General features: G+C 39.7%; 4 protein-coding genes and 1 long non-coding RNA gene across 14 annotated transcripts; all 5 read right to left on the bottom strand.

The window, feature by feature from the left end:
• Positions 1-15,821: 15,821 nt before the first annotated feature.
• LOC118774233 lies at positions 15,822-33,573 on the bottom strand. 10 transcript variants are annotated; one of them, XR_005004815.1, is made up of 22 exons: positions 33,511-33,573; positions 32,998-33,129; positions 31,138-31,691; positions 29,348-29,887; positions 28,595-29,182; positions 28,296-28,433; positions 28,116-28,190; positions 27,163-27,276; positions 26,373-26,486; positions 25,609-25,722; positions 24,907-25,020; positions 24,099-24,212; positions 23,222-23,332; positions 22,558-22,671; positions 21,775-21,888; positions 20,910-21,020; positions 18,693-20,736; positions 18,537-18,608; positions 17,962-18,090; positions 17,586-17,814; positions 16,800-16,859; positions 15,822-15,898 (listed from the first exon to the last, which is right to left on the bottom strand). XR_005004815.1 is itself a non-coding variant. In XM_036523424.1 (21 exons), the coding sequence occupies exons 3-20, from the start codon at positions 31,684-31,686 to the stop codon at positions 17,588-17,590; spliced, it is 5,382 nt and encodes a 1,793-aa protein (XP_036379317.1). In that variant the 5' UTR covers positions 31,687-31,691; positions 32,998-33,129; positions 33,511-33,573; the 3' UTR covers positions 15,826-15,898; positions 17,586-17,587. The 10 variants fall into 10 exon arrangements, 9 of the variants coding, with proteins under 9 accessions (XP_036379317.1, XP_036379371.1, XP_036379353.1 ...); XM_036523424.1 differs by lacking the exon at positions 16,800-16,859 and having other exon boundaries at positions 15,826-15,898; XM_036523478.1 differs by lacking the exon at positions 16,800-16,859 and having other exon boundaries at positions 15,826-15,898; positions 31,331-31,691.
• Positions 33,574-39,070: 5,497 nt separating this feature from the next.
• Positions 39,071-42,467, bottom strand: LOC118774278 (WW domain-binding protein 2-like). Its single transcript, XM_036523509.1, has 8 exons — positions 42,320-42,467; positions 41,178-41,286; positions 40,730-40,868; positions 40,449-40,541; positions 40,159-40,341; positions 39,751-39,837; positions 39,274-39,350; positions 39,071-39,176 (listed from the first exon to the last, which is right to left on the bottom strand). Exons 1-8 carry the CDS (start codon positions 42,376-42,378, stop codon positions 39,120-39,122), a joined length of 804 nt encoding a protein of 267 aa, XP_036379402.1. The 5' UTR covers positions 42,379-42,467; the 3' UTR covers positions 39,071-39,119.
• A 1,395-nt stretch (positions 42,468-43,862) lies between these two features.
• On the bottom strand, positions 43,863-53,649 carry sept3 (septin 3). Its single transcript, XM_036543631.1, has 10 exons — positions 53,451-53,649; positions 52,268-52,504; positions 51,905-52,033; positions 49,858-49,939; positions 49,438-49,575; positions 48,453-48,570; positions 47,492-47,587; positions 47,125-47,221; positions 46,068-46,119; positions 43,863-45,615 (listed from the first exon to the last, which is right to left on the bottom strand). Exons 2-10 carry the CDS (start codon positions 52,500-52,502, stop codon positions 45,477-45,479), a joined length of 1,086 nt encoding a protein of 361 aa, XP_036399524.1. The 5' UTR covers positions 52,503-52,504; positions 53,451-53,649; the 3' UTR covers positions 43,863-45,476.
• Positions 53,650-60,082: 6,433 nt separating this feature from the next.
• Positions 60,083-61,851, bottom strand: LOC118791998. The gene is made up of 3 exons (XR_005005582.1): positions 61,688-61,851; positions 61,266-61,322; positions 60,083-61,098 (listed from the first exon to the last, which is right to left on the bottom strand). It is a non-coding gene; the product is annotated as an uncharacterized LOC118791998 (long non-coding RNA).
• Positions 61,852-62,958: 1,107 nt separating this feature from the next.
• On the bottom strand, positions 62,959-68,447 carry serhl (serine hydrolase like). Its single transcript, XM_036543066.1, has 13 exons — positions 68,410-68,447; positions 67,728-67,799; positions 66,682-66,825; positions 66,446-66,559; positions 66,222-66,263; positions 65,675-65,694; positions 65,489-65,563; positions 65,200-65,309; positions 64,902-64,981; positions 64,733-64,767; positions 64,430-64,506; positions 64,128-64,215; positions 62,959-63,727 (listed from the first exon to the last, which is right to left on the bottom strand). The coding sequence occupies exons 2-13, from the start codon at positions 67,786-67,788 to the stop codon at positions 63,581-63,583; spliced, it is 993 nt and encodes a 330-aa protein (XP_036398959.1). The 5' UTR covers positions 67,789-67,799; positions 68,410-68,447; the 3' UTR covers positions 62,959-63,580.
• Between the last annotated feature and the right edge of the window lie 3,009 nt (positions 68,448-71,456).

Below are 71,456 nucleotides of genomic sequence, written 5' to 3'. Positions count from 1 at the left end.
CCCCAAGGCATGCATAAGTAGCGCTTGAGCTGTACTTCAACTTGTTTCTGAGGATTTCAGACAGACACCATTATATGTCCTGTTTTCAGGGATGTGACCTCACACTACATGGCTGGTCTCAGTTTTCCAAAAGGATTTAAATGGACTTCTATCACTGATCCTCACAGAGCCTCCACACTGGAATCTTATTACTTAAAGTTCTCCCATCTAAGACTTGCTGTCGCTTTGCCTTCAGAAATAGGTCACCAGGATTTCAATTGTGGGGAGGTCCTTGTACAACTTGGCCCAAGTGTTTCAGGCCGTATGTTGTAAGTACAAGTATTTCAGGCTGTTTTTTATATATTCGAGAAGTTAGCTGACTGCGGTATCTCCATCTTTAGAAGAACAGTCATGTATATTCCAAAACACCCTTGACAACTGTGGCGATGCTTATTGTTTTGTTTTCGATGTTTATTATTTTGCTTGCATGTCCAATAAACAGAGGTATTTGGAGGTTTTCTGCTAGGAAAAAATGTCCCTTGACTGACAACTATGAAATTCATTGGCCTCTGAGAAAAATAAAACAGTCATGGCAAAAGTTACATAGTTTTGTTTTAATTTGCATATGATAATTAACCATAAGTAATTTTCAGTAAGTTTCAAATGATCTGTCTTTTTTAGAAAAGGTGAACTTCGCTCACTCTTGTATCATCTCTGGTGAATCTAACTGGATATCATCGAAATGTATTCCAACTGAATTTCGCCAAGGAGCTGCAGTTACATGACGTTTTGAAATGTTCCAATGCAATGACCTTTCATTCATCATAACCTCAAGAGGTTAAAGAGCCACAGTAGTTGCACTCCTTCTTGGCAGTTGAACATGACAATGATATAGGATCCTAAAGCAAGAACTGCTGTATCCAGAAACTCTCATGGTGTGCAGTGACGTGCAATGAAATGCTTTTCCTCAGTAAATCTACACTTTGATCTGTGTGTACAGAGATCTCTCCGCTGGAACTAGTCAGAAAGACAGGTATTTTGAGGTGAAGCTTGCATTCATATTTCATCCATACAAAAATGGTGGACACATTTCCAGTTGTAAGGATCCCAGCCAAATGTTTTTGTCCACTGTCAGTGATGTATATGATACTGATGTAAATGAATTCTGACATCCTGTCAAATGCCACAAACTAATTCAGTGTAGGGCTGCAAGGATATTCAGTAACTGAATATATATACTATCCAGCCAAAGACTAATCCCTTGGTATGACTATGACCATGATATGGTATTCGATCCCTTTTTGTCCACATTTTGAGTATTTCAGTGACATGATAGGATACCACACGTACAACATTCCTTTCCCCTTGAGGATTGAGAACAGCCTTTTAAGTGGACTAATAAAGTGTACATAAAGCAATTCCCTCATATTAATAGATTCTGCTTTCATTCATGTGTTGTCTGACTACATCTTAGCAAAACACTGTAATGTGCTTGTGTCCACTGTAACAGAGGTCTCCAATCATGCACCATGAGTCTTTTCCATTGTTTAAATAACACAAGCTAATCTGAAATCCTTATGTGAATCTATAACCTAATTTCAGGTGATCTAACCTTTGTATAAAGTCTTGAATGCATTTTGCCATGGCTTCTTCTGTCTATCAGCTGTAGCAAACTACATTTTCAAATTGTTTTCTTTACTCTTTAACAAATGTGTTTGACTGCTTCAATGTAGATGTAGTTAACCTCTTGCGCATTAGGCTGGTCTGTGTTTTTCTGTGTGAAATTTCAGCATTACTTTTGCATTGTGCTAACAACTACAAGACGCGGGACCAACTTCATTGCACATTCTAAGCACCAAAGGTAGACAGAAACAAACTGAGATGGAATACCACAAGTTTGAAGGAATTTTTAATGTTATATTAGACTTGTCACACAACGATAACGTCTGTTCTTGTGCCAGAGCGCCGAAGCCAGACGAATGCTACACTCCCAATGTATTCTTACTCAGCCAACAGCTACATTTCACACTACAGAGACAAGCACTGCACCAGCATGAAATCGGCATCAATTGGAGGATAGGTACTGCCCCAGTGATGTTGTTCAAGCAGTTTGAATGTTCCTGAGACTACCTACCCCTATCCTCGGCATTAAGAAGCCAGTTTGTTCTACCACACTGAGCTCCCAGTCATTATCGGCAAATGGTGTGGCCGACCCCAGACCAGGCTGTAGAGCTCAGCATGCACTCGAGATGGGCACTTTGTCAACTCACCCACTTCGGAGCCGCCAAGGAAAATTTATGGAAGCCTAACATTTCAATAAATTTACAGTACTGCCAGCACTTGAACATTGATCCATTTATATTTCTTATCTATTTTAATGGTAAAAACTACTGAAAATAGATGTATGAACAAAAAATGCAGTACAAGATGAAACACTTCCCATGTACTCATTCAAACAGCTGTACCTATGCTAGGTAAACACCAACATAGTATTAAGGTCTGATTTACTATGTATCGCCAATTAAAATATACTCAATAACTGTGCAAAGGTCTGACTAGGCCTTGAGCGGAAAACGGTCACCTCTTTTCAATGTTCTGATAATGTTTTATAGTTCTCTTTCTACAGCGCCAATTTCCAAAATGGACAAGATGGGAAAATGAAATTAATATCTTACAATGAAGACAAAATGTTGAAAATAGTTTAGTAAATTGTAAGTTGAATGAAATAACAAAAAAGTTGAAAAACTGAAAACTGTATAAATTAAATAAAGAGACTAACGGGGAAAAAAATACAAAAAGCAGAAATGGCAAGCTTACCTTTTGTTAAATTAATCAGTCAAACAAAAGAATCGCAGGGAATAATCTGTTTTCTGCTATTTCTCTTAGCGCTTCGTTGACGTTCTGCTCGCTTTGTATGACGTAATACATCCGTCAGTGCTGAATGTCAGTGAGTTCCTCAGTCAGTTGGTCGTAAAGGCCATTGACGTTCCCAAAACACAGCGTCATGCACACACACACACAGATCAACCATCACACGTTGAGAAGGACTACAACGAAACAAGCTCGCTCTTCGACGGTGTGTTGCTGCTCTAGGCAACCAACAGTCACAGTGGCTCTCCCCCTCTCATTCTCCCCGCGCGCTCGAAACAGGAGGGGAGGTGGGGGGCAGGGCTTAAAGGGAGAGAAAGAGAGGGTGAGAGAAAGTAAGCACTGCCTACCTCCTGCTGTCACAAACACAGTACAATCAAACGAACACAAATTTAAGATCATGTTTTATATTTGGTAGATTGTTTGTTTGGGTTTACAAATTCCATGAAAGTGATTGCATCAGTGTTACGTGAATTCAAACGGCCTCACCCAGCACTTTTTCAATTCAATTCCTCTGTTACCATCTTCAGGAATCTATTCTGTGATGAAAAGAAAAAAAAAACTACAGTTTTTCAGAACAAAAAAGGCACATTAGGATAGAATATAATTTCTGAAAAAATAACATGCATTTAAGTTATGGAGAGAACATTTTCTCTTTCCTGTGAAGTCTCTATGGTTGAAGAGTCTCTATGGTTTCCTGAGCTGTTCAAAAGAAGATGAAGAAGAAGAATTCAGATGTTTTGGCTTAAATAAGTATGGTGAATGGTTGTCCTTCTTTTACTATTCTCCTCCCCTGCCCCCCCCCCCCCCCCCCAATCGCCCCACCCCCACAACCACAACCCTGTTTCTGCCCCTCCCCCCATTTCCTTACACTCCTACTATCATAAAATGTCACACCCCCCCCCCCCCCTTTCCCACACAGCATACACACCTATCAAATTGGTACTCTCAACAACCCCAACCCGCCATCTCTAAGAATGGTACAGTCTGAATTTTCTAAGCAATTATTTGCTATGCCATGTTATGTAAGTATAAATAAATAATTGTACAAATTATTGTACAAAGAATTGATAGACTTATACAACATGACCAAAGATTGTTCGATTGCTACGTTGTTCTTTTTATATGTTTTTTATGCATTTCCATTCTGGAGTTTGCCACTTTTTTATAATTCTGTAAAGTCAATTTTAACCATACACTATTTTCATTGAGTGACAACATTTTCTACAGTCTATTTATTAGCGAATTGCAGTAGCATTGGGGAAAAAACTACAGTAAAAAAACAGCACAGTTTTCCATCTAATTCTCTCAAAGTTGTCTCTAAGGGCTCTCATTTATCAACACTACAGACAAGGGACAGATGTGTGCCTCACACAAAATCCATTAAACAAATTACTGTCATCCCTTAAAGAATTAAAAAACGCGCACACACACTCCCATACAGAGCTAGCTATGGGGAATAACACAAGGCTGAAGGAGAGGAAAGTGTGTGACAGCAAGCGGGAAAAAAAGCTTAGAGGGGGGGAGGGGTAAACCAGAGAGACCCATCAGCGGGAAGACAGATGCGGGGGAGGGGTGGGTAATGAGAGGAGGGGTGGAAAGAACCAGAAAGTGGGAGGAGTCTAGCAAAGTAATAGCACACTGAGTTGCTTGTCAGTATGGAGTATTAAGAAACGAAACTTACAATATATATTGTTCTTTATCCATATTGCATTGTCACTATAAAAGCACACATTTGAACAATCTGCAACATTTGAACAAGTCATACGATATGACTGCTTTTGCCACTAAAAATTTTATTGTTGCACATATAACTTCTCATCAAACAGTATGAAGGCAAAGTAATAATGGGTTTCCGTCTTAAAAGAATCCACGTCCTATTCAGTATTTCCTTCCTTCTCATTATTTTTATGGTTGATTATTAGATATCCTTTTTGCTCTTTGATCTGTGGCTCTTCTCTCTCCACAGTGCACAGTTGTGTGTGCTTGTCTTCAGGTCAGTCTTCCACTTCTGTATTTCGTTCCCGTATTGCTTGTATATTCCAAGAGCTGTTGAGTGGCTGTTTTGAGTGTGCTACACCTTATCAGTTATCTGTATCTCTCAACATATAGCACAACATATGCATACTTTGTGCCGCTCTTGCTAGCAATAAAGTTCAAGATTCGTGATGGTAACATTGTTCTGCAAAAACACAGAATCTACAATCAGAACAGCTACTCAGACACCTCAGCACATCTGTAACCCCAAACAAAGAACCCCTCACCCCACCCCCAAACATGCCATCCTTGCAGGTCAGCCATTTTGTTTGTCTGAATCAGCCTCTCGTTCTGAACCGAGTACCCTGGCTCCTGAAATGTCTGCTTTTTGCATTGCTGTTTCACTGATGACCCATAGAGGGAGATCTTTAAGCAAATGAGTTCAAAATACCTTTGCCTAATGCCTTTATCTGTATTTATATTGGTTGATTAAATTAGGTCTGCTAATAACATTCACATGGCAGTCTAAATATTGGTATACTTTTATTTGTTTTCATTGTTTTCAGCCGTGGATACTTATTGTGGATATTTATTTATCTGATATCTTTTAATATAAAACACTTCAAAGTCAATATATATTCCTTGCAGAGTAAGTGAAACTCTGCTGTGTATACTGCATATGTAATGAAATGCATCTATATGTGTTCCTTGTAAACTAATCTAAAAGAGTTCATTAGGATTTATTTTTCTCTCCATGTGTCCCTCATTAATTTACTGGTCACCTACTTCCCTCCCACCAAAAGATCAGGCATGAGTGGAACGATAAACACAGGAGGAGGCCACTGAGTGAAGGGGGTTATTAGCAATCAGCGAAAGCAGACAGCGCAGTACATGTGCCATGAGTAAGAGAGAGAGAGAGAGACAGCGAGAACATGGCTGTAAGCGAGCTCCGCCCCTCCTCCTTGTTGTGGAGGGGAGGAGGGAAAGCGGGGGAGGGAGAAAGACAGAGCTACAGTCACAGGGTGAGACAGGAAAGGGGAAATGGGCGGGACGAACGAGTTTACAGTCGGAGGAAACAGTCAGACTCTGCCTCAACAGCCTGCAAAAAAAACGACAGAGCAAAGAGGAAAAGGATGAGAGAGTGAGCGGCAAAGCAAGAACAAGGGAAATGAGATAAAGGGCATTAATGTAATTACAGTGCAGGTAGTGTATACTGTATAGTTTGTGTACTAGGTATTGTGGATTAGTTCAAGAGAGAGAATAATTCTGCCTCGTTTCTTTTTAATTTGATTCTTAAAGAGCATGTTAAGTCTTCAGTTAATGTAGGTGACTGCAGCAATGTTCTGTTTCATAAATGTTTCAAAATTCATTCACACCCATTTGAAGGTTTTTGGGCACTATCAGATGCTGGCCAATTTACTATAAAATTTAAAAATCAAAATTAATTTATTTTCAAGAGCAGGTAGTTTATATGTTTACATATTATGATTATAATAACCAGTTCATGTTCATGGAAAATAAACACTTATCATGTAAATGACGAAATTTGCATAAACCAGGTATACTAAATATGTTAAACGTATTTGTAAAAATGATGTATTGCTAGATGTAGTGCTATATCCATTACTTTGATTTCCAAAAAAAAAAAACCTAACTCAACCTTTATTGCACAGACAAAAGTTGAATATTGCCATCCAGTCTCGGTAGATGTTAAAGGTAGTCATAATTTCTAGGGATTATAAAATTCTAGGAGTAAGCAAATAAACATGAAACAGGAAAGAGATTCCCACAGAAGACAAATTGGTACAAACTGAATATGACAGATAAACAGCTACAGTGCTGGGGAGATAAATATCAACAGAGGCCTGAATGCACACCATGCTTAAATGATTTCTGAAATAACTCTTCCAAAAATTAAGTCAAAGAAGTAGAAAAAAAAAATCAGATATTCTGTTTTACTTCTTTGTTGATATGTCTTTTTTGATTCCTTTCAGCTCTACAACATAGGTGTCCTGTGGCAGACCTATGTGGCAGACCCCGTTTATAATGTGGGTGTGGTCCATTGCACACAGTCTAACTTCCTTTTTGTATTGTTTTTGTATAAAACAGTGTTGATACAGTTTTGAACAGTGTTGTTTCGTTTTGGCCCGGAATTACTTTGATTACTTGGATGAAACCAGTTGCTTGTATGGGGTTAACATATCAGGTAACCTCTCTACCGCTTAGTGGTATAATGGAAATACAGACAACCATTAATTATTGTAAGTGCACACTAGGGCCAGTCAGAACTATCAGAGTTTATTAACAGAGGGAACTACCTTCATCTCATTTCTTTGGTTTGATAAATTGTAGTTATTACTGACAAGCTTGGCAGATGCCATATTCCAAGGGAGACATACAGGGTTTACATGTGACATATCATCCATGGAAACAGCTGGATATTTACTGAAGGTGTTACTGTTAAGCACTGTACCTTGCTCAAGTGTATAACAGCCCTTAGCCACCATGTTAGATAAACACCATAATTTCGTTGTGCTTCTGGGTCTGTGCACAGAGCAATATTACTCTGGACATCAATTATTGAAATTCAGACAGCCAGAAAATATTGGTATCCTAAATAGATAAAATATCCCAAATGGAATTGTGGAGATCCATAATCTAATTGTGTGTATCTGAAATTGCAGAACTGCAGTTATGGATGTTAAGGACGTCTCCTTTATTCTCTTTGAAGAATCATGTTAAATCAATTAAAGAGAAATATCACTCCAACACATTCCAATAAAACATCAACAATCTTGCAAAAAGATAGTTTGTGCTGCTTCTGTGCATAAGTATAAAAGCAAAAGTGAGAAGGTCCACTTGAGAACAGTGATCACAAGCAGATTTTTTTTCCAACCACCTCCTTTGGTAGTCTGACAGGTATTCCCTACTGTGTGCTCTGCAAAGACCTGATGTAACTGAAGGGCAAAATCAGATGATGAATAGCTCCCAGGTCAAGTCAACAGCGTAAACAGCAAATAGGTAGCTTGCAACCATAGAGACTGTAATGGCTCAATGGCTTAATGAGGACACCTTCATCTTCATTAATATTTGGGGGAAAGGATGGACTCAAAGGAAAATGAGAATGGTTGTGACCTGCAGTGTGCTCACAACCACATGTGAGCACAGAACACATAAACCAAAAGTAGCTATATACAGCAGCCTTGGTAAGGATAAGACTAAAATCAAGAATGTGTGCATTTAATATGAAATGCCTGCATCTAAAAGTGATTGATGGATGCAAGCTTTTGGTAGGTTTGTAGTTTAATGAAACTGCCAGGACTGCTATTATTGGTTCACAGTTACTCAACACAGCCCATAGATATATGTATTCTCTTATGAAGTAGATGGAAGGGTAGGTACTGTTAATGTACATATCATTCTGGTATAAAGATTGCCAATAACTGGCTAGTATCACAGTGTCATTATATAGGTAGAAGAAATAGAAGCGTGTATTCAATAGATAATCACTTCACAGACAGTCTAGCTAGTCAATGAGAATAATTAGCTTGGTATCTACCAAAAGAAAAAGAAAATAAGCCAAGCAAAAACGCTAAAAAATAATAATTATAGCAGACAGGTTACCATGTATCGTGACATGAACACAGGTTACCATGTATCGTGACCATTTTTAACAATAAAAAAATAGGTTAAATGTTATTTTCATGTATATATGACCGGCTCTATGGTAACTGAAGTGTCATCCAAGAATCCACTTTGCATTTGAATAGAGAAAAGAGGCTCAGATTACCTCACTATGCCTGATGTTGACTAGAGGCAAAGAGCACCAATAATGAGGGGATCGCTGTCAGTATCAGCTGAAATCTTGAAAAAATAATAATATCCTTGTGAAAAATGTAAATAAATAAATTGTTTAAAGATAACCCCCCAAACATGCTTTCAGGGCTTGTATTGAGATTGTAAAAAAGTAGTGAATATCTGCAAGGAGTAAGAGCTCAATATCCACTCATTCTCCCTTCCTTTAATGTGGAAATATCCCATTAATGCTTTGTGAGGAGAAACTGAGAAACCTTTGGGAGGGTCATCTGTGCTCCTGAGATGATATACTGCACTTCATTTGCATGCCAATTAAAATGTAATGAAGAGAACAACAGAGATAATAGGCTCGTGTTGAGGCTTGGTGTCCACTAGCCCGAAGGCTGAACTTCAGAGGGGCGATATTCTGTCAAACGTGTGCTCGTCACCTTTGAGAAACACATCAAATGCTTGTCTGTTCAGGCTTTGTGGAAGAACAATGACTGTGTGTTGGGAAAATGTTGGGGATGATGTGCTTGATTGTTTGAGGCCTTCCAGCACCGCTGAGCTGCGGCAGTGAGTAACCGCTTTGAAGTCCCGGTGAACTGTTTTCATGGTCATGTGGAGACAGACTGCCAGTGTCTGCATGGCCATGCAGTGAAAATGTAACAAACACAGCCTATTAATACTTTACAGTGTTCTGCACACTCTTAAACTACGTCAAACATTTTGGCTTAGAAGTATTGAGGATACCTCCAACCTAAAGCTTTTATAAGTCTTGAATAGGGAACTGGTGAACCATGTTGCTTTAACAAAATACAGCATACATTTTGGATATCCAGGACTGAATTGTAGATACTTATAAATGCATAATAATAATAGATATTGGCATCTTTCAAGCATCACAACTGAATGTGGATACCAGGAATTCAATTGTAGATGTCAATAATGACTATATAGTCATAATTTACTGATTATCCATTTTCAAAATTTATAAAAATACCACAGTTAGTTGTTTTACATAACCGAAACCTTATTAAAGAGGAGAGGGGATGTGAAGGAGAACCTGAACTTGTCGCCCAAAACTGTGTAATTGTTTGTGTGTATTGTTAAAACCAACAATAGGCAGATCTCTTTTCATCATGTCGTTCCAGCAGCAGGTTGATTATTTAATGTGTAATAGTCATTGTCTGTGTAAATAGCTATTGGTTAGCTGTTCACACAGGGACACAGGCACACCCATCCTAATTAGTGGAAGCTCACTTTTTCTGCAGTTGACTGTGTGTTCAATCTGGTTTTTTATTTGTGGATTTTTAATAAATAAATTATTGTTTTTGGTACATTTACTCCTTTTTGCTCATCTTTTGTGAGAAGTGTTGGCTAGCTTTCTTACAGAGGGGAATAAGAATGAGAAGGAGAAAAAAATCTCACAAGAGAATGCAAAAAGTGTGATGTAAAAAAAAAAAAACTGAAAAGGCAACAAAGATGTTTTTGATTTGTTGTGTCTTCTTTCATATTCTAGTCTGTTATTTTTATTCTGTGAATAAATGGATGAGGATTCATGATTTGCATTCTGCCATGTGATGTCATTCCCAAATCATCACACAGTGCCTGCCATAACACGGAGGGCCAGGTCCACTGAAGGACTGCATGTGCATTGTGGGTGGTAAAAGCCTGCAATAACAGGATCCATTAACCTCATGTAAAGAGCAAAATCTGCAAGGTAGCTTTCTCAGCGATAGCCTCCCTGTGCACCGTTGCCCTTGATGGATATGTACAGCTGGGATCAATGCGCTTTAAAATGGCAGGGCAATTCTGCAAAATGAGTCTATTAAGTAGTCCCTCAAATTTACTTACACCACTATCATTTGCAAGCAGCATACGTGCGTGAAGCATGCAGATTTTGAAAAGAAGGCATTTACAGCACAAGATAAGGATGTATACATTTAGCTGCATGATTCAGCTCAACAGAGCTTAAAATTGGAGGTCTTAGTGCTTCTGTTGTGCACATTTCCTCAACATTATCCATCTGAAATTACACATAATTTATTTTAGATCCCTGACATAAACAGATATGTGAATATCGCATTTTATTATATACAGATGACAAATGCACAAAAAATATTTAGGAGTCTTCAAAATTTGTGTGCTTTTTTACACGATACAAAACAAACCGAATGCCCTAAATTATTAACACTTTAATAACTGTTTGGATGTGTGCCTTTTCTGTAGTATGTATTCCACTGGGGCTGGGGAAACTGCTTTTTCATCTGCACTAAAACAGAAAGAAAACTGTATTCAGATTAGTAATCTGCACAGTGCCATTCACATTTATTCTACCCTTGATTATTGGTAATAAAACACATGATATAACAGAAAAAATACACATTGGATTTTTTAATGTTATGCTTTAATATTACAAGCATTGCATAGAGCATGTTATTGCAAATCCCGGTAGTAAGTATTTTGTAAATCCTCCTCTATGGATTACATTGGCAAGATGCAACCTGAAAGGTCACTGGTTGGCAAATAAGATGGAAGGTAAATTGTGAGTAAGTTGCAAAGTAACCAATTCCCAAGATGGAGAATATAAATCCTAATAAATTCCCCAGGTTCAAGTTCAAACAGGCCCTGATTGCATGTACGTTTGGTCAATGTGTCAGATCAACAGTCTTAAAATGACTTTTAAAAGTTATGAATGGCACGCTGATCTGCATGTAATCTTCAAACGGGAATATGGCGTCATCCTGTGGTCATAGGTACAGCATCTGTAATATGGTATTTACAGCATTATATCTCCCCCTGTTGATGTCTAAGTGTCATCACACCCTGTTCATAAAACTGTACCAGTACTATATGTTTTCTGGTCCTTACACATAAGTAAATTCTACTGAATAAAATGTATCAATTTCTGTTAAAATAACATTTAGGCAAATAGGGCACAACTGTAGCACATTACATTACAGTGGACCAATACCTTAAGAGAAAAAACTTGTCTTGGAAAGGAGAACTGGAAAAAAATATCTAAGGCCTGGTTAATCCTTTAATGTTTTATATCAACATATTAGAAAATTAGTTGTTGTACGACAATAATTATTAATTGTTGTGTGTTTTATGTATGCTAATTAATTATTCATAATTATTCTGCATGCTGAGTTTTTATCATAAATTAAACACACATCCTGGCTTTAAACAAAAAAAAAGTATACAGATATTCCACCAAAATGTGAAAAAAATCTTCTTGCTGTGAATGTTAACATTGGATGCTTGTTTTTTGTAACAAAGAAATTCAATGGCTTGAGATTCTCTCAATCTGTTTTGGTGCCAAAATCATGACTGTAAATGACTCAAAGTCTGTGGGGATTAAGTCCATCCAATGTAAAATTAAACAGATATATGCTTCTGTTAACACTGAATCCTAATCGGATCTAGTACTCTAGCAAATTATGATGCACTGAACCCAGGATTTTGTTTTGGATTGGGCTGGATACCTCCATTTTCAGACAGATTTGGTTCAGCCCTCTAAATTCTCACACAAACAGTGGTCTTCAACACAATTTACCTACAGAAATAATTCAGCCTCATCAGAGCATGGTGACCAATCAGCTAAGGATGATCATTAATAATTTTATTGTAATTAGCAGACATCCTATGTGAACTAATTTAAATATAATTTTTAAAATTAAATGGTTATGAAATTCCAAACATCAAAACATGAAGGCTGTGTTTGCTGTAGTTATACCTTTATTTGGCTTGGAATCCAATGAAGGGACTGTACCTGGCTGTGGTCAGAGGTTGTTGACCCCCTGTGACATCATAAACAGGGAAAAGAAAGGAAAGAGATGACATGGAGGAGGGATGCTCCACATGAAGTGGTAGGTGGGATTTTTACAGGCAATCACAGGACTGGTTTGTCTAAGTTTGGTTAGCTGCAGAGGCATTGTCTGAAAATTCTCTTCCCCAATCTTTTTGGAACTTTAATTAATTCCTTCATACATTGTGTGTGTGTGGTCATTCATTTAAAAATGCTTAAGATTAATGAACATAAAAAGAGACTATTGCTAGCTGTAATATCTCATTTTGGTACATCTCAGCAATTACATTTTTACTTCACAGATGCTCTTATCCAGAGTAGTTTACACAGCTTACAGTTTTTAACATGTTATCCATTTATATGACTGGATATTTACAGAGGCATTCAGTTTAAGTACCTTAAACAAGCATAGCAACAGCACCTAGAAATTGAACCAGCAACCTTTAAGTTAAAAGCAACTTACCCTACCTTACCAAAATGTCACAGGTAACACTTGTGGGGATGTCTTTGAAAAAAACTGTCTTAGAGTGTGGTAAGCTGGATGTTAATCTCATGCCTGACACTGACTTGAGTTTTATGGCGGGGGGGGGGGGGGGGGGGGTAGTGCAAATCCCATCAGCATTTATTTTTCAGACAGTATATCTAGTGTAATGGGTGTAGAGTGGGTCAGCGAGCGAGCGAGTTTTGAACCCTGGTTCTCACTGTCCACTGCCGACCCCTTACAGCCAGCGTCGTTGCCAGTTGAGCTAAAGGCAAATTGCCCCTAGCCTGTCGGCAACAACGCGAGTTAACCAGGTCTCAGGGAGTGACGTAACCGCTGCAACCGCTCAGCTACCTGCTACCCGCTACCTAAGGCTTTATGCAGAGCTCACACAAGCTACTCACTTCAGCTCTGCCACACTAGCAGGGGTGGGCTATGGTCAGCTGGCATCCTGTCCTCCTATATGGGTTTTTCCCAGTTTGAGACTAATGGGATTGAAACTGCCAAACATGTCGCAATATGCAGACCTCTGGGAGTTTCTGATGGCACCGTCAATGCTGCGCCTTCCCAAACGCGGTGTGTTGATAAAGGTGGAGGACAAACTGGGCTCAGCCCCTGTCAACGCTACAAGGCAGGTGGGGCTGTAAAGCCAAACACCGGAGACACTGCGTGTTAGGGCCACATCTGTATTGTCGTCATGTTGTCACATCATGTTATTTGGCACATCTTTTTGTTTTGCTGTATTGTCCATCATTTTGAGAGTCTTATGAAGGACTTTCTGAATAGTGAACATGTGGAGATGGAGATTATTCCCAATAAATGGTAAAATGTACCAGCCACACACGCGCGCGGCACACAAATACCAATGAATTCAAAATGCCACTGATTGAGCACGTCCACAGAAATACTGACTCCTGGGAACATTCATCAAGGTGCATGACTACAGAAAGAAAGGAGTCTCAGCAGAAATCTGTCAAGATGGCGTGCTATAGAGACTTTGTTTTAAGTCAGGTTGCCACACCATAGTGCATTTCTAAACATTAGGCTACTTCCCTCTGCACAGGATGTTCTTCAGTGTCATTAGTTCCTTTATCCTTCAGTTTTTTGTCAGCTCAATCAATCATTCAGTGAAGCTTAATAGCTGTTTGATCGATTGTTCCTGTAAATTGCATAGAATCAAACCAGAAAAATATTAGTCATTGGTTTTATTGACAACTGCCTTTAGAGAAACATACAATAAGTATACAGAGTAAAAATAGAATTCAGGCCTAGGCATGGTAAAGTCACATAAATGGGCAAAACTGTAATGATTAAAATGAACTGGAGCTTCATTAAAAGGCTCTACAGCAGATTACAAGAAAATCACAAAAACTGTATAGAGTCAGAGTAATGGATGAAAGGAGAATGGAGTTCTACTGTTTAGGGGCAGCACTATTTATCTATCTGTCTATGATTACAGTGTGCAAGTACACTAGGTACTGCAAGGCAAGGCAAATTCAAAGAAATGTTACACAGTGAGTATGTTTATACCGCGCAAGACTCACCATGAAAGTCCATCCACAGTTCAGATCAGAGCCGGCCCTGACCAATTTGGTGCCCTAGGCAAGATTTTAGCTGGTGCCCCTTGCATCGCAGCCAATTCCACCACCACAGTTAATTGTGGTTTTAAACCATTGTTTATGGTCAGAACATGACAAACACATGCCAAACAACAGAACATTTCACAAATCTGAGGTAGAACATTCAAAACAATTATAATGATAAAATCTTTTTTCAACAACAAAATATGCATGAGTAAAATTAAGTAAAATCCTTTTTCAGTCCTTTTTCCTCAACAAAATAAATATCTTAATAGAAATATTAAGTGCTGCAATGTGATACAGCACACATGTAAGATGGCTCGGACTGCAAAGTTTAAAAGCGTTTTAAAGGATAATGTTAATAAACAGACAAAAAGTCTTAATTCTGGTCAGCATGCCAAACCCTTTGTACAGAGGGGTTGAAACATTTTGTATTTGTTTTAGCTGACAATGTAAACAAAATAAATAGACAAAAGAAAAATCTCAGCTGTAGTCAGTATCTTACAAAAGATCTTACAAGCAAAGCCATTACCCTTCAAGTTACAGGCAAGAAAGACAAGTCTGTCTACAGTCTCAGGTTTTAAAGCTGCCCTGTGACAGCTGATAAGCTTCTTGAATCCCTCATTTTTGACAGTGCTAATGGGAAGCATGTCTTTTGCAATGTAATATGAAATTGCAATTGTGACGTCTTTGTGCCTTTTCGTTTTTTGTCATAAGATTAAAATTTCATTAAAATGAGAAAAAAATCAGTTTAGATATCATAAAATATTAATGTTCTTAAACACTTTTGTTTTGCGCTGTTTTGTTCTGAAGCAATGATGCCTATATCAATTACATGCAGATTCACACAACACATACAGTCCAGGAAAAGAGTATTTTTAGTTTCATATTATTCTTACAGCCAAAATCCAAAATGTCATCAAGAAAAGTAAGACATCTACACATACACCTTGATTCTTTGATTTTTTTCCTGTATCCCTCAATTGTTCAAAGATTATAAATAAGATTAAATGTACTAATTAACAATCATGTTCACATTGTTTCAGTTTAATTTTATGTTTTGACAATTGTATGATGTCTAGCTTAAATTTTCTTTCTTCATTTATATCAGGGAATTCACAGTCTTCACAGTTTAACAGCGTCCAGTAGTTAGATTTGTATGTCTTTAGTTGGTGTTCTTCTCTGGAAAATGTGGATAGGGGGCATATGGAGGGGTTGGCTCCTTTAAGAAGAACAAAAAAACGTTTACATGTTACATTCTTGCCTGAACAGATCAACACATCTACAGTACATTCAATCTAACAGAGGAAGCGAGGCGGGTGCTCACCATGGGCATGTAGACATTATGAGGGGTCTTAGGATTGTAGTAGGCACTGGGAGCTGCTTCAGCTGGCCTAGGGTTTTCTGAAAGAGATACAATACAGTGTGTGCACACAACACCGAGTAAGGGGGCTATAACAGTGCATAGTGACAGGGACCAAAAAAAACAAAGGGCTACAACCCCCTCACCGCCCCCACCCCCAACACACACACACACGCACGCACACATACTTGCATTTATTACATTAGCAGGACACAAGTCCCACACATGCTTTCTAGGGACACCCCTTTCCCATGGTCCTACAGATGTGAAAAAAATCATGGAAGTTTAATCTAAGCCCATAAACACAAATATCACTTCAAATTTTGAATTTGAAGAAGTAAATGGCACGACAAGTTTCAATCATGTCAAATGGGGACTTGCAAGTATACATGCTTACCGGGGAACTAATTTACATGCACACATAAATAGCTTGTTTATGTTACTAATTTGCATACATATAAAAACTGCCTTTTTTTTTTTTTTACATCCAAAGGGAACTTAACACGCATATAAACACCCTGGGAATGTTTGCTTTGTCTCACTGGAAAACAAAAGTTATAGTGTCCAGTGTCGTCTTGGAAACTGCTTTGATCACACTTATTATGGTAACAGAATAAGCATGTCTCATCACATCTGATTCACTCTTGCACAAATAAGGGTAGGCTAACTACTCTGGGCCATATTTTGTTGGCAGTAGTGTATTTAGAAACCCCAAACACGGATAGCTGGCTCATTTGGGTGTATCCAACATGGTACTGCCATCTCCTGCAGCGAAAGGGGACTTCTTGATACAACTGTATAAGGGTGGGATGACATCAATTTTCACCTGAGAGCACGATTACAAATCAGTCTCAGTGTAACCAAAGAAACTGCTAACCCCTTCCCTTCTCTATATCGGAGTCTGATTTTTACCAACACTCAGTCACTATCATTCTTTGCTACCTTGATAATTTAGTCAGTTTGTTTTGATTGTAGTTTTGGTCTTAAGCACTGCCTGTCAATCTGAAAGAATCATCAGAAATAATAGAACAGTATTTCAGAGCATGCTGTATTCTTGGCAACAGCTCCGCCTACCCCTTAATACTTGACAATAGATCGACAGGTATGAGTCCTATTGGTTTAAAGAAATGTTCATTTCAACTGCTAATTAGTTCTTTTCAAGTGCTCTATCCACAAAAAGTCACAAAACCCCAAATTACTACACTAAGACATCCTCAGTCAAAAGCACATGTTTGTCCTGGAAAAGAATCTATTTATTCAAAATAACCATAAAGTAAAACTGCATGTTTGTTGTTGTCCGTCATACACAGCCAAATAGTACATGCCTCAAATGTTCAGGTGATTATTCACAAACCCTCTTTACCATGTTAACAGTCAATATCAGTCAATATATAAATTACTGTCTTTAACATTGGTTGAAATTACCGTCATTACAGATTATATTGACATTGTTTCAAAAAATTTGACTTTGCATGAGTTTACATGTAAAGGACAAATCAGTTCAAACATATCAATATTCAATGCAACACAACCTTGGGAATTAATTAAATTTAAAAAAAAAAAAAAAATCTTTTTGTATCTCACGCTGAAATGAGATTGTAACATTCCCTTGCAGGACCTGCAAGAACTGCAAACATTACTAACAACCACTCATACAATTTCCTGAAGATGAGGAATAAAGAAATTAGCTGCACGTCATGAACAGGGGTCCTGGGTGATTTTACCTACCCTTAAGCTTGTAAACTTCTCTTGTAAGCAACAATGCGGTTGTAAACATAGAATTTAACACTCTGCCAATTCCTGTACTTCAGAGCTAGTGGCTCAGTCCTTAAACACCTTTCACATTCCGTCTTTCCTGGGATACGACAAGTAGTAATAAAATTCTTCATGTGCCTCTCCACCGCCTGCACCTCTGTAACATCCCAAGCTTTTCTCTTCTTCTGGGTAGCTTTTTGACCTAAATGTGAGAAGAAAGATGAATCTCTAAACAAAACAGACATAAATATAATTCAAGTATTTCAAATAAATATACATTTAATTCAAACTCACACCTAAACAGACATGTGTTGTCACATAAAAAGAATAGTAAAGACCTTAAAATTACCTTTGAAGTGAGACCTCAAGAGTCTTATCACTGGGGATACCTCCCTATCTGTTGGTGGTATAGTTTTGCAGTCTGTTGGCAACATCATCTCTCTGTCTGGTGGTGGCAGCCCCTCTGTCGCTGATGTATCTGTGGGAAATATTTCAAAATCAAACCTGAAAGTTCCATGCTTAACACAGTTTAAGAATTATACACGCTATAAGAACATTCACCTTATCCAATCAGTTTTTGGTTTATTACTGGTAAACCTGTTATCAAAAATGGTAAAAAAAGTTACCTGTGTCCATCATCATTACCTCTGCCTGGGCAAATGGGATCAAAAATGCTCTACGTTATCAGCGTCCTTTTCATAATTTTTTGATTAACCTTACATTATAAGCTGTGATCTGCAGACCAGGCAAGCAATATTGGTATATACTTGCTCATAATATAAGACACAGCTCAGACCCCCTTATTTCCAACAAGCCATTATTTTAGTCCATTCATGTCACCTCTGCAGTAAATAATGGTTAACAAACTGGTTTTCACAAGCACTGCTGCTGTATCTCACACTGATGTCCTGTCAGGGAGCATACCATCAAGTCCCAATGCACAACTTCCCTCATCTCCACTCTCGTCTTCCTCATCACTGCATACGCCAACCTCCTCTACAGAAGACATACAGAATAAATGATGAGTAAGTACGTAAATGGGAAAAGGAAACAAAAAGAAAAAAAGATGTTCATATGTACCGTTGGGATCCATATTGATCTGATCCAAGTTCTTGCCCTTGAACTCTGCTAGCCTTCCTTGTTCCAATGCCATTAAAATTTTGTTGACTTTGGCAAGCTGTAGGGTCTTCTCGGAGAGGCAATCATATTCACGGCGGATTCTTATGTCATGCCCTAAGAGGTTTGCTAATTGGTCGATCTCAGTATCCCTCATGTTGAGTACAGTTGAAAGGGTTGCAGCATGCTTCCGCAGTTTTGTGGATGTCAGTGCATCAGGACTCTTAGCACCACAAGCCTTTGCAAAGATGCGCATGCAGTCTGAACCTCTGAAATGCGACATTGCTGATGGCCTGGCAAACATGTAACAGTTGTCTTTTACCACTCCACAAGTCTCCCTCTTCTCAACTAGGGACTCTAATGCACACAGCATTTTCGGAGTCAGCAAAATTGGCACTGGGCGTGCTCTTTTTCCCTTGATGACAATTCTGGAGAAGTGTCTGCAAAGTTTTTTTTCCACTTCAGAGAGTGCCCATTCTATATCATCATGAAGACTGGAGTTGTCCCTTGATAAGAAAGATGATAAGGCCATACTGGATACCTCCCCCTCCCTACGACGGTTGAATAAAATGATTTGAGCCATAGCCACCTTTGCCAGATCAGACCAGGCTTTAGAAGTGGCCTCTGCAGACAACTGGCTGATACACTCATCCTGCATTTTATTGAGAAATGCATGTAGTTTCTGCACATCTTCTGTGAAGCGCAGCACTGTGGGTGCATTCCACTTTGTTTCTGCAGTGTTATGTGACGCGGTTGCGGAGATCAACTCGTTCCAGCGTGCTTTATAGACTTCTTGGAAGTCAGTGGCTTTCTGCACCAGTCCTTCATTCTTGGTAATCAAAGCCTGAGCTTTTAAAAGTTTGCTGAGTTTTACCAAGATGTTCCCAAGTTTAGTTGCCAGAGATGAAACTTTGTATTTATGTGTTTCGCTGTCATATCCACATGTAAATTTAACTGCTTTGACAGTCTCCGTGAAGCGTTCTGGATCTATGAAATCTTCCATTCTCCTCAAGGAAGTAATCTTCTTGGCACCAATCAGCAGTCTTCCTAGTTCTCGCAACTTCTGTCTAATGCACTGCTGACTCTTAGCAGATGACCCACTTTTGTTTAGCAAGTGTTCCCCAATCTGAATGATGCAACTGTCATTTCTGACAGCAGTTGCAATTTCATCAAGGTTCATGCTACTTAATACCTTCCATAATGTTTTACTTATACAAGAGGGTACAGGCTGTGTGAATGCACAGAGGGACTGGACACGACTTTTTCCAGGTTTTTTGGTGACATTTTTAGGACTTAATTTACACGTTTTCACATGTCGCCATAGGACATTTCTGGTGAATAATCCCCGGCAATATGCACAATGCAAGAAGTCATTCCCCTTTGCTGCCTCAGGTGGTCGTTTGCAAGGAATCAGTTCCCCCTTGCCTGACTTCAAAACAGCAGCATTATGTACATAGTTTCCTCTGTTACGTAAATAATCAAAATGAATTCTTCTCTGCTTGGAACCCTTTGGAAGGCTACATGCTTTGGCCACTTCCCTTTCACTGGAATGTACATGTTCCAAATGCCTTGCTATCTTGCTACAAGGTTTAAAACAGTACAGACAGTAATGTCTCTTGTTATACAATCTGCTCCCATCATACTTTTTTTGGACAGCAGTGACTACTACTGTCCCTTCCTCTGATTCAAAACCATCCTGACTGCTGCTGACTCCTTCATCCTCAATCTTCTCAGAGCTTGTGCTGGGTTTTTCCCGTACTCCCATTACTTCAGTTCTAACGCTGCTTCTGTCTTGGTCCATTCCCACTGCAGTGGTGCTGTCAGGGACAGGGCCAGTGGGTTGAATAGGTCTGTCAATGAGTGACTGATGTTTCTGTTCTGATATTTTAAGGGAAGTACTGCTGTCTGAACTACTGTCCCCACTGTCCTCTCTGGAGTCTGGGATATAATCATCTCCACTGTGTGAATGAAATAGTTCATCTGAATCTTCAGGAATGGACTCTTTCATCTAAAAACCAATAAACATATCTTTTACACACATTATGAAACTTCAGACTAGGATAATCGCACTCAAACTACCATAGTTACACTTAATCCAAAAAAACTGATACTGAACATCAATATAAATGTGCTAACACCTGATGAGGAAATGAATAGTGAGGACTTAATTTGAAAGCTTACTATGATGCTTTTAGTCCTTCTCAGTTTAAGTGCACAAACATATTCTCCATCACTGTCTTCAGAGAAATCAGGGAGACATCCCAATTCAGGAATGTTAGTCAAGTCCAAACTCTAAAAAGAATAAGAAAGCAAAAACCATGACAAAAAATCCTGAGTGAACAGAAACATTTGTAATAGACGTTTGCATATCATTATTTCACTTTAGACCTGAAACATAACAGATGCTATTTGAATCTCACAAGTTATTCTCTTAAGCAGACAAAATTTATCAGTGAAATTGCAGACTACAGTTAGGTATAATTTTTTTGTTTAACCGGAAGACTGACTTCACACATTTTACACAATGTAATGTAACATTTCAAATCAGCAGCACATAGACATACATGCATTTCTCTGTAAAACATTTAGATAATATGATGAATTTCGTAACATACTACTTTTTCAAGTACTGTACTTAACACTAAAGGAGTTCACACACATCTTGATTTCAACATTCCCGGGGTCATTTCACACACACCATATTCCAGTTAGTATTGAGGACATCATTCTCTCCAGAGTGACACATTTGCCCATCACTGGGTTTACACACAAACTGCGTTTAAAATGCGGTGTGGGGACACTGTGTGGGTTCAAATATATGGCAAAATACCAGCAAAAGAAGGTTCTTCTGAACTTGAAATTATGTTCTAAATGTGCTATTATGCTCAAGGTTCTCAATGCATTGTAGTGTAGTTGTATGTAATTCTCAATTACCCAGATTCAACCTGATAAAATATGTAAAGCCCACTGCTACACTAAATTTTCGAAAACACTTCCAACTGTCTGTCATTTTTAGGAATAAGGCTGGTTTAAAAAGCAACTTTACCTGCTCATTGGGTATCTCTGAACCAACAGCATTGTGGTCATCCACCAGAGGCATGATAAGGCATGAGTGATAGGAGTCTTGGGCATTTCTCTCAGGTGCTGTGTCACTTTCCATCTGTAGAAAGATTTTTGCATTTCATTAACTCACTTTGGTTTTGAAACATGAGATGCTATTTACATCAGACAAGATATTCTTAAAATTTACCAGTGAAATTGGACACTACATTTAAGTATATATTTTTTTTGTTTTTTGGGAAAATGATTTAATACATTATATTAAATGTAAGATTTTGAAATAACAGCACAAACAGACATGCATTTCTCAGCAAAACATTTAGGTAGTATGATAAATTTCATGAGACGTTACTTTCTCAAGTACTGTACTTAACACTAAAGGAGTTCACACACATCTTGATTTAAACATTCTTCGCAGTGTCATTTCACACAGCATATTCAAGTCAGTCTTGGGGACGACATTCTCTCCAGAGTGACAAATTTGCCCATCACTGGGTTTACAACACAATTTTTTATCCACCATGCTTTGTGGGGACACCATCAGGGTTCAAATATAAGCCAAGATACTGGCCAAAAGAAAGTTCTTCTGAACCTAAAATTTTGCTCTCAATGTGCTATTACACTCAACCTTCTAAATGCACTGTAATATAGTTGTATGCAATTCTCAATTACCCAGATTCAATCTGATATTTAAAGCCCACTGCTACACTAGATTTTCAAAAAAACACTTTATTAGCTATCAAGTTGGGTTTTCAAAACGTACGTTTACCTGCTCATTGGGTATCGCTGAACCAACAGCATTGTGGTCATCCACCAGAACCATGGAATGGCCTGAGTGATAGGAGTCTTGGGCATTTCTTTCAGGTGCTGTGTCACTTTCCATCTGTAGAAAGATTTTTGCATCTCATTAACTCACTTTGGATTTGAAACATGAGATACTATTCAAGTCAGACAAGTTATTCTCTCATGCAGACAAAATTTACCAGGAAAGCTGTAGACGGCATTTAAGTATACTTTTTTCTTTTGTTTGGAAAGATTAAGACCACATACATTGACATGCATTTCTCTGTAAAACATTTAGACAATATGATAAATTTCATGAAATACTATTTTGTCAAGAACTGTATTTAACACTAAAAAGGTTCACACACATTGTGTTTTAAATATTCTTCGGGGGGTCATTTCACACACCATATTGAAGTGAGTCCTGGGGACATCATTCTCTCTGGATTGACAAATTTGCCCATCACTGGGTTTACACACAATTTTGTCCTCACCATGCGGTGTGGGGACACCATCAGGGTTCAAATATAAGGCAAAATACTGGTAAAAAGAAAGTTCTTCTGAACCTCAAATTTTGCTCTAAATGTGCTGTTACACTCAACCGTCTTAATGCATTGTAGTATAGCTGCATGTATAATTTGAAAGCTTACTATGGTGCTTTTAGTCCTACTCAGTGTAGGTACGCAGACATATTCTCCATCACTGTCTTCAATGGAATCAGGCACACATCCCAAAGCAGGAATGTTAGTCCATTCCAAACTCTAAAAAGAAAAACAAAGCAAAAACCATGACACAACTTAAAAAAAACAACACATAATTGAACAGAAACCTTTGAAATAAACTTTTGCATTTCATTATTTCACTTTAGACCTGAAACATAACAGATGCTATTTGAATCACACAAGTTATTCTCTTATCCAGACAAGATTTATCAGTGAAATTGTGGACTCCATTTAAGTATATTTTTTGTGTTAACTAGAAAATTGACTTCATACGTTTCACACAATGTAATAGTACATTTTAAAACAACAGTAGATAGAGAGAAATGAATGCCTGTGCACACATTTAGACAATATAAATTTCATGAAACCTTGCTTTACCAAGTACTGTACTTAACACTAAAGGAGTTCACACACATCTTGATTTCAACATTCTTCATGAGGTCATTTCACACACCATATTCAAGTCAGTCTTGGGGACACCATTCTCTTCAGATTGACAAATTTGCCCATCACTAGATTTACACACAAACTGGTCTTAACATGCGGTGTGGGGACAAAGGGAGGGTTCAGATATACGACAAAATACTGGCAAAAAGAAAGTTCTTCTGAACTTCAAAGTTTATTACAATGTGCTATTACACTCAAACTTCTTAATGCATTGTAGTATAGTGGTATGTAATTCTCAATTACCCTGATTCAGTCTGATATGTTATGTAAAGCCCACTGCTTCACTAGATAAAAAAAAACACTCCTGACTGCCTTTGTTTCTTAGGAATAAGACTGGTTTGTAAAAAAGTAGGTTTACCTGATTATTGGGTATCTCTGAACCAACAGAATTGTGGTCATCCACCAGAGGCATGGAATGGCAAGAGTGATAGGAATCTTGGGCATTTCTCTCAGGTGCTGTGTCACTTTCTATCTGTAGACAGTTTTTTGCATTTTATTAAATCACTTTGGATTTGTAACATAAGAGATGCTATTCAAGTCAGACAAGTTATTCTCTCATGCAGACAAAACTGAACAGTGAAATTGTAGACTGCATTTAAACGTATTTTTTTGTTTGATAGGAAGGATTACTTAGAACGTTGTATGTAATGTAACGTAACATTTCAAAATGACAGTACATACACACTCTTGGATTTCTTCATAAAACATTTAGGCAATATGAAAAATGTTATGGTACATTACTTTGTCAAGTACTTTACTTAATAAACCAGTTCACACACATCTTGATTTAAATATTCTTTGCTAGGTCATTTCACACACCATATTCAAGTCAGTCTTGGGGACATCATTCTCTTCAGATTGACAAATTTGCCCATCAGTGGGTTTACACACAATATCGTATTCACCATGCGGTGTGGGGACACCATCAGGGTTCAAATATAAGCCAAGATACTGGCCAAAAGAAAGTTCTTCTGAACTTAAAATTTTGCTCTCAATGTGCTATTACACTCAACCTTCTAAATGCACTGTAATATAGTTGTATGCAATTCTCAATTACCCAGATTCAACCTGATATTTAAAGCCCACTGCTACACTAGATTTTCAAAAAAAACACTGCTGACTACCTTTATTAGCTATCAAGTTGGGTTTTCAAAACGTACGTTTACCTGCTCATTGGGTATTGCTGACCCAACAGCATTGTGGTCATCCACCAGAACCATGGAATGGCCTGAGTGATAGGAGTCTTGGGCATTTCTTTCAGGTGCTGTGTCACTTTCCATCTGTAGAAAGATTTTTGCATCTCATTAACTCACTTTGGATTTGAAACATGAGATGCTATTCAAGTCAGACAAGTTATTCTCTCATGCAGACAAAATTCACCAGGAAAGCTGTAGACGGCATTTAAGTATACTTTTTTCTTTTGTTTGGAAAGATTAAGACCACATACATTGACATGCATTTCTCTGTAAAACATTTAGACAATATGATAAATTTCATGAAATACTATTTTGTCAAGTACTGTATTTAACACTAAAACGGTTCACACACATTGTGTTTTAAATATTCTTCGGGGGGTCATTTCACACACCATATTGAAGCGAGTCCTGGGGACATCATTCTCTCTGGATTGACAAATTTGCCCATCACTGGGTTTACACACAATTTTGTCCTCACCATGCGGTGTGGGGACACCATCAGGGTTCAAATACAAGGCAAAATACTGGTAAAAAGAAAGTTCTTCTGAACCTCAAATTTTGCTCTCAATCTGATATAACATGTAAAGACCACTGCTCTACTTGATTTTCAAAATCACTTCCAACTGCCTGTCATTTTTAGGAATAAGGCTGGTTCATAAAAAGCAACTTTACCTGCTCATTGGGTATCTCTGAACCAACAGCATTGTGGTCATCCACCAGAGCCATGTAATGGCATGAGTGATAGGAGTCTTGGGCATTTCTCTCAGGTGCTGTGTCACTTTCCATCTGTAGAAAGATTTTCGCATTTCATTAACTCACTTTGGTTTTGAAACATAAGATGCTATTTACATCAGACAAGATATTCTCTCATGCAGACAAAACTTACCAGTGAAATTGTAGACCACATTTAAGAATATTTAAGAAAACTTAAGAAATAATACACATGCATTTCTCCATAAAATATTTAGACAGTATGAAAAACTTCATAACATATTATTTAGTCAAGTACTTGTACTTAACACTAAAGGAGTTCACACACAGTTTGATTTAAACATTCTTCATGGGGTGATTTTACACACACCATATTCGAGTCAGTCTTGGGGACACCTTGACACATTGACACATTTGCCCATCACTGGGTTTACACACAATTTTGTCTTCACCATGCCGTGTGGGGACACTGTGTGGGTTCAAATATAACATATAATATGACAAAATACCGGCAAAAGAAGGTTCTCCTGAACTTGAAATTATGTTTTAAATGTTCTGTTATGCTCAAGCTTCTCAATGCATTGTAGTACAGTTGTATGCAATTCTCAATTAACCAGATTCAACCTGATAAAATATGTAAAGCCCACTGCTACACTAGATTTTCAAAAAACACTCCTGACTATCTTTATAAGCAATAAAGTTGGGTTTTTAAAATGTCCATTTACCTGATTATTGGGTATGTCCAGAGCAACAGAATTGTGGTCATCCACCAGAGGCATGGAATGGCCTGAGTGATAGGAGTCTTGGGCATTTCTCTCAGGTGCTGTGTCACTTTCCATCTGTAGAAAAATTTTTGCATTTCATTAACTCACTGTGGATTTGAAACATAAGATGCTGTTTAGACAAGTTATTCTCCCATCCAGACAAATTTTATTAATGAACTTATAAACCGCATTTAAGAATATTTTTTTATTGAAAAGATAATGCAATGTATGAAGTAATAACATTTCAGAACAGCAGCACACACAGACATGCATTTCTCTATAGAACATTTAGACACTAAAGGAGTTCACACACATCTTGAGCTACATGTTCTTTGTGGGGTCATTTCACAATATGATAAATTTTATGACATATCACTTTGTCGAGAACTGTACTTAACACACCATACTGAAGTGAGTCTTCGGGACGTCATTCTCTCCAGATTGACAGATTTGCCCATCACTGGGTTTACACACAATTTTGCCTTCACCATGTGGTGTGGGGACACCGTGAGGTTTCAAATATGAGGAAAAATACTGGAAAAAAGAAAGTCCTTCTGAACTTAAGATTTTCCTCTAAATGTGGTATTATACTCATCCTTCTTAATGCATTGTAGTATAGCAATGTGTAATTCACAATTAGCCAGATTGAACCTGATATTATATGTACAGCCCAGTGTGTACCAGATTTTCAGCAAACACTTCCAACTGCCTTTATTAGCTATCAAGTTGGGTTTTCAAAACGTACGTTTACCTGCTCATTGGGTATCGCTGAACCAACAGCATTGTGGTCATCCACCAGAGGCATGGAATGGCATGAATGATAGGAGTCTTGGGCATTTCTCTCAGGCGCTGTGTCACTCTCCATCTGTAGACAGGGTTTTGCATTTCACTACTTCACACTTCACAAAGACAATTTATGCTTTCATAATACTATTTCCAGTTAATCTGAAGATCAAAGAGCAGTAGACTGAAGAGCATACAACTGGCAAAGGTCTTACTAGACTGGAAATATATTGCTTCCTGCTAATTTTTTTAAATTTTTTGAAATATCTGAGTATAATAAACATTCACTGTAACCATCCTACTTCAAAGTACCACATGAGAAGCTCATGTTTAAAAGTGAAATAAATTGGAATTACAGGAGCTATTACAGTGTGGACTCAATATTATCTGCTTGGCAGAGTTCAAAAAGTAGTTGCAAGAAGAATCATAACAGAATATGGTCCCGTACATAGTACTTTTGCTCATTTACATAAATTACCTTGATATGGAAGCTCATTTTGTGGATGATGCTAAACTTAGAGCTTTGATGAGCTGATGCCCTGTTGTTGCCTTTACTGAATAATATTCAGAGCTCAGACAGGCTTTGATCATTCAAATGCTGTTCATTATTTATGTTTACGTCACCCGTATCTCTATAGAAATTCAACTGAATTTTCTCACCAGGAATTTTCTCTTTCCACACAGGGCTGAACAGCTTGTTCTTCATGACAACTGAATTAAATTGCATGGCTGTTTGTGGTGATTAAATCTTGAACAAATTTCATCTAAATGTAATTCAAGTGTGAGACTTTGTGTACAACTATGTTTTATTTTACAATCATAAATATTGCAATTCCTGTTATACTGTGTAACCAGTGTCATCACAGACACAGGGATATGCTAAATCACAATATCAGCATAAATAATAGTAATCCATCTCACCTCCTGTGGTTTCCTGATATTCTCCTTGGCCTGGTTGGCAGCACCAAATTTCTTGGCCAGTCGAGCTATCTTGGCCTGAAAAAGTCAGAGGACAATACACACCCTGTGACAGACTGCACTGGAAACCATAGAACCTTAACTCTCAGAGAGGGGTGGACAGTGTACAGTACACTCAAGTACCTGTAATGTGTTCAGAGTTTGCTGGTGTTTTGTGGCACAGTCCATCTTCTCCACCCTCTCTTTCAGCTCCTGCAAGGTCCTGTCAAAAACACTCAGCTGCAAGACCCGGAGCTGCTCCTCAACCAACTGCTGAACCACCTGTGGAAAGTAGCAGAGAAATAGGGATGAAGAGAATGGAGAAGATGGGCCAGTGTGGAGGGGTAAGGGAAGTAACAGCAGGGGGTGGCCACATGGGTTGCAAGACAAGAAACAGTCAAGACATATATGTAGAGATTTCTTTTCACTGAAGCGGAGCACACCTTTTCCAGTTTGAGTCGAGTGCTTGCATTTGCTCTGATTTTCAACTCCAGCTGCGCCTCCAACTCTTCCCCCTCTACCTTCTGCCTCTTCCTCTCTCTTGCTGAAGTTGGAGATGTAGGAGAGGTGGTGTTAGAGAGGGGAGAGACATCTGTCTTGTCTCCTTTCTCCGTTTCCACCTCCATCTTCTTTCCGTCCTGATTTTCTTCCACCTGTTCCTTGTCTTTGGCCTTCTCCGTCCCTTCTTGGTTGTCATCTTCTTCACTAAGGACCAGAAATCCCTCTTTCACTTCTTGGTCAGGCTTAGATGGCTTGGATGGGGAGCTACAACAGCAGGACATAGTAGTGTTAACAACAGGGATGGAGGTGTCCTCCGAGGTGGGCTTGCTGTCTTCAAGTGCCTCGGTCTCCATGGTAGCAGGGCCTGTATCCATAGCCACAGTCTCCTCGGATTTCGAGTTTTTGTCAGCCTCAATCTTTTTCTCCTCGTCCTTCCCCTCCGCTGTCTGAGACGACACCAGAGAGGCAGTGCGGTCCTGAGGAGAATCCTGGGATGATGAGAGATTGCCATGTGGTTCAGGGAGGTCATGCTGAAAGAAGAGTAATATTTAAAAGGTGAAAATATAGTACCATTTGCAAAATCATAGAAATCAAACGATCTGAACTGTCTCTTACCCCAACCCCAAACACCTCAATCTTTTTTAATCACACTCCACCAATTTTCATCTCCCATTCTGTCCAATCATCACACTAACCTCTCTATCTTCAGCAGTTCCTTCATTCCCCTTTGCCTCTCTTCCCTTTGTCTTCACTTCATCCTTTGTCTTGCCTCCCTTCATCAATGAGGACACGTTTCCCTCTCCCCCCTTTCTTTCCTGCTCCTCACTTTCTTTCCCCGCACTCTTTGCAGGAAGTGATCGGGATGAGGGGGGAAGACTGCGCGACCTCAGCCTTGGAGTCTGGGGAGGTGGGGTGGGAGACAAAGAGAGGGACAAAGTTTGGGGAGAGCAGGAACGAGTTACAAGAGAGGTAGATTGTTTCCCTTTTGCGCTGCGGTTGGCGTGAGCCTCTCGCACTTTCTCAGTCTTTGCTCGCCCCTCCTCTGGGTGTTTTCCTTTCACTAATGGGGGCGGGGCAGGGGAAGAGGAAGCAGAGCTAGAGGAAGAGCAGAGTGTGAAAGAGGACTGGGAATTATGGAGGAAATCCAGTTGCTGCCGATGACTTATTTTCATGGTTTTTCTTGCTCGGAAAACTTTCTTTTGGGGTTCGTCTGGTACCGCCAAGTCCATCTTGACCTGAAGGAAGAGAAGAGAGAACCTAGGTATTAGTTATGTTAGTTATTTTATGTTCGTTATAGCATCACCTACTTTCAGTGCTAAGACAAAGACGCAATGAGATGAAGACAAAAACCATGGTGTGTAGCGCTGGTGAACTAGCACCAGGGGGTGCTCTAACACTTTTGTTTTTCTCCTTTTTCTTAAGCTTCTTTTTTTCCCCCCCCAAAGAGGAGCAGACTGAACCAATCCATTCCACAACGGTAAATCTGATTTGTAACAGCAATGCAGAGCACAGGGGGCTACTATAGTACAGTTATGTTCAAGACAGTCAATCACAGTATTCAATGCCAAATGAGCACAGACCAGCATACACCGGAATCAGGCCCTGTCCACAGACATTATAGCATATAAGTAATTGGAAAATACATAACGCTGGATAGAGACATACTTGAACAACTTAAAATGCTTTTCAATTTATATTGTGACATATCGACTACAAAATACATAGGTGACGTGGGTAATCTTGCTCTTAAATAAATCAGTGTGCAGCAGTGGTGCCACATGATCATCCAGGAAGACATACACATTACAGCCTCTCCCTTTTACTCCTCCCCTCTGCCTTCACTGGCCATTTTCAACCAATCAAAAGGGCTAGCTATTCAGTCTGCCTGGTTACATGTGAGGATTACATAATGGTCTGACTTACTACATTCCCATTTTTGTGCTTGTATGTGCTCTAGCTGTGACTGTTACACCTATCTTCCAGTACATGTATTCATAAACATTTTTTAGTTTCAAAATCAGGGCTACTCGCAAACAATGATTTTTGCAATTAAAGTCATGCTTAAAAAGAAATGAATCATACCTTGCAGTCATGTAAGAATCAAATCTACAATGGTGCATTTCCCAAAACATGAAAATGGACTTAAGACAATGTTCATCATACCAGTTTGTTGCTGTAAAAAAGCCTCCTAGCATAATGATCTATAATCATAATCTAACAACATCAATATAATTTAAAAATGATTAAATATTTTATTGTACTCTAATCATCAACATGAAACCAAGAGGAAATGTACTCCTGCATATTCCCAATTTAACAAGGATGAAGAGGTGCCAGTCTGAAAACTAAGTTCAGTTTGGACACTGAATAACCCCTTCTTAAACCCACTGAAAGAATTACAGTTGATAGAGGCTCAAAATTCAATGCTCGGCCCACAAGAAGGCCACATGATCTTTCTCGAAGAACCACTGATGCATCCACTTACAGCAAAACCAAAAGGTTTACGCTTGTCATAGCCTTCCGCATGCCATGTATAATTCGAGCCTAGTGAATGGTAGGTACGGCGGGCTAATCTCCTACGTCTTCTTGCTTCGGTACCTGACGGGTTCGTCTTGGCCAGTAGTCTCATTACGTCAGATCTCTTAGCATTTAGTCTGTACTTATTTTTAAGTACTTGCCACATTGTGCGATATCCAAAAAGTTGACCTGGTCCTTGCAACTCTTGTACAACAGCTCTTCTTACATCCTCAGATTGTGAATATTTTCTTCTGAACAGACCAAGGCTTGATAATCTAGATTTTACTGTTCGTAAACTGACACAAATGCCATGTTCAGCTTTCAGTAAATCCACAATAGCCTTGTACGCGTGGCCTGCATGAAAGTATTGCTCAATTAAATTCTCTTGTGAAGCAACAGTGGATGACGGTGTGTTTTCGTTCTGGGCTTCTGTCAAAGACGTTTCTCGATTTCGGCCACAACATGCACAGAAGCGGCCACCATCCACAAGCTGTTCACCGCAGAAAACACAATACATTGTACCTGTTGGAAAAGGTTTATAAATGTTAGCTATCCAGGCGTTAGCTAACTAGTTGCACAGCAAACGTGCATTATCCAAAACGAGTAAAAAAGGACTATAGCTACTATTTTTTCGATTACTATAGAAAGCTACAGCAACTGAGGTTTAGGTATAAAAATTACAATTGAAAAGGGTATCGTCAGATATATCAGCTAGCCAGCTACAAAGCTAACGATTCAGAGAGAATTACCTTAGTTTAGGTATGACTGCAATCTAGCTAATTCGCTTTTTCAGATAGGTCAAGAATCAAGGCCAAGCAACCTTAGCAGAGGTTTCCAAACTCGGTCCAGGAGCCACCTATGTATACCGTTTTCGTTTAATGATATCAAGTTGTTTACAAAAAGTGTTTAACTTTTACTATTGCATGCACGCTTAATCAGACAAACACAATGTACAGTGGCTCTTTGTTTTGCCTTTCATTTTCAGTGACCCGGGGATATATCACGAAGCTGGCTAACTTTAGTAAACATCCTTAAGTAAATACATACAGGAAAGACCGTCATTAACTGTTATTGTGTATAATGATTTATAACTTATAACAGAAAAGCCCAATTCTCTTAAAGGTCTGGGTGAAACCCGGAACGTTCCGCCGCGGAACTCAAAACAGAAACGCGCAAACACACGGGCACAATTACGAATCACATGAACGCAGGTACAGCTACAGCCCAAAGCTCTCTGAAAATCATTCATTCATCATCTCAATGTCTTTGGACGTCTCTATCTGAGAGTGGAACGTTTACCCAGACCCTTTTCTTAGTATTTACCAAAGTTAGCCGGATAACCAGTGGCCAACTAACTTTCGTACACATTTTGAAGTAACCGAGGTTCTTATCCAATCGGATGTCATAAAATTCTAAATATTTACGAAAGTTAGACTGCTAATTTCTTAATACCGCTTCGTGGAATACCCCGTTGATGTAGCTACATCAATAAATCGATTAATAAGATAGCAAAGGAACCATATACTAAATGATCTGCTACCGATTTGAATTCTTAAATGAATTTTGAATGTTCATCATGTATAACATCAATCTGTTTCAGGCACACTACTGCATTGAGAGAGTGTGTCATCTTTATGAATGTGATAAATGTGTGTAAACCAAACCATTGAACAGCTGAGCGAAAACCAGCATGCAACGGACCGAATTTGGGAACCTCTAACCAATCACTGTGGAAATCACATGTTAGCTATAGTGTTACTGAAATACCTAGCTGGCTACCCTATTTGGGTTCATTACTAAATTGGATCACAAATCGAGGTACACTTACTCTGTGAATTGGTTTGCAGGGTCGTTAAGAGGTGCTTTATCGACTGCTGTCGTCTCTGAACTTGGCAGAACTACGTTACCATTTTCCCACAAGCACTAAAACGACTGGTCCACAGCTCGCAGTCATTGTAACCTTAAAATAAATGAATCAAAGAGTTACACCAGTAGCTATCGTAACGTTAGCTAACATAAGCAAGTCTCTAATGTAGAGAAACTATTGGAAATACTGGTGTTGCTGAAAATAGCTAGCTGGCTACACCGCTCAGTACTACATGAAATCCGATATTGAGTGTACCTGTTGATTAAAAGCTGCACTTAGCTGTACTTTAAATGAATATAGTGTTAGCTAGGCTACATCGCAGCTGCAACATCCAGGAACTATTGGAAATACTTTTAGTTAGCATGTGTTACTGGAGATTGTTTAGCTGGCTACATTGCTCATTGCAAAATAAGCTAAACTAACAGAATGTTACCTACTTTATTGTCTAACTAAAGTAACTTTTAAAGAACTTACCGAATCAAACAGCACGCTAAGGTGCTAGCGCGAGCTCTTCAAGTCCTCCTCTGCAAAAGCGAATGACGTAGTTGATGACGTATTTCCGTAGCTGTGTGCCGCATTTGCACCTCAGGGCTGTTCCTTTTTGTTTTTGTATGTTGCATCTGCACCTCAGGGCCGAAGGTTTTTGTTTTTGCGTTTTCTTTTTGTTTATGTATTTTGCACTTGAGAGCCACCGTAATATGGTATCTACAGCGTTATATCTCCCCCTGTTGACATCTAAGTGTCATCACACCCTGTTCATAAAACTGTACCAGTGCTACAGTATGTGTTTTCTGGCCCTTACACATATGTAAATTCTACTGAATAAAATGTATCGTATCAATTTCTATTAAAATAACATTTCAACAGGTTATGGCAAGCAAATGAGTAACAACTGTAGCACATTACATTACAGTGGACCAATACACAGACACACACAAGCAAGAATACCAATGAATTCAAATGCCACTGATTGAGCGCCTCCACAGAAATACTGACTCCTGGGAACATTCATCACGGTACATGACTACAGAAAGAAAGGAGTCTCAGCAGAAATCTGTCAAGGTGGCGTGCTATAGAGACTTTGTATTAAGTCAGGCTGCCACACCATAGTGCATTTCTAAACATTAGGCTACTTCCATCCACACAGGATTTGTGTCATTAGTTCCTTTATCCTTCAGTTTTTTGTCAGCTCAATCAATCATTCTGTGAAGCTTAATAGCCGTTTGATCGATTGTTCCTGTAAATTGCATAGAATCAAACCAGAAAAATATTAGTCATTGGTTTTATTGACAACTGCCTTTAGAGAAACATACAATAAGTATACAGAGTAAAAATAGAATTCAGGCCTAGGCATGGTAAAGTCACATAAATGGGCAAAACTGTAATGATTAAAATGAACTGGAGCTTCATTAAAAGGCTCTACAACAGATTACAAGAAAATCACAAAAACTGTATAGAGTCAGAGTAATGGATGTAAGGAGGTTGGGAGTTCTACTGTTTAGGGGCAGCACAATTAATCACATAATCTCTCATATAATCTCATAGCACAATTTCAGGAATGGAATTTGTAGAAGGCCATTGTCTGAGGAGTGTACACTGCATGTGGGTTTATATCTGGATTAACAGATAAATAGATAAATAATAAATAGATAATAGGTAGGCACAAGACTGTGAATATGTCTGTATGTTTGCAAGAGAATTTTGCAACAGACCTGAGATTTATCTACATTAGTGTAGTCCAACCAGGAGTAGACAAAGATATAAATGAGGGTTTCTGCTACCATGCCATTCAAATAACATCTGAGTTTAGCATTTGTTTAAATACAAGACAGCTGTTTAGGAAAAGTTCTTTATGTGGACTTCAAATACGTGTGTTGAATAAATAGTAACACCAAGCTTCCTGACTGCAGTGTTGCCACAGATTTTAAATCCATCAATAAGAGTCACCCAAGGAAGAAGATGGTAGGTCAGAGATAGGGTTTGAATTTACATACCTGTAGGTTCTTGTGCATTACAGTGGAACCTTTAACTATGGCACCAAATTATCAGACAGAGGGGAAAAAAACATATTATAAGCAATAATGGCCCAAGAACAGACCCTTGAGGGACACCTTGAGAGACAGTGGCTGGGTATGACTTAAAATTGCAAAAGGGGAAAAAATTGCTATCATTACATAGGATCAGGAGCAGGGAAGATGAGTACCAGTGATCTACGATCCCAGTGTGCAAATACACCAGGTACTGCAAGGCAAGGCAAATACAAAGAAATGTTGCACAGTGAGTGTATGCATACCTCACAATACCCACCATGATGGTCCATCCACAGTTCAGATACAAAGAAGTTGATAAACCTAATCATTATCCTAACACTACAATGGTGACTGGTCCGGCGCGTGGACCAAATGGTTTCCTGTAGACAAAACCTCCTGCAAATTGGTAAATGAGCTGTCCAGAGACACCCACGTTCCAACGTCGTACACAAGTTTGACTTGCAAGAGAATTTAAGGAGACTGAGCAAATAACATGGCCTACTTTCCTTTCAGGTCATTTGAAAAGCAGTCTAGCAATGATGCAATGTTTGGCACACAAATGAAGTTTAAGGGTGTCAGTACTGGGTCACAGACACAGCACACATGCACACTTTGTTTGAGCTGGCATGTGCTCACCACCCAACTAGAGGTAAACTCCCTTCTAGGTGCGTGGTGAACCATCAGCCAGAAGAGGAGGAAATACAAATCCATGGCGGCAAGCTTCAACTTGATGGAGACACTGGTGACTATTGTTGTGGTGAGTTTGATTCGGAGCGTGCAAATTGTTCTTCTGTCACGTGACCAGTAGACAGCAGCTGTGTTTACTTTGTATTACACTGTTTTGTTTTTTCCACACGGAGGCTGACAGACCGTGTGGGCCTGCAATGACCATAAGGATTAGTTCATTTTTTGCTGCTGTTTGTATGCGGTGGGACCCGCAAGCCTGCATTTTGGAGTCAGTCCCCTGTCAGCTCCCTGAAGCCGGGAGTTGGACTTTCGCCTCCGTGCCATCATTTTAAATAGAGGTAAACTAAACTAAATGGAACAACCCACATCTGTGGGTCGGGTGGCTGTTGGTGGCCGGATGGAGCTGCAGAGAGGAGATCCCAAGAGTCAATGAGTTCACCTTGGCTATCATGGTTTTGAGAAGTCTGCCTTATGCCGCTCTTGGGTTTGCTTTTTTTTTCATTCACTCACACTACACTCAGTTAGGTTACACAAACTATTTCCCTTTACAGTCGTTACAGTCATTTGTTTTTGAGCCAGGGAGGTGCTTAGATATAACAAGGGATTCAAACAACGCATTGAAATATTAAGCTACAGGAAAAACATGAATGGGAAAGAGTAGCACAGACAGAAAAATCTGGTATATGCAAACAGATGTACACAAATACAGCTGTATCAAACTGAAAAGGCATGCACATTACAGACCACATACTTGTGAGCATAGTATTAACAGCACTATGACAGGGTTTTTTTTGTTGGTAGAAAACTATGATTTCCAACCTAACTGGATTAGGTTTGATTATTGTTAGAGTTTCACAACCTGTACAGGAGAGTTAGTGACTATAGTACAGAGAGTGTGTGTGTATAATGGGTATAGGTCCCTGTTTGCTGCTGTAGCTCTCTAATCCTATTGAATTGTTTTGTGTGTTGTACAGTGCAGCTTTGTATTTGGCCGTGCAGTCCAGAGCAGTGCAAACAGAGTTCATTTATTCATCTGTCATCCTAAAACTGCTCACAGCTGCAAAACCACCTAAGAGGATTGAGATCGGTTGGGATGACAGGTATGCGATCCACCAAGTTACAGACTGGCAGGCATATCCTATATCTATACAACACTTTTTAGGGTTTCCTGCGTAAAATATAGAACTACAATGGCCCTGAGGTCTGACTCATTTCAAACATCCAGCCATCCAGCCAAATTTAAGCATGCAGAATTTTGACACACTTTCCTGTGCCACATGCTTAAACATGGACTGTTTTTATTTTCCTCTACATCTTTTTTCCCATCTGAGTTTTCCTGCCACATTACATCATCTAAAATGTTCCATCTCCTTGATTTATGTATCTCACCATTGACTCCTGTTCACATTCAGCCAACTGCAGCATGTGTTCATTGTAGCTAATTGTAAGTCACATTCTGTCCTTGTCAAAAATAGAAGCCCCTTTGGCTGTGCATGAAAGCTAGCTGGCTAACTACAATTGCTAACCAGTCTTGCCTTACTGTCAGGAATGATGGGTGTGAGTGTGCAGATTCCTTTAAGTGTTTTGGAGATATGGCAGCTTGCTGTCACATCATCTTGTTGTTGGCCTGCATAGCTATTGACAGTGAGCCTGGCAACAGGGAGTGCTGCCTGGCACAAATATTGAAAACCATGAATGGCAAATTCATAAATGGCAAGGGCCTCCTGGACCTCATGGAGGCCTTTTGCCCAAATGGAATTCTGGCAGAGAACTCCCCCTGACAACAGGTTTGTTGTAGCTATGACCCCCCCAAGAAAACCCTGTGACAAGCATAACAAGTATTTCCAATGGGAGGGGCCTGGTGTAAGAAACAGGCTGCCTAAGACGGGGGTTAGAACCGATTATTCATAGTGGTCACTGAATTGGGAGAACAGGAAGCACTAGTATAGGGCTCATTGACTGTACTTGACACAAGATTACAGTTCTGCTTTCCCATCATTTATCCATAATTAACACAAAGTGAAAATCAGTGAAGCTTATGTACCCCAGAGGAATTTTCATATGTGGGCCAAAATGAAGATCACATTAAATTAAAAATCAAAATTCTTCTTCCAGAGAGAGGATGGCTGAGGAACTGATAAAGAAAAAGATGCCTGGTTCATGTCTTTGTGGTAGTTCAAGCTGCGAGATTTCACTGCACTGTTTTGACACATCTGACACTGATTTTGAAGTGTACTTACTGGACTGGCATGAATCAACCATATTTCAAGACATGTTCAAGACATTAATATTATTTTTTAGTTTTTTCAAACAACAGGGCTCAATATAGTTTCACATTACAAGTGGTTTATCTTTTTCAAAAATATAATTTTGTTCGGATAATAAATTCTCATATGAATTTACATATATTTATACATTTGATGAAGCCCAATTATATTTACATAAAAAACTATATTTTTATACTTCTGCACAGTGCATCCACAAACAAAAAACAAAACACTTAATTAACAGCTCACAAATTTTATTTACAATCATGTTCACATTAAACGTCTAAAAAACATTTAAATTCTTTACATGCAGATAAAACTATTTAATTACCGATTGAATTGATGTGAGTTTTGAACATTGATCAATGCTGTGTATTGTTTTTCTGGACAAAGTGTTTTTTTGGGTTTGAGAAACAGGATATCATCTTCAAAAACGGCTCCAGCTAAATACACACACAAGTGCTCTGAGGGCAGATTATTCTAGGGGATTAAACATTAGACCAGAAATGAGTCCATATTTATCACATGATCTCAGTTTACAAGTATAAAACTGTTGGATAACTTGGGTCAAAGAAACCAAGTGATGATTAATAGGTCATCATGATAACTACCTCATTAGGAGCAGCAGAAATGAATGATTTGTAAATTAACTTATACATTAAAATAAAAAAAAATCAGTTTAGAAATCTTATAAAATATTAATGCTCTTAAACACTTTTGTTTTGTACTGTTTTGTTCTGAAGCAATGATGCCTATATCAATTACATTCAGATTCACAGAACACATACAGTCCAGGAAAAGAAAAGAGTATTTTTAGTTTCATATTATTCTTACAGCCAAAATCCAAAATGTCATAAAGAAAAGTAAGACATCTATACATACACATTTAAACAATTGAGGGATACAGGGAAAATCATAAAGAATCATAAAGATTATAAATAAGATTAAATGTACTAATTAACAATCATGTTCACATTGTTTCAGTTTAATTTTATGTTTTGACAATTGTATGATGTCTAGTTTAAATTTTCTTCATTTATATCAGGGTATTCACAGTGTTCACAGTTTAACAATGTCCAGTAATTAGATTTGTATGTCTTTAGTTGGTCTTCTTGTCCGGAAAATGTGGATAGGGGGCATATGGAGGGGGTGGCTCCTTTAAGAAGAATAAAAAACGTTTACATGTTACATTCTTGATCAACACATCTACAGTACATTCAATCTACGTGAGAGGAAGAGAGGCAGGTGCTCACCATGGGCATGTAGACATTATGAGGGGTCTTAGGATTGTAGTAGGCACTGGGAGCTGATTCAGCTGGCTTAGGGTTTTCTGAAAGAGATACAATACAGTGTGTGCACACAACACAGAGTAAGGGGGCTATAACAGTGCATAGTGATCGGACCCGAAAAAAAATGAAGGGCTACAACCCCCTCACCGCCCCCACCCCCAACACACACACACGTAGACATGCGTGCGCACACACACACACACACACACACACACACACACACACGCACACACACACACACACACAGTCAAAGAGGTGCTAAATGAAACAAAGTCCAAGTGGTGTGTCTTGGTCTTCAAATCTTAGATTTAATGTGTGAATGAAAATGTTAACATTTAAAATTTTTAATCCTGAGAAAGTAAGTACTGCAAATAGGTGGATCAAGAGTACTGCATTACTGTTTTACGGTAATGGCAGGGATTTGCAGAGAATGAGACCAACCTGAGGAGGTCCAATTCTGGGGGGGTCCAGGATATGGGGGAGGCTGGAGCATGTAGACAGGGGCAGTTGGGATAGAGGGGAATACTCCTACAACAGGAAAAACAATCAGAAATGAAAACTCCTTAAAAATGACACTATAAAACATGTTATGGTTTTGATAATATTGAATAAATAATTAACTGGATTTGAACATGATGAGGAGGCCAGAGAACATTACATTACATTACATTACTGTCATTTAGCAGACGCTCTTATCCATGCAACTTAATCAGGTTACAGCTAAACATTATAGCTTTAGTACATTCTGAGTAGAATCTGCCATGCCTTCAGTATAAAATCCATGACAAAACAATGGCACAGCACACTGTTTCACAATGATGTAAATAATATTGTCAATAGCAACAAGACCTGAAGGGGCAGTTGGGTGGGAATATCCCATGATGCCCTGAGTAGTGGGAGGACCTTGGTAGATATTATTGTGCTGGAGGACGTAGGGGTAACTGTGGGGTACTTTTGGAGGGCCACAGCCATTCACTTCCCCAGGGGAGGGATAACCATATGAGGTGCCCCTATTTTTTGCTGAACGAGATGCTGAAAAAAGGAGAAGGTTGGAACATGAACACGGTTTGCAAAGTGCACAGGCAAAAAAGGGTCACTTTCTGACACATGTAAAACCATTACACAATCACAGCTCTCACCATTTGTAGCCACTTTGAAAAGGTACTGTCCAAAGTCTATGGCACCTCCGCTTAGGAAAGCTAGCTTGAAATTAGCCTTGCCCTCCCAGCCCCCTTTTGGGGAAAAAAGAAAGAGTCAAAGAAAAGTCAATGCATTGCATGGACAAATATAAAACAAATGTGCTATTTATGGCACTAATTAGCTCAGAGATTTTATTTTCTGTACTGGTAAGATAATATTACATGCCATATGTAGTGTTTAAAACACCAATATGTGCAAAGACATCTAGAGGGTGGCCTACCCCCAGGCTCAGCATATAACATGCCCCTAATGTAGTTGGCAGAAAAGGCTGGCTGCTCAATGCTGCAACCCTTCATCAGGTAAAAGGGGAACATGACTGAGCCCAGACTGTCTTTAGCATTTTTGGACACAAACACCATCTGCACAGAGAGAAGAAACGGGTTACATTTACATTTATTAATTTGGCAGACACTTTTATCCAAAGCCACTTACAAATGAGGCAGAGTACAACACAAGCAAAAAAGCCATATAAGGAGTCAACAATTTTAGAAGTGCTGCATGACCAGATTTCAATAATTGGCCAGACAAAGTACAAGCTAGCTGCTAGAGATATGAGTGCATTAAACCATTAGATCTTTTTAGCCAACCTTTACTGTCAGTTATGCTGACTGGCACTACAGAAACACTAGAGCATTGTAACACAGCACCAGGGACAAGGACTGAGTTACCCTGTATGGAGTCAGGTAGACGGTGCCCTTCTTGGTTCCCCTTAGCAGCTCTGTCTTGCTGGTGATGTTGCTGAAGGACAGCTCCACATCCGGACACTGGCTCAGCACACTGCAACACACACACAAAGGTACCAGTATCAGCTCATCTCAAACATGCACTGAGCGTCATCACAAACTGGTGTATCACAACTGCAATATAACAAAGACTGAGATGTTAGGCAGTTTTCCAATGTTTCCAGTTGTAGGAACTGTAGACAGATTTTGTTTTTTTCTTCTGCAACTGGATGGTAATGAGTGGAACCTTATTTTGCCAATGATGCATATGTTGCCTATGTTTAAGTCATATTTTACCTATTAAAACTACTTCCAAATTTTACACATTTTCCACACACTCCCCCGCATGGTTTCTTAAGTTCAGTCCAACAGTCTGTTAACGTGCAAAGATCAAAACTCAATGATCAAGTCTGTATTTTTGCGTGTCCTTCCCAGCTCTCAGCATATAAATTACATCGGCCTAATGTGTGCTCTTTATATTCCAGTCGTGCTTCTACTGTCATTGTTCACCTACTGTTACAGGTAATCCGCAAATAGCTAATTCGAACGTTTTGCAATACAGCAGAAATAAAAGATGCTTTCAATGTTAATATTATTTGACACTGTCCAGTAATAGGTTAACTAATCTAGAGTCATTATGACTAACAACCATCGGATTTGAGTCTTGTGACAACTTGCTTTGCCGTTCACTTCTCGGATCCTTGTTGCGAGAAATGGAGGACAGCTGCGTAACACAACCATAGGAGAATAGGTAACTAGCTTCCTAGATAAGTGACAAGCAGACCTATACGGTGGTAAAACGGATCCGTTTGACAGATGGGACACCGTCAACACACATGGCATCGTGAATGGTCAAGCTGGGGTAGCTAGCTAAACAAGACTTTACAAGTTAGCTTTACCTACGTAAAATAACAAATACAATAGTCTAGCCACAAACTGCAAGGTGCATAGCGAGCGATCAAAATCAATTACGAATTCATCAACGACAGTTATCCTGTGCACTTAGAAAACTTCTAGCACTTCTTCAATGTAGCTATCACTTGCTAGCTTGCTACAAGTTAAACACTACAAAAATGTTGCAGACCTACCTTTCGCCATTGTTAATTAATACTCCACCGCTGCGTGAGTGATTTCGGTTCAACGCCATGTCTGAGTAAAATGAGATCGATAAAGAGAGAAGTATCTCAAAGGATCGCTACCTAACCCAGTACGTACACTCCACCTATCCGTCTCGCTTCGAGAGGTCGCTCCCCTTAATCCATTACGTCACGGGGTTATCCTCGTGTTTTCTAATCCACAGCCCTAACGAGTAATAACTCTCACTGATAAACATAACAACATTGTATTTTATTTCAACGTTTTTAGTAACATCTATGAAAGTAGCACAATATACACAAGACGGATACATGCAGCATCTAATCAAGCTGTGTTTACTATAAAATACAAAATAACTTTATGAGAAAAAGTATTAATGGTTTAATAATGAAAATACAAAAGATACATTATCATGGACAGATCTTTTATGTAACTTGCAGTTTACCCATACATACATTGTTTTTTTATTTGAAGATATACATTACCAGTCAAAAGTTTGGAAACATCTTATTGAGATGATGGGAAACATGCATTCAGAAACATCTTGATCTAAAGACCCATGCTTAAATGTCTGAAATTTGTTCCTTAGACAAATATAAATAGTGAAGTTGATGCCTATGTACGAATTTCTTTCCTAAAAAATGTAATTTTAAAAAATATTTTTGGCTATTTCAATAAATATAAAATATAAGTTTTGATTTGTTCATAACACTTTTTTGGTCACTGCATAATTCCATTTGTGCTGTTTCATGGTTTTGATGTCTTTACTATTATTCTAAAATGTGGAAAATAGTATATAAATTAAGAAAAATGTGTCCAAACTTTTGACTGGTACTGTATGTTTTAAGAAAAAGAACTGAATATGCATATGTAATACAACAATTATTAAACAGGAGGATTTTGTTTCTGGATAATGAGACACTCATTCAGTAAAGGTCGATAAAGAGGTGCAAGGTTTATTGTTCTTTTACAAAAACCATATTCATACAAACGATATTAATGGTGACAACAACATCACACGCACACATAAAACGTACTTTTTGACTGTTTGCTTTTGATTTTATCACATAAGTTTTGGCAAAAACACGACAGAGGAAGCAGGAGGGTATGTGAAGGGGGATAGAGGGGAAGGAACAGGAAGAGAAGCATGTCAGGAAGGGCGATTAAACAGAAAAAAAGTCATATTTCTCATAAAATCAAAAATAATTTCCAATAAATAACCACCTAAATTATAATAATACTCCAACTGCAACGACAATATTCATACAAGTTTCAATTAAATTTACAAACAAATATTTACAGCAGTGAACAAAATAAATAAAAATAATATTGATTGAGATATTGATGAATAGAGATATGGATAAGTTGATATAGTGATCCAGTGAGGTAATGCAATCATTGATGTATTTATCTTAATTACATAGACTGAATAGTGATTTCTTGATAAAAGACATAGTTTGCAAATTGATTGATATATTGATATTGATATCGAGAGATACATGTTCATACACCTGTATTATATGCAGATGATATTAGTATTAGAAAGAGAGACGTGTACTTGCAAGCATACATACAAACATAAAATCTGTAACATGAAATTGCCAGTTACCCTCCTGGTTGTGTTACATCTTGTCTTTTCCCTTGGTTATTTACATTAGGTAAATAATAAAACTACACACTACATGACAAGATTCCTCATATACATAGAAAAAAAAAACTGCAAACGCTCACCCACTCATACATACAATGTGACTGTATAAAATATTGTGAGAAAAAACTGGCTAAATGCTGACCATTAATGAATTGCTTAGTACATATATACATTTTCCACTGTAGAGCTGGAACCAGACATGCTTGCTTAGTTCAGGCACCAGGTGGTTTTCCCATTGTCTCTTTTGCCAAGGTGAATGAGAGCCAACCATGTCAGTTCAGCCACTAGTGTTACTGGTGCTGTCCTGGTTATAAGTGAACTGTGAGCCGAGCTAGCAGGCTGTTTGACAGTGTTGCCAAATTTGGTGCTCAAACTGAGGAGATAAAGGAGCATATTTCCATTGGTGATCACAGCAAGGGGAGGTAGGTAGGAGAATTAGAAGCAAAAGAAGGAATTAATGTAATGTAGTGTTTTGGGAAAGACTAAGCTTTCAGTTGCAGACAAAGTCCAAACTGTTTTCATCTGTGCAGAGAGCAGCATTCGCCAGCCACCAAATAAGCACATACTGTACGTGGCTGACCCATGTTCAAAAGTGTAAAGAAAAAAATGCAGAGTGGGAAAAACGTAAATATTGCACAACTTTCCAAATGTGTTTGGCACCATGTGCTTCAGCTGTTTTGGGGTGACCCAAAAGACAGGGCATTGTGCTGTACCAATTGAGCCAACTTTTCCTTCAGCTTGAGCCAGTCTGTTTACTGCACTACAGTAGAAAATAGACGATGGCTAAATGTCAAACGATTTATCCTAGAATACCAGTAACCACCATGGTAAATGGTACTATATGCAGAAAAATTCAGTGTAAAATGATCTGTTAGCTTCTGTGGTTAATGTTAGTTTACATATGTCCAGTTTACTGAAATAATCAAGATGGTACACTATATTATACTGCTGTAAGTCATGGAAGACTCCTGTAAACATATGCTGTACTCATAACGATTATCAATGAGGGGGCAAAAAGATGAAAGAAGGTAATTTGGGGCAGTGACTGAAAATATGAAATATTGTGGTAAGGCTGCAGTTCACTCCTCCATCCACATGGTGACACTCTAACATAATTAAATCAGGGTTACAAATGGATGAAGACAAGCGGAAGATAAGGTTAGACAACGTGGAAACTAAAAGTTTCAAAATACTGATTTTAAAAAAGTGTGATTTAAAATAGCAAATGTAGATAATTACTTTGCCTTTACATGACCATTCTTATTGTGAAGTTGGCACTGTTTGTCTCTCTGGTCAAAAGGATTCTTGCATGTGCAGTTGGGAGGTGTGCTTTATCTGGCAAAGCAGTGGAAAGATTTGGAGGGATACTGAGAGAATATTTCAACAGAAATCTGTACAGCAACAAAATCCTCCGAGCATGCAGTGATGCCGTCAGAGTATGAACTCAAAACACCATCTCTATCTCCCCTATTTCTCTGTTGTGTTTCCTGTCTAGCCGCTCACAGGTTACTCTCCTGTGTGTCGTTGGGGGGAGAGGAGGAGATGGGGTGCAGGCCTCCGTTGTCATTCAGCCTCTTGGCACGATATGTTTCATAATGGATATTGTGTGTGACTTCCTTAAGGTCTTGCAGGTGAGACCTGTAAGGAAGAGTGGAGGGATGGCCATCAATACAGTTCTCTCATATATATATATATATATATATATATATATATATATATATATATATATATATATATACATATATATGGATGGACTGTGCAACCACGGTACATTGAAACCACAGTAATAGATATTCCATGTGATCTGATGCTAGCATTAAAGCTGTCTGATCCACAGCTCAGCCCAGAGTTTCACACATTGCTGAAGGGCTGAATTTAATGAGGCAGTACACTGCCATGAGGTGCATCTGTCTAAGGCAATAGATTCTATAAACATTAATGGGCTGGAGAAATGCTACTGTGTGAATGAATTCCGCACTGGAAAATAAGGGCTGTAAACACCATGGAGGTTTTCTTTTTTGCTAGATATCAGCAAGCTGAAAATTCAGTCTGCAATTTCAATAAATAATTACACGCCGCAATCACCTCACCTGATCAGAAAATCTCGCAGCAGAGCAAACTCGCAGTGATTGGGGTTTTCAACTGAAAACAAGGAGAAGACAGACCACAGGTTCCGTTTACTCTCACTTTATGAAAACGACGCACTTGCCGTAGATTTCACACAATCTGTCGTCTGCCCTCAACCAGCATGCACACGATCTCCATCTGATCATCTTTCTGGACAAGATTGTAAAACGACAGCAAGAAATACCATGCAACTTATGGACAGAAATCTATTCTGAAAGTTTAATTAGGTAAGTCAACAGTTAACACAGTCACCGAAAATCATACTGTACCTCCCACAGTACACAGAGGGGTTGGACCAATCTTGAATTTACACAAATTCTAGAAAGACAGGGACTTGACAACATATCCTAGCCTAATACTGCCATTGGATTATGAGCGCCAGGATGTGGGGCAATTTGGAAATCATTAAAAAAAAGGTGAGATTATCTTCTCTGCTCCTGATAGATTAAATGTAATGGTTTGGATGCTTTAATGATGCTTCTCCCACAATTGGCAATACTTAAGCCTGGGAGCTGTCAGACACACAGACCGCTGTCTCCTGAGTAGAGCCAGACACAAGAGAATAATCCCAAGTTTAACAGCAACTTCAGCACTGGCACACCATATTTCTGTGTCTTTCATACACAATCACATTATGGTCAAGCATGTTCTGCTTTAGTAAAACCGCATGAGGCTCACAGTTATAAACCTACTGTGAACCCCAGAATCATCTGTTTGCTCATTTGCATGAAGGGTTAACGCTGATACTGACAGCAAACATACTTGAGTATATATGCAAGTGTCAAGTAACCCCTTCCTAAATATCCTAAACAGAATCAAACCAGCAATTTTATAAATGCAGGTCATGCAGAATCCTGTAACAAATCCCAGTCTGTCTCTTCTCAAACACACACTCAAAATGAAGCTCTTTTGAGAGTCCCACCTTCTTTGCCGACATAAATAGCCACTGCAGTGCTGAAAAAAGAAAATCAGTTTTCTCGAGCGCACAGGCGCAATATAAACATCATGTAAACAGCTTACCTTCAACCACTCCCCAAGGGGTCTTCCTCCCCAGAACCCGCTTGCCATTAACTTGGTACTCTTTGTCACTGCCCACCACTGCAAATGGCATCGCCTCCTGGGAGTGAAAGGAGTTTAATGCGGCGTAAACAATGTGCAGAGTTGAAAGGGACACAACGATACATTATCACAACCCCGAGTGAGAGAGAGCGAGACAGGGGTAATGAGAGTGGGAGAGAGAGCGGCAGGAGAGCTTTATTATATCCATTTAATTTAATTAGAGAGAGAGGCAGTACACAGATGACAGAGAGGGAAGAAACACAATCAGCTAAAATCACTCGATTTAAAAGTCAGCGAGGGAGCAAGGGAATGGATTGGAAGTGTTTACCCTGATTTTGTCGTTGTCACTCTTGTCCTCCATGTCTTCGTCAAACTCTTTCTGAGGGTAGAACTCTACTCCACACATCTCCAACTCCTTCCTCACCTATGAAATAAAGGAACAAGGAATACATTAGTTTGTAAAACACACAGACATTTTATTGGGCTGGTCACCCCAACGTGTTCTTCTATATTCTCACGAGCCACATTCAGCTGATTCTGTTTTAAATTAACATTTACATTTTGGCAGTTTGCAGAAATTCTTATCCAGAGCACCAATAAAAGACCCAGAGTGACTTTCAAGGCTTGTACCTTGTCCAATCAGAGTCAAAATGGTCGTTTGCATCTTTTAGTTCTTACTAATCAAGTCTGCAGCAGTGAAATTACACATAATTAGAGCGTAGCTCGACAATAAGAGGTTCATTTGACATGTGTTTACATCTGTTTGTTTGAGGTCTTTGTGCTAAGTAGATAGTTATGTCAATACTTTAAAGATGGAGCTTTCTTGGCTGCATGAGAACAACCCTGTCAGTCTCTGTCTTTGTCGTCTGTTTACATAGCCCACTGCAGCATAATTACCAACAGTATATGAGTGCAGTTAGTTATTAAGGAGCTCTGTGTATTCTCACACAGACAGGAAAGACTCGCTCATTATGATATCCCTTTGGAATAAAAATAAAAATCAATCGTCTGATGAATTTTCCACACTCACATACACATTTTTGTTTTTTTTCTTGCAGTAATGCAATATAACAAAATGCAGAGACCTTCCTCTGTTACATCATATGTCAAGTTGGAAAATGAGCTGAGAGAGACCAATGGCAAAAACGTGGCAGAAAAACAACGTCTAGCTGAATCTGAGCTAGGCGTTACATTTTCACATTACGACAAGACAACGAAAGACCACATACAGTGTGCAAATGTTGAATAATTCCACAGTCCCTTCCCTAATCTCTTCCTGTCTCTCTTACCCTCTGTTTGAACTCATTCTTTTCCTCAGGTGTCAGGGTGTCAGACTTGGCGATAACAGGAATAATGTTCACCACACGACTCAAGTGCTTCATAAACTCTATGTCCAGCTGTCGCAGACTGCAAGAGCAAGAGAGACAGGTAAAAAAAGGTCATCGATATCTTGCGAGTAGAAGATTGGCATTAATACACAATGTACATGATATGACACACTCATATGAGACTTGATAAAATATATTCAATCAGAGTATATTTTAAATAAAGTTTGATTAGATGGGGTTTGCATTGTACACTGCCATCTGAATGTTCATGGATGTGACTGTCTGGGAACAATACATCATCACCTGTCCTGCAGGTAGAGGTAGCTATTGACTATAGCTGATGAAATGCTGAAGAGAGCAACCGGGGACAGATGAAGAGCAAAGAGACGTCTGCTGTTTTGATCTTTTGTTTTTGATCAGAGGATATGTGTTACAGAGATAGAAAGGAGAGAGAAAGTATGCGGCCCTTGTCATATTTTACACATTTAAAAAAATAAATCGTCAACAGCACCACTCAGCAATATCGCTACTCCCATGCTGGGCTTAAGTCCCGGCGGGGGGGGGGGACTGGCTGGAACACTATTCTGATTATTCTGTCCCAATCTTTCGAGCACATCTCCTGCCTTTTCTTGCCTGCAGCCCTGCTTGTACTGTGCGCACACAGTCACTCCATGGGTACTTACAAATTCAGGAATGCCTTGTGCGGGAGTGGAGACAGCTGTGGAATTAGCCTGAGCATTCTGCATTTAAACCCCAGAGGGACCAGCGGGGATACAGAGCTTACAGCCACAGCGTATGAGGGCGTTCTTGTGTCTGAGCTCTCACTAACGTCCAGTGAGAGAGACAGACAGCATGTGTACGTGGGTGTGTTTGAGTCTGAGCCTGTACTACAGTCCATTGAGCATTAGACAGTGTGTATAACAGGGTCAAGTCGTTTCAGACTCACGAGTGACCGGTGGGAGAGATGAAGTACAGGCAACAGTGCACCCTGGTGTCAGGGATCCGTTTCTTGCGGGCTATGTTCACCTCCTCCTTCAGGAACTTCTCGTACTGCTCGTTGATGTACTTTGAGATTGGCTCCCAACTGGAGGGTGAAGATGAAGAGGGAAACGAGGTGAAAAAAAAAAGAATCTACTTTGAGCTGTGACGTAACTGCGATATGTAGACGTAGGTGGTGAGATCGGAGGGTTTAAATTTTAAATTTTAGGAATGTCAGAGCTCCACTTTTATTATTATCAAGCCTAAAACATACATTTTTGATCGCACACACATGCATGCACGCACACACACACACACACACACACACACACACACACACACACACACACACACAAATACGTACACAAATACATACACATACACTCACCAGTTTTCATTATTGATCTGGTCTCCAAATCCTGGAGTATCGATTACTGTCAACTTCATCTTCACCCCACCTTCCTCAATCACTGCAATATTCACAAACAGTTGCATTTTTTATGATAAGGGTCAATCACAGGGCCATCAGTAGCTGCCCTTGTCTATAAAGCCCTTGTTAACCCTGGGTAATTCCTGTGACCTCTGTAATCAGTGTCTCTGAAAAGAACAGGTCTTTGTGAAAGAAATGCAAACAGCTGACTGGAAGGAGCAGGCACTATCTGGGGTTGGTGTGACTCACCTTGGCAAATTAGACTGGAATGGAAATTTCAATGTGAGTAGAGGGCCATGTGAATACATCTTGATCTGTACCTGTGTCACTAGGTAATATTACAGGTTTGAATATGTGATTTAAAGACAGTTATATTTAGTTAAGGTATAAATTATTCATTAAGACAAGATGATGCAGTTTTCCAAGTTGAGTCACAACACCTTATTGAATCAGATGCTACACCAAGGTCCTCACTGTGGCAATTAAAGGTTCCATGGTACTTATTAAGATTAAGAGGTTCCCTGGTGTTCTGTCTAAATTCCCAAAAAGCCTTTTTCAGTCTGACGATCTGATAATCCCCCACGTTAATTACCTGAAAAACCCTCCCCCTCACCACCTCATCTGATGTGTGCTGAGTATTCTGGTGTAAAATGGCTGACGGGCAGCACCGCCATTGGTGATGGTTGAGAATAGTCACCACCCCTCTGTTGTAAAGCAATCCGAGATCCATATTGTTACTACAATCGCTATTATAGAAATATGGAAGGGACATCAGTTTGACTAGAACCTTTCACATTGACAGCTGAAGACAGTCCAGCAACAGAGGAGGGCGGAGCCACAGAGAGCAATCCATCAGCTGTGCCTCAACCTGAGCAAGATTTCCAAAGTGGACAAAAAAAGGACTGCGGACAGAGGCTGAGCATGTTATGGTCAAAATTTGAAAACAGATCAGAACAGGAGGAATTAGACACTGACAACTGCCTAACACTGGAGGAACCAGCTACACCCCTTGATCCAAAAATGGATAAATTTGGAGAAGTTATATAACCGTATAAAGTCTGAGAGATCAAAGCAAAAGCAAGAGGACTCAACCATAAAGTCCTGACAGCAGACCAGATGAGCACTTCTTAAAAGTAGCTTTGGGGAAAGCAGTGGGGCAAGGCCTGAGAGCGTAACAAACAAGACCTCAATCTCCTAGGTATCACAACCTTGAAAAGTCTCACATGTTGTCAGATGGTACAGAAGCCAGAGACCTTTTACAATGGACAAATACACAACTTTTATAATAATCAAGGTTACAAAATGCATGTATGTAGGACTCTAAAGTGGCATGTTGACTGACAAATCTTAAGTCAAATCTAAATCTGAAGCAGAAAGGTAACCCTGGGGAAAGCCACATATCCAAACAGGCCCAGAGCCTCTAAGAATTGCAGCTGACATTCCGCCCATCAGACTCTCATCCATCTAATTGACATTTCAGGTCTTAGAAGTTGAGGTGGAAAGCAATAAGATTACGAATGGCTTTTTAACTTCCTGGCCCAAACCAAAGTCCATGCTGAGCAAATGTTGCCAAAATCAATTATATTTTAAAACCACAATCCTGCAAAAGATTCTTTACATCTAATTAAATTACTTGCTACACAGATATGCTTACAATGACTGGAATATTTATTGAGCACATTTTTTTAAGCACTTTGTTCGACAAAGCTGTCAAACCTATGGGAATTGTCCCTACAGCCTTTGGGTTAGCAGTGCTGTTCCTTACCATTATTCCACACTGCCACCCCAACGCATATGTGCTCTCCATCCACCTCTCTCTCTCTGCCCCCTCCATTTCTCTCACTCCCTCTCTTCTGCACCTCTCTCTCTCTGCCCCCTCCATTTCTCTCACTCCCTCTCTTCTGCACCTCTCTCTCTGCCCCCTCCCTCTCTTTTTGCTCCACTCCCTCCTTCTCTCTCTCTCTCTCTTTCTCTCTCTCTCTCTTTCACACCCTTTCTCTCTCACCGTGGGAAACGCTCTTGATCTCCACAGTCTTGGGGATCTTCTCATCACGGCTCCACCCAGTGCTCCTCCTGCTGATCTGAGACTTGAACAGCGTGTTCACCAGGGTAGACTTCCCCAAACCACTGTGACCTGAGAGAGGAGGGAGAGATGGATGAACCAACAGAGGTGGAGGTTAATTCCTATATTGTAAATATTAGTCTGCATTGTTACCAATTTATACAGGTGGATGCTAACAGGGCCAGTTTAAGGCTAATCATTTTGTTTAATGTTACAACAAATCTGAACCCACAACTACAAACATTTAACACTATCTCAAGGAATAGGCCAGCTCCTAGTTAAAATGTTATGTCTCTCCCAACCTACCTACTACCATGATGTTAAAGTCAAACCCGGTCTTCATGGTCTTCTTCCTCATTTGTTCTATGATGGTGTCAATCCCAATGTATCCCAGCAAAGCTGATCCACCCCCTGACCCCTGACCTCCCACCGCTGACCCCTGTGAGCTGTGGGTTGGTGCTGGGGGGGGCTGACTGACATGAGAAGGCTTGGCTGGGACCGCAGGTTTGGGTCTCACCTCAGGGGGTACTACTTCTGACATAGCTGCAAAGAGAGGAGACGGTTAATGCAAGAAACAGTGACTGAATCACTAGGACGGAACACTAGACACAGTAATGGTACACAACTGAATGAAGCTAGAGGAAGGTTAATACATGATATACTCCCTGACAGTACAGAACTGTCTACTACACACGTCACACAGTCAAACACACCCAATTATGTGCAGACACACACTCACTCTCTCTCACACACATACACACGTGCATACAAACAGAAACCGGCAAACATATTCACACACACTGGAACATGCAAACATATGCAGACACACACACCCCAAGAAAGACTGAAATTACATTAGTGATATTTCATCATCGGGTCAGGGCCTTTGTAATTTTATGAAAAAAAAAAAAATATTATGGTAACAACAAATCTACGAATAAAGTTTACACTTGATGAACAAACTGCATATAATGTAAATTCATTTTTATTATGGAGTGTGATTTTTTTTATCATTTTATAGCATGTCGCCTCAACCTGGCATCTCGTTTTAGCATTTTTCACGCTTTTGTCATAGCTGATCGGCATCGTTTTGTTACGCAGTCCTTGTGGTACTTTACTCATATTTTTCAATAGGTTATTCCAGCTATGTTCTGTTTCCATGACTTAACTGGTTTTTGTTTCGTATGGCATCACCACGAGCTCTTCAGCTGGCTAGTTTGCTAGCGATATACTCTAGCCTGCTTCCCAGCTATATTTTCTAGTATTCCACCCAGCTTTGCATGCAGCGGCTCGTAATTCTCTTCATTCCCGTTGATTCGCTTTCCGCGCAGCCCGAATAACAGCCATTTGATCCCCAAAGAGCAGTCATTGTGGAATGGAATCTGCATGGAATCAATCTGGCTACCTATTGTCCCCTTCAATGAAAAAATCAAACAATGCATCTGTGAGTTGGGACGAATTTGTTAGCACTGAACCGTTGCCTACTTACCGATTTCTTTTTGCCGCTAGATTCCTCACGCGAATCTATTTCTTGGTCTTGGTGTAGCGGTATGAATTGGAATTTCTGTCCCTGCTCCCCAAAATTAAATAAATAAACGCAGGATGTCCAACACAGATAAGCAGAGGCTGGGCAATGTAAGAGATGGGTCATGTGACTAGTCTGGGTACCTCTCTTCCCTCTCCTTCCTTTTCTCTCTACGCAGTCAATGACCCCCCTCCCCGTTCCGTTGCCAGGGCTACGAGAGGAGAGAAGGGCGAGTGATGCAGCGCGCATGCTCAAACAATGCCTCGTTCCCACGAATCCTTCCAGCATCATAATTCTAGTATGGATTATTGGCAAGTTTAGGTGATATTGGAAGTCATAAGATGTTCTAACTAATGTCTTTGCAGGAGCCTGACAAATACTGAGAAAACGGTGGTGGAGGGAACAGTGATGGAATGAACCCCCCACAGGAGTCACGACAGCAGAATCACTGGCCATCTTCCGATGCAGACTGAAGATCCACCTCTTAAGACTATATCTCGGTTCCACCTCAAGCCCCACCCCCTAACACCTGCTACTTGAATTACTTGCTGTTTATTTTATGCACACTATAGCAATGTATTTTGGATTCCGTGATCAAGTGACTGTGATGTATGGTAGTATACTTGGCATCCCTTGTCTAGTCAGGTTGCACAAGTTAACTTGTGGTACGGCATAAACGGTGCTGTGCTCACATTCACTGGTCTGGGAGTGTTGTTTTCCTGGCCTAGGACTGTTGCTCGTTCAACTTGAATGGATACACTGTTTTTTTTTGTGCTTGAAGTTGCTCTGGAGATGAGCATCTGTTAAATGAATGTAATTGGCAGTCACATAGATTTACTGGACATGATGCAGTTTGCCAGCTATCTGTGCGTTTGGTGGTTTAAAGTTATAAACTGGAGTGAGACATAACCTTTAAGAGTACCAATGGCAGATCAGTGGCATCGTGGTAAGGAACAGGACACCACTGTTGTACCTTTGAGCAAGGCACTCAGCCCTAATTGCCTCAGTAGGTATCCAGCTGTTTAAATGGCTGAAATGTAAATTATGTAAATCGCTCTAGATAAGGGCATCTGCTTAGCAAATGTAATGTAATGTAAATTGATCAGCACTCCAGATTGCACTGCATACATGAATGATTCAAAAATAAAATCTTCTTGTGAAATCTGATGGCAGCTAGAAACTACTCAAATCTCCACAGACCTTCTGTGTGGGAGTGTGAGTGTGTGTGTGTGTGTGTGTGCATGCACTAGTGTGTAAAAATTCCATATCATTCTAACCCCGATAAATTAACAGGTACATGTTCATGGGATGGTGATGATTTCACTTTTCTGTATGCCAACGTGTTATCCATCAGCTACAGGTACCAACAAATGTTGATGTTTTATCTCCCAAAATGTCCAGATTTCATTGATATAAAGACAGTAGATGAGGCAGTACTCTTAATTTGATCAATAGCAAAGTCTCAAAACAGCCATTCCAGCATAGCATCAATTTGATGTTATGTTAGTGTTTTTAGCAAGTTAATTTCAAACTTCATATAACAATTATGTTCTCTTTTTTCTCTGCAATAACACTTAATCTTAAAATTGACATTTAATGTATTTCACAATGTATTGTGTATGCATAGTGTTTCACCCTTAATGTGTACAAAAATGGTATGGGATACATTTCTCCTCTCAGGAATTTGTGTGAATGTCCAATGCTACACTTTCATGACAGGAATGGATTTTCAAGTGTCTTTTTAGTCATTCTGTTAGTATTATGAGTTGATGTGCATTCCTCTCATTCTTATCTCGAAGACCAAAAGTTTCACTTCCAAAAAAAACTCAATAATAATAAAAAAGTATGAAAGTATAGGCCTCTATTTTATCGCCATATGTCTCAATACCTGGGTGTAACAGGGACAATGGTGAAAACAGATCTGTGAGACACAGTACGTGAGCCACTCTAAAGGAATAACAATGATACTTTGATCTGTAATACTCACACGTTCTTTGTTGCCTTCTGTAGCGATCCATCTCCTCTTTTTCTAAATATTGCTGTTGCAGATCTTTGGGTGTCTGCCTGCTTTTTCCCCTCCCTCTCTGTCCTTTTTCTCCTTCTCTCTGTATGTTATCTCTCAGTTTCTGCGTGCCTGTCTCTCTGAAGATAAGACATGTACAGCAAGCCTGACGCACTCACTCAAGCGTGCGCCTCTTTCGTAAATATGTTCCATAGTACTTGGTTGTGCTTGTGTTAATACTGTAACTGCCTATTCCTCTCTCATTCCCACCTCCAATAAGATAGAGTGTTAGTGTGCCACTAAGTAGTTAGTATTACATAGTCAACTCACCTGTTTTCTGAATTTCTGTAATTTTCTCTGTACTCACCAGTCAGTGCTTGTCTTTCTCCAGCACGCATGCCAGCAGATACAGTGGGCTCAGGAAGGTGTTTGGGTTCCTTGGAAGCAGATGCCCAGTCTGGCAGAAGTGGTTTCATCCCATGTTGGGGAGAACTCCTGACCCCTCTGTTCCTTTGACATTCCGGGCCTTTCTGTCGGAATGGCAAGCCTGAGACCTTATCAGAATCGACACAGTTCTGGAACACAGGAGGTTGGTTCTGATCCATGGAAAGGAGCCACCTGACAGTCCATTCAAATGTTGAATATTCATCTCCATCACTGTGCCCATCAAAATCAGAGGAAGCGCCCATTTGGGTCATCGCAGGGCAGGATGACTCCAGAACATTATTATTTATCATGTCTGTGGCTGATATGTTGGGACAGAAATCTTGCTGTTGTTTTGAGGGCCTCCAGCTTGTAGAATTTGTATCAATGTCTTCAGTGTGTGTGTTGCAGTGAATTGAAGTGGAATTTGAGCAGTCTGTGGAATTTGGATGGATCTCTGCAGCTCTAAACGGACCTGGACAGGGAATAAGATCCCTGCTCCAAGGGTCCTCTGACTGGATAGTGGGTGTTGGAAAGACACTGCTGTCCACTGCTTGGACGTCCTGATGAGAGGATTTGCTCATCTGACACAGTTCATTTAGAGAGTGCTCGCTCCTCTCGCGAATGCTCTCTGATTGATGAGATTGATCCAGCTGCTTAGGCTCAAATTCTATCTCAGTTCGTACGTCCATCACACCACTTGAGTGGTGAGGTCCTGGGTTGGATTTTGATATATTCAGGCTTTTTTGGGTACTTGCTGAGCTAATCTCCTTCCTCCTCACAAAACTTGGTCGTAACCTGGAATTTGGACTGGGGCATGCTTTTTTTCTGAGGTCTTTGGAGTCAGAGTTACTGCACCTACTTTGTTCATTTCTATCATCACCAGCTGTAGCTTTGAAATTAGTACAGACACCCAATGAATATTCTTGTTTGAATTTATTTTCAGTGAACTCATTTTGGTTTCTAATCCCTCTCGCAGAATTCTTGGTTTCCCTTGGTGCTCCATTCAGAATTGTGGCAGAGAAGAGTTCACATTCAGAATCATCACTTTGGGGGAGATTCCTTCTGAGGAACTTTCTGTTTTCAGAAAAATCTGGAATTTTTGTTTGTTGTCGCATGCCATACTGAAGCCTGGGGCTGGAGATGGGGATATTTACCCTTTTGGTTGAAGGGATGCAGCCATCTGTTACTTTTTCCCAGTTACTCTGTCTGTCAGTGACGAGGGCTGTATGGTCATCGTTATTCAGTTTGCCGTCTTTGCTGTTGTACACAGATTTCCTGGACTTGTCAGAAAAATAATCTTGCTTCTGAAGCGTTTGTGTAAAATTTGTATATTTACCATTCTGATTAATTATCTCACTCCCATCACCACCTGTGCTCTGGAACAGTCCAGGTGGGGCAGTCCACAAATTAGTATGAGGTGAAGACTGAGATGCAGAGACTCTCTCCTTACACCCTACTTGATTCGATTCTATTGGTAATGCTTTTTCTAAAGTTAATTTGTTTCTAGAGGTAGAACTGACATTCAGGCTGCGTTTGTTGAAGCGTTTGGTTAATGGTGACACAAGCAGTTTCACAAGCTGCTCAGACACTGGGCAATTATGATGTGTAGATAAAGAGTCTTCTTTAGTGTGGTTAGATTGAACAAGAGATGATTGTTTGTCCTGGTTTTTGACTATTGGTGAAGAGAGTCCTTTTATATTTTCTTTGGCAGTTACAGCGTGTGAAAGCATATTGCCAGAGTGAGGAGCCTGATGTCTTGTCTTTGGTGTAAAGGGCATCTGAAAATCCAGGTCTTCAGTTGCAGGAGTTCTACCCTCTGGACTGTGTTGTTTAATTGTTGTATTGCCAGCCTTGGTGAGGCACAACTGAGAGTCTTTGTCTTTTGCTCTCAGTTCAGAAAGTTGGTTTGAAGCCTGTTCTTTGGCACTCTGCCCTGCACAAATTGAAGGTGTCGGGATGCATTCTGGTGCCTGTCCACTTTTTTCAATACAAATCTCTGCTTGATTCAAGTCAAGGCTCTGAGCTTTCCTTTTCGTCTGGCAGGCTATTGCCCGATTAAATTGCCTCGGAGATAAACCGCAGGAATTCAGGCCTTGAGAAAAAGACTTGTGCCTGGAAATAGGATCCTTCGTGCTCTTCACAGGCCCAGATTGAGTGAGGTTTAACAAAGGGTCTCTGCCAACAATTGTTTTGCAACTCGGTGGTTCAGAAAGTTGCTCCCTGTTTAGGCCTCCCTGACCCCTATTATCAGAGACAGGAGTAGGCATACTTCTCTGTTCCTTAGACAGAGTGGGACTTAATCTAGACTCCTGGCTTTTATTTGTAGAGAGTAGTCCTCTCTGAATCCTTGTCACTGGGACAGAGCTGGCTCTGGTTTTATGAGAAGGAAGAGCTGAGGGTCTGTCCCTATTTGGTGTTCTTGTTTGGAGATTTAATGAGGAAGGGGAGAAAGGTGATTGAGGTGATTTGATTGTCTGCACTGATCCTGTTGAAGCTGTATCTTTTGCATAAATCCTTGCACTAGGTTTGGAAGTTGGAGAACTGGTGACATCTGAGCAACTTAGAGAGGGAGAGGACTTTTTACTAGGGAAGAAGGTGCGAGGGAGAAAAAGAGAGAGGGAAAGGGAGAGGGAGGGAGGTAAATACAAAATATTGACATTGTCAAACTGTGTTATAGAGTACATTTAGAGAGACAATTTTGCACAATATCAACACATTAAATCTTTACCTGCTAGTGGGTATCTGCCCTTGGGACATTCTGTGCAAAAGTAATCCTTTGTCACTGAATGAAGAAAGCTGGATGGCTTTCTTTTTGATTACAGGTGAGGAGAGGGGAAGGGGAAGTCGGGTAGAGGGAGGTGTCGCTTGGGGTTCCAGTATGTTGGAGTTCATTGTGTGTGAGATCCCTGTGACAGGAGTTGAAAAAGAGAAGGAGAAGTGTGGGGTGCATGAAATAACAAGAGAAAAACAAGACGCATCTCATGTCAAGAAACATCTGAAGACACAGCTCTTCTGCTCTCACTTGATCACCTAAAGCAATTTCTTATGTCTTAAACTTCATTTTCCTTTAAAAAATAATTTTATGGTTTAATGCACTCACATCTCTACCAGCTAGTTTGTATCTTGTCTGACCAACTATTGAAACTTGGTCATGCAGCACCTCTAATATTGTTGACTCCTTATTTGCCTTTTGTCTTGTGTTGTACTCTGCCTCACAAGTCACTTTCGATAAAAGCTTCTACCAAATGAATGAATGTAAATGTAAAACAGCAAGCCTAATCAAATGAGGGAAATAAGATATCCAAGAAAGGGACATGAGAGAGGGAAAAGTGAAATGAAGTACAGGGGAAAATAATAATAATAACATTATTATTATTATTATTATTATTATTATAAATCATACTTCAACAAGAGTACCAAAAGCATGTGGAGACTGACAGATAATAGATCATGTGAAGGAAGAGAGGTAAACATGGACAACCACATAGACAACTATCAACAAGACAGAACACAGACTTCAGAAGTGGGAATAGTGAACAGAGAATAGTGGATTCATAGAATAGTGGAACTAGAGCCAATGATATTTACATTATTTTTAAAAGGAGGAAAAAACTGATACTTTTTTTTAAATGAATGCCATTTAATCTAAAGCAATTGACATGCTATTTTGTCATTGAGTGTAGTATAATCAACTATACCAAACTGTCTGATTGTAAACATTACTTTTATAGACAGAAAAGTGTCAGAATGCCAAAAGATAACTGACCTGTGTAGCCCAGACTGTTTCTGCCCGTGTTGTTGACACTGAGTGAGGGAGAAGGACAGAGAGGAAGAATGAAAGAGAAGAGAGGGAGGCAGGGCCACAGGAAGCAGTGGGTACAAGAGGCACATTTTCTCCATTCCTGCCATGCAAAGTTCCTCTGTGTCCATCTCCCACTCCCATCTCTCTGCTTTCTGTGACTGGCATTGTTTTTCTGGCACAGAGAGGGGGAATGAAGATCGGAGTGAGAAGTAAGGGGGTGATGTGGAGCGAAGATGGCAGGATGAGAAGGATAGAAGCTTTAAGTGTAGTAGAGAATCACAGGAGGAAGAAAGCAGTGTAAAAAAAAAAGTAGAGGAGGTATCAAGACTCGAAAAGTAGGAAAGACACACAGCAAAATATTGATGGCAAAATATTAGATTTTATTATATCTCATCTTTGAGCACAGTATGCGCTTAACACAGAAGTATTTTTCCACACTAAAACACCTGTATCTAGTTATATTCAACTCACACTGTATTAAAAGGATAGGGTAACATGTGCTGTGAAAATGACAAACAATAATGAATAGACAACAAACTTACATGAAGACATCTCTCATCTCATTTGTCTACATACTGGTGTTAATCTGGAAAACTATTTGTTTGCAACCCTGAAGAGGGCTAGACACATACATTTGGCATATTATTACAGTCATCGGTATTAAACTTAAAAATGAAGACAAGTATTACCATGATCAATTTAATAACCAAGATAACAACAGACTAACTTGTACAATAGTGGTCATAGTCTCAGTAGTGTTAAGGATACTGGTACTAGTAATACTACTGAAACACCACAACCAAATTTAGAATGCGGGCAAACAATTTGGCAATATCTTCAAAAGCATTTAATGGTCTACAAACATAGTGCAAATTTGGCACAATTTTGACCTTGCCTGACATCTGCTGCTTTATCAACTGTTAGTACTTGGAATTTGTTCCTTGTTATTTCTCTCTCACCATTTTTATGGCACAATAATGTGTGATGTAGTCAGTCTATATGCTATATTGAGCCCTGCCATTTCACTTTCTGTTAACTATTTTATCTATTTAGTGGCCTGTCACTGATTCGAGCCTTCAACCCAATTGCCTCTGAAGCGTTTATATACTGAAGGTGTCCTGTGCAGTCCAGGTGGTCAGTACAGAATGCGTACATCACAATGCTCCATGTCAGATCAGAGCATTATTATCGTCATCTTTGCTGCAGTTCTCATCATTTGCCACAAGTGGGCGACGGTGTGCAGACTGAGAGCTCCACTTGTGTGCATCCTGCAGCCCAGGCTCCAGAAAGTAGAGGCATGCGCCGAACCCCGCTAAAACCAGGACTGACACAAGCAGGTAGACGGGAACAAACCAGTCCAGGAATAGCCACGACATGTTTCTCTGGGGACAACACAGAAACAGAGAATATATTAATGTTATTAAACGACTGTTTAAGAATATGCCATGTACTGCACAGCCTCTTCATCTGGATTTTGCTGAGTACATACTCAAGGGACTGGAGATGACAGAACACAGGGTTCTGTACATAAAATCACAATAACCATTACCTGCAGTAGTTCGGTCTTGGTACTTCTAAGGCTGCAGCAGATATTCACAATGTCGGCCTACATACATAATGTAAAACACATTTTACAATTATTCACTCCCACAGATAAATAACTAAGAGGACTATGTAATGTTATTTAACAGCCAGTCACAATGCACTCTAGCACGGGTAGATATACTCATACAACCCTGTACAACAGCTGCTTTGTAGTGATGTTGATAGAAGGCCAGTTTTAATGGATTTTTTTCTTTATCTCGTAGTGACACAAGGCAAGGCATTGCTGCACCAAAAGAAGAAATCAATCTTTACAATTTAAAATGCATATCTGAAACTGTATTTACTGTATTCACAGCAATGACAGCAGAAACATGCTGTATTAAATAGGTACATGCATGCACATACATGCATATTGAGTGTACATACCAATGATCGCTGTTAAAATTCCTCCTCCTTTACAAAAGCAGTACCCCCGCACAATGAATCCACAAATATTTCAATCGACGTAATGTTTCAGGACGGCTGAAAGTGAGGTGATCTTTCTGATGTGCGATAACGTGTAATTGCACACAGGTTAGTCCTGCTCTGGGTTTACCACGTCATGTCTGGGGGAGGCAGGGAGGGTAGCGGGGGGGGGGGGGGGGGGGGGGGCGTTGCCATGGAGACTGGCTCAGTGATGCTGAAGAGAGCGAGAGTGAGAGGGAGGGAGATTTATATAACCTTTTTTTTTTCTGACCCTCAAGGAGAATAAGGCCATGCTGTCGAGTCTGTGCGCCGTCAGCTCGGCTCACTTCCAGTTCATTAAACACCCTTACAAATGAGGTGATTCGTTACTTTAATAACCAGGGTGAAATAAGAGAGGAAGCGTGCCGCACCTTCTTCATACTGCTCAGGCTTTAGGCTGCCATAGCAAGCTGCAGGGATGCATTCTGCCTTGCAGAAATGCAGTTATAAGGAACAAAAATACATACGGGTGAATGTGACAGCTGACCTACTTTCTGACAGAGCAAGCACAAGACAGCCTGTGGCTGCCCCCTGCATGGCGAACAGCAGCGGTTTCTTACCAGTGTCACTATACAGTGAGCTACTGTGTGCCCAAGGGCTTTCGCTTGCACCCAAAATGGACTAATCTGGATTTAATCCATTCGGACTGATTCGCAGTGAACCACAATATTGGGGTGCTTAAAATTGCGTTTTCTGCAAGGGACACTTACTGAACAAAAATAATGATTTTTTAAATCCAGAAAATAGCCTGTTCTGTTTTATAGCACTTGCAACATTCAACAGTTACACATTTCAGGGAATTTTTCAGTTTCTGTTTTTCCATGTTTCCTACTGTGAGGGCTATTACAAACTGATCCATGATATGATTATTATCTATTACTACTGTTGTTACCATGGTGTGCTATTTTGGATTTCAATGCATTAGAACAAATCACACTGGAAAGACTATTCACATACGCTTGGTATTTTATTGACAAAGTTAACAGAGCTCAGTTGGTGTTCGACTATTGACCAAGGCACTATCTGTGATAAAATACTGTAAACATTCGATGTAAAAGACTGACCACCAAGTTATCTCAATATACCTTAAAGATTAAATAATACGTCATACCATATTAAATAAAAAATTAAAGATAATTAGAATCAGAAGTGCCTACAATACACTGAAAAAAAGAAAAATTAGAAATGGATGTAACTGTTTTTGTTCTAAATCTGCAGCAGTTCAGTTGCAGCATACAGTACTGGGAGATACATGTGCAAGTTGCTAAATCTGTACAACTGAGGAATTTCTATTTAACAGCCTGTGATTCAGAGGCACTGCTGTGATTCAGTGTGTTTGAGTGTGTGTGTGTGCGCGTGTGTGTGTGCACGCATCTATCATAATTCAGTGATGTGATTATTTTACATTTACATTTACATTTATTCATTTAGCGGACGCTTTTATCCAAAGCGACTTACATAGGTTAGAGTTCTTTACAATGTCATCCATTTATACCATCAATGGCAAAGCTCTGAGTGTTTGAGCTTGTGTGTGTGCACAAGTACATGTGTTGTATAATTTAGCAGCCTACGTGTCAATGTCAATACTGTCTGTGTGTGCATTTGTTAGCATGTATATACTTACAGTTTAACAGTACGTGTATGAACGGCTAAGCTGTCCATGTCTGTGGGGGGGCTGGGGTTGTGTGTGTGTGTGTGTGTGTGTGTGTGTGTGTGTGTGCCTATGTCTATGTGCGCTACAGTTTAGCAGCTTGTTTGTGTATGAATGTGTAGAGTGTGCTTCCTATAGTTTAGCAGCTTGTATGTGCGTGTATGCTACAACTTAGCAGTCTGTGAATCAGTAGCAGTGCTGTCTGACTGTGGGCGATCCCCAGCCTGTAAGAAGTCAGTGACAATTTGGGCCACAGCCTCTGGGTTATTCAGGTGGACATGATGGTCTCCTGGCACCGTCACCACACTGCCCTGAGAGATACAAAGAGGCACAGGTCATACAACACATATACGCCGACCGAAGGATCGCTATGCTTGAAGTGTAACACATTAACACTGATGGAAAGAGTGAAAATGTTCACAAATAATAAAGTGGGGCAATTCCCTCAGAAGTGAATCTGATGAATGTGGATGGTGGTCTGTTCTGCTTTTAGAAGTATACTCCATTTTCCGCATCAGAGTTTTGTTTGTGCATTTGCCATTCGCTTTCTTGCGGTGTTTGTCCAAAATAGGTGTGTGTGTGTGTGTGTGTTGTGTGCGTGTGTGTGTGCACGCAGGCATCAGTTGGTTATGAATTTCTCTGTCGGCAGATGGCAGTATAGCTGTGCGTGTGTGGCATTTCTTAGGCAGTTGTATTGCACAAGGCTCTCACCCCTTTGTCAGTGTAGCCTTTCAGTAAAGCAGAGACGTATTTCTGCTGTTCCGGCTGAGAAAACGTTTTCTGGAACCCGTCCTCTGCCCTGATAGAGAAAGGGTAAAAAGAGTTACGGCCACTTTCAAACAAACCACAGGACATCACTATCAGTGAAACCAGAATGAAGCTTAATCCTGTGTGGTGGTTACTCACAGGCAGCATGTTAGTGTGAGGCTGAGGGCAAGCATGTTAGGGTGTCAACGCAGTAACATAAAGCTAATGCTGACTGTGAATGTCAGCGTGAGAGAAGAAGGACTCACAGCACTGCAAGAACTCTGGCCTGTATTCTGGACTGCATCTCCAGACTCTGCTCGATGCCTATCCGCACAATGTTGGTCTGAAAGCAGAGGGAGAAAGGAGGACAAAGTGTTGGTGGGAAGGAAGAATACCTTCATGTAATTATATGAACACTGACACGGTGCCTGTATTAAAACAAAAAGAACCAGCAGCATGCATGTATAAAAAATTATATTATACCTGCACAGAGTGTTCAAAATCTGGACATACAAAAACAAGCGAACATATTGTCACGTATATTCTCACAGACAAGGAGAAAGACTCACCAGGTTGATCCTAAAGTCTCTGTTGAACACAACACCTGTGAGGGGGAGAGGGGGGAATGAGCATGGTACATTCTGGAAGACTGCAGCTAGACTGAAAATAACCAGAAGAGAGGAGGGTAAGCTTGGAAGGTAAAGAGCAAGAGAGGGTGAGAAACACAAAGAGTTTCACCTCCTTCGACCTTTGTGCTCCCTCGTTCCAAAAGAATGTGTGTGGATTGCTCAGAAAGAGAGGGGTTTGCTGCCATTAACCTGAGAGAATGAGAGGGGACAGGCAGTGAGGGAGACAGACAGAAAGCAATGCTGCAGTTTAATGATATCTGACATCAGTACTTTCTGTTGGATTGCAGCTACATCTTGTTGAGAGAGCTGTTGAAGTAGAATTTACTCAGGTAGGTGCAGGACTATTGCCTCTCTTGGCCAGGGAAACCAGTAAATGATTTATTGAGTAGCAAAGAGTGTTGCATTACCTTTCAACTGCTTTTTCATATGTGTAAATCTTTTCTTTCTTCTCATCTTTCTTTTTTTCAAATTGAATCATTTCTTCAATACCCTTTCTCAACAATCCTGGCATCTCTTTCTGTAGGGAGACAGGGCGGGGAGAGAGGTTTTAAATCAGCTCGTATAAACCCAGGGCCTGAGCCATTCTGTTTATAAATATTGCAGAAACACAGAGTCGTTTAATGCGCCTCATGTCCTGACTGGACTGGCCTGGAACCTGCCTGAAGCAGAGAGTGTAAGATGAATACGTGTCCATACCATGTCAGTGGGTAAGAATCCAAATGAGTCTAGGAGAACAACGGACTCCACCATTTCTGGATACACGGCACTGAACTGTGAAAACACACGTGTCATTAAGCTTCTTGCAATCAGCTAAGAATGGTTTAACACAGAAGTGTAAGAACACAACAGACACAATGTATGTGTGTCATTAGCATTACTCACCAAACCGGCAATGTTGCCTCCTGTGGATCAGAGAAAATGTGGTTTTAAATTGCAAAAGTAAACAGTATCACACAAGCAAGGAGTATACAAATACACACACACACAGCTGTGTTCAAAGTTAACCAATCACATTCAAAATCATGCCTGTAGGTAAATAGCATACACCTGCCATCAACTTTGAACACAGCTAGAGCCCCCATTATGAAAGGGTGTGCAGCCTTATGCAATCAGGGTGTTACAGTTTTTATATTTAAACTGTTTCTAATAATTAACTGTTTGTTTTTTCTCTGGATTTTTGATTGTTGGAAGATCACATTACAGATGGAAAAAGCCTGACATTTACATTGTTGTCATTTCTGTCTTTACATTTCAAAAACCTGCAATTTCATAAGGGTGTGTAGACTTTTTATTTCCATTGTATATACAGTATACTAGTATGTGTGTGTACAGTAATTAAAGCCAAAAGGCAAGATGGGGGGTAACAGTGAAAACAGAAACAGATGTTTGCTCACCATTTGATAACCCCAAGAACTACAGAGAGACTCACCCATGCTGTGTCCAATAATCGAGAAGTGTTTCCATTGCAGAGCTGAAATGACATTGTCATTTAATCACACTCCTCAAAGGGACTATTTGCAAATAGCTATCTGACTTCATCTTCTGCCTCACCTTTATTCACACCAGATTGGAGGCATGGTGGACAGCTGACACTATATATAAAGCTTTAAGTGATAACAATGATGATTGCCACCATGTGAAAAATTTTTGTACCTTCTACAACTCGGCGCACATCAGACATGTAGGAGGGGAAGGTGTAGAAGACTCCCTCTGGCCTGTGAGAAGACAGACCATGACCTGCCAGGTCCAGAGCCACACATCTCCACTCTAACAGACAAAGAGGCAGACATATAAACAAACTGGCAGACATCATTCCCTGCAGAAACCCCAGTACAGTAATATTAACTGTCTATTGTTATTAATAATGTCATTCCCCGCAGGAATACTACCTTTAGGCAGCAGTGGGATCAGAGTGTTGAAAGACCCACAGTTGTCAGCCCAGCCATGCAGGCACAGCACTGGACGGCCGTGGTCAGGACCCCACACTCTGCCCCTCATCTGTCCCCATGGCACGGGCACACATAGCTCTGAAACTGGGAGAGAGAAATCAATATCTAAATAAACTGCTTCATACTGTAAGGGTGCAGTCAAAACTACATTACAGAACATCAACTCTGGAAGAGAGGACCCATCTGTCAACATTAACAATCCCCAACAAACATAAAAATACATGTATACATACATTTTGTAGCACAGTGGTAGTGAAGCATAGTGTTAAGGAGCAGGGCTCATAACTTAAAGGTTGCTGGTTCAACTCCCTTCTGGGACACTGCTGTTGTTCCCTTGGGCAAGGTACTCAACCCAGAATTTCCCCAGTAAACATCCAGCTGTGTAAATGGATAACATGTAAAAATTGTAACCTATGTAAGTCACTCTGGATAAGAGTGTCTGCTAAATGGCAATAATGTAATGTATATTATGACCTCTGATGAATGGTGCTACATATTCTGTCTTTATGACAAAAACATGCACACACACATATGCACAAGATAAACATCTCAAGATAAAAGGCTGTGATAACACACACAAACGGAGTAAATGAGGAAGTTAAATAAATTTTCATCACAGGTGAAACAATTATGACACTGTATTCAGTACAAATTGTCTAGCTTGTAAAAGGTCTAGCTTCACTGCTGAAATTGGGGAAAGTCACAATCGTATCCCAGCCCTAAGCATGTGTGTAAATTCACATATGATCAGCACTAAGCACTAATCTAATCAATCACTTTTTATATTGGCTTGCAGATTTGTGTCATTTTCACTGACTTAACTTCCATTCAATTTTGCAAAGGGAGCCATGATTCAGACAGTGTTAATGATTTTTCATGTGCTTGCACTTTGCGGGTTATTTGAATGAATAAATGCATACACCAGTTTGAAAACAGGTAAATGAAAGCATAGTTTCAACACAATAAGACGTAGAGTTTTGTCTCACCTGCTTGTTTCATTGCGACTGCGGTCGACAAGTGTTTGAGTCCTGTTAAGGGCTTTATCATTCTCAAACGACCTGCACGGTACAAACACACGTTTTGTAGCAAGCTAGGAAGTTTGCTACCTACGCATACCACTATTATTCTTCCACTATGTTACACTGCTACTTCGTAAGCATTTTAACCAAGCCAGTTAGGCTTGGCACAACCCTGAATCATGATTGAACCGTGGCATGATCACCGTACACCTTAAATACAAGGAAAGATGAGGAATCTAGCGTAAATTCAGCCAACTAGGTCAAAGTACACAGAGGCCGAAAAAGGGCAAATAGCTATACAGATAACTACCTAGCCGGAAAGCTAGCTTGTTAGAAGAAAGTTGGCTAGCGTGACAGCTAATTAAAAGTCGGACCGAGCTTAACAAAGGTTAACAAACTTTTACAGTCGAAAAGGTCATCTACGTCTCTGCAAGTATATTTACATTTATTCATCTGGCAAACGCTTTTATCCAGTGAGGACACTAGTGAGGTAGAGTACAACACAAGCGAAAAACCATAAGGAGTCAGTACGTGACCAGCTAGTACAGTATGAAAGCTTTCGCTTATGCTTATGCTTATTTTACAGGTTAAATGGCTGTGCTACAGCCACATAGCTACATAACTCCACGCATAACCTTTACAACTTTACCTGAGTCTGTTACTGTACTTCCGGGTGTCGCATGTGCTATGGCGCGACCAATCATAATCACATGCGGCTCTCCACGGCTTGATCACAACTTGATCTCTACGGCTATGCAAATGATTGACATCCATTTTAACCAATTGTAATTTTCTTCGTATTGTCCAGTCGCAGAGCTTGTCGGTTTAACCTGCGGGTCTTAACTTTCACTGTGCAAAAAATTACGGATAATGCACATGCCCAAACATGCTGTTAAAAGGTTATATGGAACAATTCAGTAATAAATTACACAACTAATGTTAGGCGAGCTGCCAAACACTAGAATCCTTTATAAGTGTCTGAGCTGTCAGCTTGTGGTGAAGTTACAAAACACATTTTAATACACAAGTTAAAAAAATCACATCATCGGGGATGTATTAACTAGCAATAAACAAATAAATTTGATTAGGAATGTGTTTTACTAAATGACTCAAAGACCTCTCAATTGTTAAATTAATAAATTAATTTAATTTTTAATTAACATTAATATTTTTTTCTGCGGGCATTTTAAAATTAGCCTGTAAACTAAAACAAATTGTCAATTCTGAATTCCGTTTGAATACAGCACACCAGGAATTGTTTACCCATCATGATGTCTTTAAAAGCATTGAGAATTAAAGGATTGCCACCAAGGAGCTATAGGGTGTATGTCATGGGGAAATTACATAAGATGTGAATCACTTACCTATCTCAACCTCTCCCCACTTTACTCTGGTCATTAACCTCAATCATTGTTCTTCTGCATCGGTCGTTAAGATCTTAGTACCCATCGACTTTACTCTTGTGGTTAAACTTTTAGAATGTCTGCTTCGCCATGGTTAATAACTGAACCGTCTAAATCTCCTCTTTGGTGTCTTTCAACTTGCCCGTTGTTCTGCGACTTCCAGCGTAATGCACCTGTTTAGACAACAGAGGTCATCCATGCACCTTTTTGCACAACGAAAGCAGCACACCTCAATGGACACAAGATGGTGTATTTTACATTTACATTTACATTTATTCATTTAGCAGACGCTTTTATCCAAAGCGACTTACATAGGTTACAGTTCTTTACAATGTTATCCATTTATACAGCTGGATATTTACTGAGGCAATTGTGGGTTAAGTACCTTGCCCAAGGGTACAGCAGCAGTGTCCCAGCGGGGATCGAACCGGCAACCTTTCGGTTACGAGTCCTGCTCCTTAACCACTATGCTACACTGCACCCATTTTCATTGCGCCTAGGTACACACTGTGTGCGCGCGCGCGCGTGTGTGTGTATGTGTGCACGTGTGTATGTGAGGTTGCATGCATATTTATGAAAACTGGCGCATTAGAGACTCATTTGCTTTCCCAACTTCCTACGTCCAACAGGTGAGAACAGCTGCAACTCTGGAACTGAGAATGAATCTGCCTGCAACAACTCCACTGCAGGGTGTTTTCAAAAGGCTCCTCAATGCCCTTTCCAACTAAGAAAAAAAGAGAGAGAGAGAGAAAAGGAGAAAGCTGAAATTAACACACACACACATACAAGCATATATATTAGTTACTTAGTTACTAATTGGTTTCATTAGTTAGTTAATTAGTTACATGAATTATATTTTTCCTATTAACAGTCTTCTGTTTTCTTCAGAATTGCTGCAATGCAGAAAGAAAGATTGGAAAAAAACAAACACCCCACTTTGCTGAAGCAGCTAAAGCTTTTGTTATTAGCATTTAGCTGGAACATTTTTAGCCACCCAAGGTTTAATATCAGTGAGACATCAATAGAGATCAGATAGTTTGTTTGACTGACAAAATAGTTGTAGTTCATCCATGTAAAAGGACATGCTTTGCTAAGGAAAAAAACATTATCATCATCGTACATAAGTCAAGAATGAGATTGATCCTGAAACAAATACATGGATGACTGTACACAGTGGGAGTTGTGGAGATGTGTAAGGCTAACAGATCTTTAGCCTAACGATTAGGATACTGCCTACTGATTAAAACAGCAAGACCAACAGTATTATGTGGAGCAGGAAGGTCTAAAGAAATCAAGATAAAGAAGTCATCTGAGTCAGCATTTGTTTGCAGGCCAAAAAACTGCTCCAAAAAAGGCAGTTTCAGAACAATATGCTTCATTGTTTGCATTTTAGAATGTGTGAGATGGCTAACAAAAACACAAACACACATCCTCAGCTGAATGGTGAGAGAGCTCTCAAGTGTAACTGTATCTCTATAACTTGGGGTTTTATCCTTCAACAACGTAATTAAGTCTCCCGTCAGAGTAATGGTGATTAAAGAGTCTGCTGAGAGATAACTCTTTAGCTGCTCTGCCAAGCACTATCTTTGGTGCCTGGCATTTTCCCTTTGTTTCTGTTCTGAGCCTGTCAGAGCTCATGTTCTGCTCTACCCCCTCCAATTCTAACTCCACAGCCTAGACCATAACACTCTGTCAGGTGTCTGTCTGAGGAAATCCTTGAGTTTGCTTGTCTGCGGCCAGTTTCAGACAAGTTCTGGGTTCCTCCAGGGAAAACCCTGGACTGTGGATCAGAGGGTGAGACTCATTTTTATGAGGATGGTTTCAACATTCAGGTTTCACAGAAGAGACCCATTCTGAACCACATCCATTTAGAACTTCGTTCCTTGTTTATTTCCCCTTTACTGATCCCCTGCAAAATCAAAGTTTATTTGCCAAATTTTGAAAGCACCCAAGCCTTCACTGTTATCATGGGGCCAATTCCAAAAACAATTACAGAACAAAATCAAAAACAATCAAATGCTTGTCCATTCCAATCAAAGTGCCGAGATGGAAAAGGAACTGAAATTGAAGAAAATTCTTGTGTTTAGAATAGCTGTTCCAAATTGTTCCACTGATTCTGAATGGTGCCACATACTCAAAACAGTAACAAGTAGTTATATGGCATCTTTTCCCATGCATTCTTTATCTGGAAAAGGGCCATAAGTTTCGTTTTGAAGATGCACATTGTTTTATAGAGGATGTTTTTGTGTTTACCACTTATTTTTTAAAACTGCATTGCAATTTTTTAAAAATG

This window comes from Megalops cyprinoides, chromosome 1 (assembly GCF_013368585.1).
Source record: "Megalops cyprinoides isolate fMegCyp1 chromosome 1, fMegCyp1.pri, whole genome shotgun sequence".
Lineage (NCBI taxonomy): Eukaryota > Metazoa > Chordata > Actinopteri > Elopiformes > Megalopidae > Megalops > Megalops cyprinoides.
The sequence above is the reverse complement of the archived record's forward strand: the minus strand, read 5'-3'. Positions and strand labels throughout refer to the sequence as shown.

What these genes read in the sequence shown, in the direction of transcription:
- LOC118774233 (XM_036523424.1), bottom strand. Translation starts at nt 31,686, where the DNA reads ATGTATTGTGTTTTCTGCGGTGAACAGCTTGTGGATGGTGGCCGCTTC. An exon ending in TGGACATACCCAATAATCAG is followed by an intron (nt 25,723 to 26,372) that starts GTAAATGGACAT and finishes ATCTTTCTACAG; the next exon opens with ATGGAAAGTGACACAGCACC. An exon ending in GTAGGACTAAAAGCACCATA is followed by an intron (nt 22,672 to 23,221) that starts GTAAGCTTTCAA and finishes ATCTTTCTACAG; the next exon opens with ATGGAAAGTGACACAGCACC.
- LOC118774278 (XM_036523509.1), bottom strand. Translation starts at nt 42,378, where the DNA reads ATGGCGTTGAACCGAAATCACTCACGCAGCGGTGGAGTATTAATTAAC. An exon ending in TCTACCTGACTCCATACAGG is followed by an intron (nt 40,869 to 41,177) that starts GTAACTCAGTCC and finishes CTCTCTGTGCAG; the next exon opens with ATGGTGTTTGTGTCCAAAAA. An exon ending in ATAATGTCTACATGCCCATG is followed by an intron (nt 39,177 to 39,273) that starts GTGAGCACCTGC and finishes TTCTTCTTAAAG; the next exon opens with GAGCCACCCCCTCCATATGC.
- sept3 (XM_036543631.1), bottom strand. Translation starts at nt 52,502, where the DNA reads ATGTCAGAAGTAGTACCCCCTGAGGTGAGACCCAAACCTGCGGTCCCA. An exon ending in CAGATCAATAATGAAAACTG is followed by an intron (nt 49,576 to 49,857) that starts GTGAGTGTATGT and finishes TTCACCCTCCAG; the next exon opens with TTGGGAGCCAATCTCAAAGT. An exon ending in GTGACAACGACAAAATCAGG is followed by an intron (nt 47,222 to 47,491) that starts GTAAACACTTCC and finishes TTTCACTCCCAG; the next exon opens with GAGGCGATGCCATTTGCAGT.
- serhl (XM_036543066.1), bottom strand. Translation starts at nt 67,788, where the DNA reads ATGATAAAGCCCTTAACAGGACTCAAACACTTGTCGACCGCAGTCGCA. An exon ending in TATGAAAAAGCAGTTGAAAG is followed by an intron (nt 64,982 to 65,199) that starts GTAATGCAACAC and finishes TCATTCTCTCAG; the next exon opens with GTTAATGGCAGCAAACCCCT. An exon ending in GCCAGAGTTCTTGCAGTGCT is followed by an intron (nt 64,216 to 64,429) that starts GTGAGTCCTTCT and finishes TTTCTCTATCAG; the next exon opens with GGCAGAGGACGGGTTCCAGA.